The following is a 60,297-nucleotide window of genomic DNA, read 5'->3' as shown; positions in this document are numbered from 1 at the left end:
CCAATCTCTTCCACTTTGAGCTCAGACTGAAAGCATTCTGCCCTCTAGTGGCTAAAACCCCAAACTCCAGATTGGAGACACACAGTTACTACACAAAGGTTGGGTTTAGTCCAAGACCAGAATAATCTAGTGTAACTTAATCCACAGTAATCCAATGTTTATAATTAGTGCTACATTATAAAGTTTCAGATTGATGTAATGAAGGCCAAAACATACTGATGATGTGGATGATGGTAGAGAAGAAAATTCTTTGAAAACCTGAGGGAGAATATCTCTATTTGATCTAAATCAATCAGTGTGTGTACTTGTATATATTACATATAGACAACTTCATTCACAATATTTACCAATAGAGGTCATTTGTGGAAAGTGAGGACTTCTTTTGCAGTTCTACTGTGATTTACTGTTAGAAGTAGGGTATACATGATTTAGGAAAACGCCTTGCTTAGGCATAAATGCAGTTACTAAAATTAATAAAAATCCATATAAGGTCCTGTTTGTATGCGAGTGTCTAAGAAATTGGAGTTTGACCACTGACCTATCAGAGAATGGAGAAAGATAAGAGACTGTATTGTATAACTATTATAATATCAAGAACTGACTTTTAAAGGAAATTATTTCAAAGTTCTTACCTGTGAAGAAAAGTAACTGGATTTTCCACGGCCTCAAGAAAAGGTTTATTGTGTTTATGTCGGCCTTATTTCACAAATGACTCACTTAAAGTGTACATGATATTAAAAATAAAGTTGGAAAGCTTCAACAGCTTTATTTGCTGTCCCCTGGAAGACTTTTTTTGTGCTGTCCTGCTTCAAACAGAGCACAAATAGGAGTTCTGGAAGATACAGGAATAATGAGTTGAGCCATTACATCCTGCAGCAATACCGAATATCTACAGTGGGGAGTAGTGGGGGAGGGACACGCCTTGTACATTCATTTACAAGTTTTTATGAGTCCTGTACAACCCAGCATCTTCCGCAGAATGGCACGTAATAGCAATGTGACCTCCATCCAAAAAGCCAATTACTCCAGGGATGTTCTCATACACCTGAAAGGTGGCCTGATCAACCATATCTGGGAAACTGATGAAATAGTCAGTTCTCTGTTTACTTATTGCACTGCAGACATTGAGCGCTATTTTTCACAGCTGATTCAGTTACATTACATAAATCTGTTATTACCCAATAACCACATAACCACGACCTTAGGGCGGCAACTGCTTTTTAAAAAGAGGCTATCCGAGCTCCCATCACTGAGTCGCACACAAACAAAAGATTTTTTTACATAAGTGGTCACTTCAATCGGTGACATTTATCTGGTGTTGGTGGTATTGGTTCTCTAGCATCAATGACATTGTCAGAATAATCTGTAGTTATAGTAAGTTTAATATAAATCATTATTTGGACCTGAACTTAAAATGGCTTAAAATATGATTTGTACAAATCACCCGGGCTTAAACCCAGAAAGGAATATTGTTCCCAAGATTACTAGATTTCTGTAGGAGGGAAAATTTGAAAGATACAAACAACAAAAATTAAATCCAAGTTTCACTCAGTAATACAGACTCAAACAATTATTAATTTCCAACATGCTATTAATTGCTAAGATGGACAAACACAAAAACTTCAAACCTGTAAGTATTTTCCATCCTTTTAGTCAAGGCTTCCCTCAAAACGTGGGCTGAAAATAATGTTTTCATTAAACTTAGTATTAAGTTTGTGCTCCATATTAATCACTCTAGATCCAATGAATCTCTACATGACTTATTTTCCCAAAAAATCTAGAATGAGTTCTATTAGACTGACAGACAAACCTTGAAAATAAGTTTTGCATCAGATATTAAAGCTACGCAAGTTAAATTTGAACCTTTACTCCTTTGTTTGCTAGGATTATGACTGCTGTGCTTGTTTTCTCTACTACTCTTGGCTCTCTTGGCTCGTCTTCACTTCCTCATCCGGCCCAGACGTTCTTACATCAGCGGTGCTCTCCTGCGGAGTTTCAGGCGGATGGATCTCCATAGGGACTTCAAACCCATGAATGATCCTCCGAGCTGCCTCCAAGTGTCTCAGCTGCTTCAATTGAACTTGAAGAAAAACCAAACAAGGAAAAAATAATGAGTTGCCTTACATTTTTACATCAGAGTTTCTTTTTTATTATTTCTACCATCCAAATGTGTGAACACGAACCTCTTCGCCTGACTCTCATCTTCTCAATCTCGGGAATAAGAAAGCTGTACACCAGCTCTGACACAATCTCCTCTGGCTGATATTTGTCCTTGCTACAGAAAATACATACACGTTTTATTATTTTTTGGTTATAATTTCTGAACAAAAAGTTTGAACAGACACTCTTAAGTCATAGTTTACTTTTCCTCCATGGCGTAAGCAATGTCATTGAGCTGCTGTGCCTTCTTGTGGATCTCCTCTCTGGCTTGCTGTTCGGCCAAATAATCCACATTTCTCAAAATCATGTCCTCTAAATACATATCCACGCTTTCCTGGTGCACCTGCACAATCTGACACATCAAAGTTTTTATGTGTTAGGTGAATATATAGCTGTAGAGATTTTCAACATTGTTTTGTTATATATTTCAGATGGAAACACACAACTAATCAAGACCTCGCAATCTTAAACATTATGAACACCATGAAGATCTGGCATCATGGGGTTAAAATGCTTTGCTTCAGCCTCACTTTTCAGACCACCATCATCCACAAGTTCAACATTATGCACTAGTTCATGTTTGTCCAGCAAATAAAATCTCAATAAAATACAATGAATATTGCAAGGTGACATAATCAGAAATCTTTAAGACGTATAAATACCCCTGCAAGGGGCTGTCTTATTTCCAGCATAGTGTCTTTTCTTATAATGTCACACAAGATGGTACTCACTTCTCTGAAGATCTCGTCTCGTTCTTGTCTCCTGCGCTCCTCCACCTGACGCCTCCCGCTCTCCTCCGCCTCCCTTCGACGGCGCTCTCTCTCAGCCAGGAGCATGAAAGCGTGGACCCTGCGCTCCTCCTGCAAGTGAATCAGCTCCTGGGATAAGATGAAGAACACCTGCGCGAGGTCCACGCCAATCACCGCGGCCTGACGCGCTTCCTTGATCGCAGCCTACGGAGGAGAAAGACCCAAGTGCGACAGGATCATTGCTGAGCTTGTATCGCTTATGACTGGTTACAATGAGTGTCACCTTCTCCATCTGTTGATCTCTCTCTCTCTTCAGCATCAGTATGAAGTCTTTTTCTGCTTTCTGCATATTCTGCTCCCTAGCCTGCAGAGCGTGAACTTTCCTAAGTTCCCTGATGAGCTCCAGCTGGTTTTCTTTGCCCTTGAAGATCTAGATGATGTCACAAATTGAAGAAGATGGATGTATTGCATGCTTTGTACTAAAACACATGCCAATGTCTCTAGAAGAACTTTGAAAATCATGAGCCATAATGCCAGCTCATACCGACCTCAAACTGGATACTTCTTCCCCTGAGTAGCTTCTGCAAAAAGATGATGGCAAGCTCTGTTTTCTCATCCTCCTTAATGAAGAATGACAAGTCAGTTCACAAGTACAATTTCTAATACAGCACTGATGTACAGTTTTACTTGTGTCACATGTAGTTGAGAAAGCTACATTTTTGTCTCATCTAACTGATCATCTTCTTCCAAATGTTTGCTGTTTTCCCTGTATGGTTTATTGAGGCTATTAAATAGGTTGGTCAAGGTTTTTGTTTTTTTTATCAATTGGCTGACTTGGACTTACTAATATAGGAGTACTAGAATAGAGGGGGATGAACCAATTTGTACACTCAAATTAAAATGTCACAAATTGTTTTACTTCCACTCCCAGTTTGGCAGTACTTGCTGTTGGTCTCTCACATAAAACTCCCAATGACAAACATTGAAGTTTGTGGTTGCAACAAAACAAATGTTGAAGACTTTTGGAAGACTTTTGCAATTTCTTAATTGACAAGTTTAAAAAAAGTAATTACAAACAGTGATTAACTAACCTCTGAGGGGATTTCCACTAGTGGAGTGACGGGAGGAGTAGGAAGTGGCTTCTCTTTTCGAAACGGAAAACGGTGGCCCTTCACTTCAATCTCCTTGCCCTCCTCGTCCCTGACGGCCTGTTTAACCACAATTTGTAATGAGTATGGAAGCAGATGCCAGATGATACACTCACTAAGCTTTATTTTTACCCTGTAATCCTCCAGTAGCTCCACTGCTATTTGTGCGGCAGACTTCCTTTTGCCCTTAATGTCTCTCCATTGTGTCTTCACTTGTTTCAGTGATGCCGCTAGTCCTGTCTCTAGCTCTTGTAAGCCTAGGTATAATCAAATGTAAATACTGTAACAATATACCAGCTCTGTGGGTCTGCAGTAGCATTTGCTAAGATTCTTAATCAGACCTTCATATGTGTTTATGTAGTCACTGTTGAACATTTTCATATTGCCGTAAGGGAACTTGTCATTGTGAGTCTGAAAATCAGCAACGATGTCCCGTCGCTGCAGTTTTCCCTCCACATTTTTCCTCTTAGTTTCCAGTTTTCTAATTGCTGTAGACATAAGAGTGAGTGTGAAGAACGAGAAAAAGCCTTCATTAATGTGTTGTTCTCATCAAACCTATGGGATGTCTTACATCTTATGTATCTGTGGTGGGTTTTCTCAAGCTTGAGCTCCCTGTCCTTCAGGTGCTTAGCGTATAATTGGGTCAGTCGGTCATATGCAGTATCCTTCTGAGCTTCATCTCTCTGCCTTAGCAGCTCCCCCAGCACAGCAAGGCGAATCTCCTGCACTCTGCTCAACAAAGAAATAACTTTGGGTTTAGTTTTAAATTTAAAGAGCTTAGGGAGCTTTTTTATTTCTGAAAAGTAGAGAGCATCAAAAACAAGCCCGAAAGAACCCTGAGTTGGGAAAGTCACTTCAAATAACTAAACTTTGGTCTTTTAAATTCAGTCATAGAAAAAGAAAGTACATCCTCTTTCAAACTCAGAACCTAAACAGATCTAGTTCTAAAAAACAGGATCTAAAATGTAGACTCAAGAAACAAAACTCAACAAATTCCACAAAAAAAAAGGCAAAATAGTATAACTATACGTAAATAATAACAATAATAATAAGAAAAAAAAATTAATAATAAAGTACACATTTTCTACTTTCATATTTGAGAGGAAGTAGCAGCAAGGTGGTGCTAATTGACCGCATTTCATGAACTGATCATTCTCTGAGTGGTCACCTCCATGAAGGCAGTTTTGACCCTTTGCTCGTGGTGTGTGCTAACACAGAGCCAAGACAGAAAGACATCAGCAATATGTTCAGAGAAGTAACTCTGTCTGAATTATCTGGAAAGGGGCATAAGGTAACTTCTAAACATTTCTGGAATTCATCATTCCACAATGAGAAAGATTATTTACTATTAGAAACCACTTAAAGCCAATTTGGATTCTAAAAGCTATTAAGTCATGGAGTGTAGTTTTTCTTTTCAGTGCTTTCCCATTTTGGCTTCATGTGTGTACTACAAATAACAACGGATGAGAAGTTTGTTGTGTTTTTGTAGAGTAGATGTCAGGACCACGTAACTTCACTAACTGGTAAGAGGGGGTACACTCTTTCTGACATAACTGTTTAGTAGGAATTGCCTATGAAATATTTCCATCTATCTTTTAGGGACACACCAGTTTGTAGATTTTAATATATTTGTTTGAAATACAGATTTTTTTTAATTAAAAAAAGAGAAACGAAATAACACCTCACATTGGAACTTCTGGTTATCGTTTATATTGTCAGGTGAAAAAGCAAAAACACGTTTGAAGAAAACAGCAACTCACTTCTCGATCTCGCTTTCCCTGAAAGCCCACTCCTTGGCTTCCATTTCCTCCATCATGCGCCTCCTCTTGTCGATCTGGGTCAGGTCGTGGCGAGGAGGAAGAGTGGTCTCCCAAATTCGCTTTTCACGCGCTCGCTCTATCATTTCCACCTCAGCAAGGCCTGCTGGCAAGCCATGACCTACGAGGCAGAGGTAAGCTGCATTGTGCGGCTCTGAGAATGGAAATCTGTGGCGTTAGGATGATGTCAGTTGAGCTAATACCCCAAGTCAATGTTGCCAGTTGCAGGAGTTCTGTGGGTGTCATCCCACGCTGCACCACATACTCAGGACTGTATGGGTCAGTCTGGGTTTCACTTTCTCTGAAGTCTGTCTGAATGCCCAGAGAGCGCTTAGCGGGCAGTTGCTCCTTAGTAGTGGTTATAAAATCTTCCCTGCAGTGATTTTAAAATCAAAAAGAGAGCATGCTTACTGCTAAAACAGAAATAAACCACTGACACAGATAGAACAACAACAAAAAAATCTATCTTGAGCAACTTACTCTGCAAATTCAAAGACAACATCTGCTGGGAACTTTTCTTCAAATGGAATCCAAGGCCTAGATGAGAGAAATATGTATTTTACGTCATCTCAGTGTTTACAGTGTTTTTTTTATTTTTTTACTGTTTTAGTGCAAGTTAAATATATGCAGCATGTTAAAATCAAAACATTTTAAAATGTGTAGTGGAAAACCAAACCGTTTATAGTATTTCCAGTAGTCAGCTCCAGTCACAAGGCATGTTTGAGGATTTGGATGAATCCTGTCAAAGAGATACCTCAGAATCACAACTAGAACACAGAAAAAGCATGGATGAACTGTGGCGATGCAGAGCGAAACTGCTCATTTTACTCACCCAGCCAGTTGCCGTAGCGTCTCCCTGCGCCGTTCAGCATGTGCTTGCCAGCGGTAATCGGAGCGGGACGGCATTGGCTCTGCTGGGTCCGTTTTGAAGGTGAGCAACGGCTCGCCGCTCAACAAATAGTCAGACTCATGTAGTTTTCTCTGAGTGAGATAAAAAGAAAAATATCAGGTTCTGCATTTTTAAACATCCCAGCCAGCAGCTAAATTAGGGTCTCATTTGATTTTCACTTACATTTGTATTTTTATCACTTACAACTATTTACTATTGATATTAAGGTATAGTCTTATCAGTTCGTTCATTTGCGTTGACTTTCTTAGCTATTTCTTGTGGGGTGTTCTCAGTGCAAATTAATCATTATTATTCACTAAGTAAGATTCCAGATTTTCATCGACCACTGCTTGTTTCATTTCCTCATTGCCTCATTGTTTATTTCATAGGAAAACCTATCCGCAATGCTGTAAGATGTTTTATTTTGCACTAATACTAAATGTTGTGTTTCCATTAACTGTAAGATCATCATAATTAACAAAAATAGAGCTTTGAACACTAATCTTTGTGTAACTAAGTTATATAATGTGATTCACTTAGTGAATTGAGTCAATGAAATAAATTACATTTTCAGAATTCTAATTTTAGCTTTTTATTGTCATTTAGTCTACAGCACAACAATATTTAGAAAGTATCACATTGAAAACTTGTTTAAGACACCAATCTAATCGATATTAAAAACTGTCTGCATGATTGTAAATAACCAATCAAGGTTATAAATAAACTAACATATAATAAAAGTCAGTCCTACATCCACTACGTGTGTAATATCGACTCACAAATCGTTCCTTTGTTGTATAGGCCCTAACCCTGGGCCTGTGGTGGTGCGGCTCTGATGGCGCTGTGTAAACTGAATCTGTCACAAAAGGTTCAATGACTGTTAACCAGCTTTACTGCAGCATGCTACCAAACGTTACCGTTCTTCTTTTACTCACCACGTACGCAGTCAGAAGGCCGCCTAGGCAGAGCAGCCTTAAAATAATCTTTGTTCTCATTACTAATTTGGGTGATAGAGCAGCTCATTTTGTTAGTGGGAAATTTGCCTCAACCCAGTTCGTGTGCTTGCAGCGATGTTCAAACTATCCCGTGCGTAGAAAACGTTCAGCGCTGTAACCATGGAGATGACAAACTGAACGTCAGGAAAGGGGAGGAGTACCCAGTGCCTTTCCGGTGTCCTGATGGGAAATGCCTTTATTTTCTGGGATCCGACTCATTTGGCTTAGTTCACCAACATTGTCCCATTCTTTTGGCTCTCAAGCGACTTTTCTATTTGTACTGCTTCTAACCTTTTGAATTGAGCCTATATATATATATATATATATATATATATATATATATATTTTTTTTTTTTTATTGAATCTGTGTTTATGCAGCATTTTCATAGAAAGACAGCAACACTAAGTGCTTTAAATCAAATAAACCAAATAGGCAATAAAAAGATAACTTGGATTAAGCCAGACAGAAAAGGAAAAATAAAAAAAAAAATATTTATTGTTGTGTCACAACATCACTTAGCAAAACATAACATAAATCTTCACAGTAATTAGAAAGAAACACAATACACATAAGCATAGATTTTAACCATGCGTTTTATAAATAAAATAACTTTTTCTAATCAGCATGTTTGTTCAAGGATTTTTTTACTGTCGTACCACCTTGTATGTAGTACAAATTCGGACTCAGGTCCCAGATTAAGAAATTTACTACACAAAATAGTTAAATAAATGAATAAATAATAAAGCAATTGTGGCAACCTGGGGTGGATTTTCTTTATTATGAAACCCAAATGTAGGATGTTAAAGTTTACAATATGGGAAAACAACAACACCACCTGGAATAACTCCAGGAAAATGTAATGGTAATGAGGACACGGGTAAGTTCTGCTGGAAATGAGGAGACAAGATTCAGAAAATTCTGCAAAAGTTTATTAAACTTCAATATGTTTTTTAAATTAACAATAACCTGAAATTGCATAGTTAAAACAGTGAATGCATTTTTAACAAAACTGATTGTAATAAAATGTTTACATTTCAAAAGAAACTGAGGCTTACCAATGGGGGGGGGGGAGAAGAAGTAGTGAGGAAAAGGGCAACATCCAGTAAAAAAAATGGATCACTCTGGACACTACAAAAACAAAGCAAACAAAAAAAAAAATAGGTGCTCCAACAAAACACACAAGTCAAGACACCGCCACCAGCGGTCACCACCGCCACCATAGAAGCCTCAGTCCCTAAACGAAAGACAAAAATGAAACACTATGAGTATAACAGTGATACAATAGCACTTCAATATTGCACTTTATCCCATTACTAGTGCCATCAATGCTCCCGGCAGCAGGGGAAAGTTCAGGTAGGTCTTTTAACGTTCCTGATATGTTGCGGGTCAAATTGACCCGTTTAAAAGTTTAAAAATAAAAAATAAATAGTTGGAAGTATTTTTTTTACATGAAACTTTTTCTATTTGTCTTAACATTTGCACTCTACATATAAATTGAAAAAGTATTCATTTTACACATTTGCACTCCCCCCTGCGTCCACTTTTTACATAGATACTGTTCGGGTCAATTTGACCCGGCAGTCAAGTTGAAGTGCAAAAAAAGATTTAAAAATTTCCAATTCTACATGTTTCCTTGCAGCTTTGAACCATATTTCACCACACACACCCCTACTCTGACACACACAAGCCCACTTTCTCACTATTCTCTTTACTTCACTAGGAAACTGTGAGAAAGCAGGTGTTCACACAACTTTTGATGGGAACCTTTTCTGTTGCTGTGGGCAAACTTCACCCACACTGAGTGACACTCAGCAGATATGGAGGAAAACATAAATACTCTCTGCATGACTCATTTATCTTGATTTTAATCAGAAGGTCAATTTGACCCTGAACAGTATGTGTGTCTGAAGTTCAATTATAAAGATCACCCATTGAAAAAAAAAAGTGTAAATGTACCAAAGATCAATTTCAAGGAAATTATTGTTTTTTTGTGTCTAGGTTTTTTTCAGTGGACAAAAAAGATGCAAATACATTTTTTTTATGTTCAAATGAGTAAATGAGCAAGTTGTCGTAATTTCTGAGAAATAAAAAAACACCATTGCACAAATATTGATTGAAATGGTTAGTATTTTAGTTAATAATCAGATACAAAAATGTTTTGGAGGAATGTTTTGGTTTCTGACTCTAATGCATGATTAAACACTCCCTGGGTCAAATTAACCCATGAACATTATTGCTGTACCGCAGAAAAGAACATAACAGGAGGGTTAAAACATTTCTTTATAGGCAAAACAGCAGCGAGTGTCAATCCAAGTGTAATGCTGATCAGAGACTCATCAGGAGACTGTGACCTGGTAAGTTACCACACTGCCAGATAAACAGAGCCACAATTCCGCCTATGCAGTGCAGCTTTTCGCCAGCAAACAAACAAACGGACAGATCGGTCCAGATGTCGGAGGTGCAGCAAAGAAGGCCAGCACAGTTTAACAAACGAAGGAAGCAGATGGAGTCGACGTCATGAAACAAACAGCCTCGTGGCAGGTGGAGACCTGCTTATATGCAGCAGCAGAAATTGGCAGCGTAGCATTTATGCTGCTACATAAATATAGAGCACTTTAAATCTTTTCCCCACTTGTGGTCTTTGCGATGTCTGCCGTCTGGTAAATTCAGAACAAGTTCACTTGATGAAAAGTTTAAAAAAAAATCACATCTGACACTCGGCTTTGCATAATATAGGAAACCACTGTAAGGAGGTTGGGGTTGCAAACACTAACTCACTTTTTCTTCATCTACATTTATAGATTTTGGCAACCTTTGCTCTCAATGATTAATACACTGGGCCTTACTGACTCAAAACTTTCTTACAATGGTATTCAAATTTTTATGTAAAATATTTATTTTAAAAAATAATTATATTAGTAATTTAAGAAAAAAAACTTTACAACACTGGCTAGACTAATGTGTTCTTGCATATTTCTGGAAAATGTAAGGTCATATGTTCAGATGTGACACGTCATTCTGTGTGGGCGTGTACCTGGTGGCTTCAAAGCTCAGGAAATGCAAGCAGCTTGGTGTTATGTGACCATTTACAGATTATCTTTAAAGTTTTGAGGTTTGGCAAGCCTAAGACAAAGTTACACAAAAAATGCAAACAAAGAGGGTGTGCAGGACATGGATTTATACTGTGGTCATCTCCGTGTTTGAAGCATGGTCTCAAGATGCAGGTTTGGATTATTGACACCTTAAACTTGTGGCTGTAATGGTTCATGTTCTTGAACAGAGGTAGATGTTGAACGGGTACAAATCAGGAAATCAGAATCTGTGCTCCGATGAAGCTTGTTTGTCTAAAAGTACCTGTAGAAATAAGGCAGGTTTACACATTCTTTTTGTAAAAGCCCACGTTACGGTATTAAGAAGATTGTTTTTTAGTGGTCTGATGCAATTTTCTAGTTATTTATGTTGTGCTTTCATTAGTTCAGCATGAGCAGAAACTCGACATGATTAAGAGAAACAAAGGCTTGAAAATATCAGTCTGTTATTAATAGAAATGCCATGTTACAATTAATAACTTGAGTTATTGAAATAAAACATTTTAATATTACTCGGAATCCTTTAGATGCACCTGTATTTAATTTTGACATAGTTATAGAACTTCATTATTTCAAAATTCGGTAAAAAAAAAAAAAAAAGAAAAAAAAAGTCTACTATTATATTTCTTTTAAAAAATCAACAACACAGTCCAGACTTCTTTGTATCTTATTTTCCACATTACATTTCCAGGTTGAGAGAATGCATTGCACTTTTGTTATATCTATATATGTATAGTGAGGTTGTGAGGTGACTGCAAGAAGATGAACTTAGAAAAATCTCTTAACAATGAAAAATGTGTTAGAGAAAAACTGGGAACTATGATTTTTATATGAACACAACGTTCAGACATGTGGCCCAGAAATGCTGGTCATGACCAATCTGTCTTTTATCCAGCAATGATGGGATCCTTTCTGTCTAGCTTGATGGCTCGTTCCAGAGCATGCATGGCTTCTCTTTGTGTTATTTTGTTTTTTCCCACCATGATGGTTTGTGTGTTTGTTTAGGCATGAGTAACATATGTTTAATAAATGAATTTAAATGATAATATTAAGCAATTAACCATTTAATCGCCAACATTTCTTTCCTCAGTTAACAGAGATGTTGCTTTCAATCTTGGGACCAACATTAACCTGACCTGCACTAACAAGACAAGGGCTGACATTGTATTTATAATCTGGGAGATGCACTTGAAAAACAAAAACTGTAAGATCTCCTTTGTAAATTACGACAAAGGTATTGACTCTTGCAAAGATGGAAAATCTCTCCAAAAGACTTCCACTGGTCAGCTGTATCTGCACGTCCCAAACGTTTCAGCTGATGATGTTGGACTCTATAAGTGCGAGTCGGTTTACAATGGAGGAAATGAAAACTATGACATCAAAGTGGCTGTGACAGGTAGGCCATTTAGTGTGAGAAGTGACTTTTAATTACAATTCATCCAACCATCATTCCATTTTCTTCCGCTTATCCGGGGTCAGGTCGCGGGGGTAGCAGCTTCAGAATGACCTTTTTAGTTAAATCAATTTCCAAGATAAGAACCTTGAGGAACGTTAACAGACAAAAACATGTAGATACACAATGTTGACAATGTTTTTACCTTCTGTAATAAAAAGAACATCCACTGTTAACTTTTATGTGACACTACAGTTTGCATGATTTACTGACCTCAGAAAGAACAGTCCAAAAATTTGTCATAATTAGCTTGAAAGTTTTTTTAAATTGATGCATTAGGTTTTACTTAATTATGTTTTTGCCTTCCTTGATTCAGCTCCTCCTGTTTTATCTGCCTGGTTGGAGCAGAAGGGCAACAAAATGGTGGCGCTGTGCAGAGCTGAAAGAGGAACACCAGTTGCCAATTTAAGTTGGAGTTATGGAGGCAGCTCAGAGCCTGCAGTGAAAACTCAACTGGACCCAGATGGATTTGTAACAGTAGAGAGTCATCTGGAGCTTCTGGAAGACATCGGTCCAGGAGAACTGACCTGCATTGTTCAGCACAGTTTCTGGGATCAGGAAAAGATTCTGGTACCGAAACTCAGAGAAGGTCAGAGTTTTTCAGACTGAAGTGAACTGTTTACTTACATTTCTGTATTTCTTAGTTAGAACTTCCACTGTTATTAACATAGTCAGTGTTAATTATTCTTTGTATCTCCTACAGCAAATTCGCCTCTATTGTGGATACGTGTTACTTTGGTGATCATCTTAACTTTAGCAGGAGTCTTTCTTTTAGCACTAAAGAAATGGTGAGCGATTTATTAAAGTATCTTTCCTTACCCAGCATCTAAAATAAAATGTGATCCCATTTATGGTCTCTTTTTTTCTCGACCAGCCGTGGTACCACCAACCTTTTCAGCATGTCAATGTTCTTCTAAGGCCTTCTAACGAGCCATCATTGGATCCAGGTGCGTTAAACCAGGGAGAGAACTAAAACATGCAGGATGCTGGACCTGAGGACCAACTCTGGACACCTGTGGACTACATTAAAGTGGAGGAATGTTGCAAATCAGAGTCCAGGTTCTTAGAATTCACCTGCATCAGCTGAAACAAAGACTCTGTGAGCAATATGACCAATACTCTGCAAAATACATAGTTTTAGAAAATTTTTCAAACACTCATAAACCAACATCACCAAGGTCTGGGGTCAGCTGACACTAATCAATTATCTGATAGAGGCTGGTGAAGAAATAACACATTTCCTGTAGAACTTTTTAACTTTTTTATTACTTCACTTGCCGACTGAAAGCATTCTGAGCTGTTTGATTTTTGTCTATGTCTGTGGAGCTACTGAGCAGAGGGATTTGTTCTTTGAGCGCTCTACTGCGCGTTTTCTTTATTAAAGTCTTTTAAACTTTGATCTTGATGCTTGGGATTTTTGTTTTGTTTGCCAAGTTCCTCTTTATCAAGTAAGGAAACCAAACAGATTTGCTGACTTGGATTACAGAGAAATTCATTTTTCACAACTATTTTGTAGGGTTTTTAACACAATCACGTACGTATTTCTCACTTGTCTTGAAAGCTGCTAAGAACTACTTGTGGTGATGTGCTGTGTTGGGTTTTCCCCGAAAATAGCACTTTGCATTTTGGTCATTCATTCCTTGTTTTGTCAGAAAAAATTAGACATAGCTGTTGAAGAAGTCTTGTGGTTCATATAAATTTGAGAAGTTGCACTTGGTACTAAGCAGAAACAGTGTATTCATCAACACACAATATGTAGAAAACAATTCTGGGTAGTGGACAGGAAAATCTGAGTTAATTTACCCTATTTTCTCTTCTCTGGAGCAATGTACAGATGTCTCATTGCAACATGTACTCACCACAAAGTGCAAAAAAACTCAGAGAATGTAACCACACCGCTCCTTTTATCAGTTAACTCTATAATCGCTAAAGGTTTACTCTTATGGAAACTGCAAATCGCCAATTCAGTTTGACAGCAAACAGTTGTTAAGCAGTGTCTTTCTACACAGGAACTTTTAATGAGGATGCTTTGACTGCTTATGCAGGTAAGAAACTGACATATCATAAATAAGCCTGCTTGGAATGCTTTAATTGAACTTTCACTGCAAGGGACTTTTTGCTTGTCACTGTTAGACACAAATTCGTCGATGTCTTCAAGGCACTCAGGTGGAAGATGAGATTTAAAGTGAGGGAGCTTGTTTGTCTTATTTTATTGTCAGTTGCCACACTACTTTAAAAGAAGATAATAAGGCAAAAAGCTGGAAATGAAACTGCTGTTTTTAGGCACAAGATTCATCCTGTGTAGGTGTACCACCCGTGACGTGACAACAGAGGAAGTGAATGCGGTTGGGCTTCACTTGACGTGTTGGAACCACAATCGCAACAATCCCTCAAAGGAACCTAAAGACAACCGAAGAAGATGCACAAATTGTGGATTTATGTTGTGATATTTCTTTTGTCCGAGGAAGGGTTACTAACTCAAGGTTTGAAATCTCTTTTTTTTTTACTTATGCGATTATTTAGTTTCTTGGGAAAATTCAGAACCTTGCAAATTGTACTTATAATCTACATCCCATATACTTTCTGCAGTCTGTTGAAAACATGTTTAGAGACATGTTACAGTAAAAGGATGTAGCAAAGATAATAACACCAGTGGAGGTAGATGTTGGCAACCACAAAAAATATTTTCATCATATTCTTATGCAATTTTAAAGAAACTGCATGGGCTGAACTTCTTCGGAGTTTCTTTTGATAATGGTTTTCTTCTTGACATTTGTTTTTAATGCCAGATTTATGGAGCCCAGAACAAATAGCTGTCTGGTTGAAAAATTCTCCAACCTGAGTTGTGGATCTTTGCATCTCATCCAGCATTATGACATGATTCTTGGCTGTTTCATTTTCATGTTCTCCTTGCCAGCTCTGTTGGTATCAGCAGACAACCTTCCTACGGTTATTTGCAGTTGTTTGCTGTTTGCATTTTCAGATGATGGACTGAACAATTCTCTGTGAGATTTTTGAAACTTGGGGAAAATGTTTTGTTTTTGTTAAAACCTGATTCCACTTTACTCCTTCATCTTCATGGTGCTATTTGTTTAAAAGTCTTCTATAACAAACCTCTGAGACCATCACAGAACAGCTGCTTTGAACTAAGATTAAACTACATGAAAGTGGGCTCTATTTAATATCAATGTTAATTCTGATATCATTTGCTAGCACTGGATTTTATTTTGAGGTATGAGAGCAAAATGTTCTGAATCCATATTAATACCCTATCTACATTTTAGGTTTATGTTTTAAAATTGTTTTTAATCTTGTCTCACTTTTCTTTCATATCACAGTTATTCACATTGATTTTGTATTGACATTTTTAGCTGCAAAGTCACACAAAGTGAAAGAAATTCAAGGAATATGAATTCTATTTTATTTATTTTTATTTCAATAACATGCATCTCTTTCTCTCTCAGGAACTACTAACTCAAATATCATTGTGAACACAACTACTTCACCTCTGAAAGTTTATGGTAAATTGATATTTTTATGATTTTCTCTGCTCATGTACATTCGGTAAAACATTTTAGGGAAAGAATAACTGACAAATATAAAAGCAACAAGTGTTTTGATGCTTTTTTTTCAATTTATTTTCGACTACAGTATTTATATTCTGCTAAGAATCATTTTTTTCAAAGAAATCTAGCATTTTCACATGAGTAAATCTGTAAAAGTTTTGTTTTCTACAGGAATAGTAAAAAAAAAAAAAAAATCCAAACATTTAGTTTCCCCAATCACTAAAACTAATCTGAGTTATTATTTTTTGCAGTTAACAGAAAGGAAGTCTTCAATCTTGGGAGCGATGCTAGACTCATCTGCAGCAACAGGACTCAGACTAAGGCAATTTTTGTTATCTGGGACATTGAACTGAAACACAAAACCTGTAACATCATCTTTAGCAATGAGGGTCAAAACATTAACACCTGCGATGATGGAAAATCAATACAAAACTCAACCGATCAGTGGTTCCTGCACATCCCAAACTTTTCAGCCAGTGATGTTGGAGCTTACAGGTGTGAATCAGCTTACACAGGAGGAAATGAAAATTATAAGATTGCAGTGGGTGTCATAGGTAAGAACTTAACTTCTTAAAAGTGTGTTTTGAATATAGGAATTCATACTAATATCACTATACTAATGTCATGACTATCTCATCATACACAGTTTTTGCTGGTATCTCAAGGTCTCAAATATGCCAGATAGCATTTTCAAACACAGTATTACTGTCACCTTGGATAACTTAATGATACTTTTTAATGTATTTTTAATTACTAAAATACAGTACTTTTGTATTTTTGTAAAGTTGTTAACCTTTTAATATGTTATGGAGGTACAATATTAATGCCTTCTTGTCGTTCTTGGTTCAGCTCCTCCTGCTGTATCTGGCTGGTTAGAGCGAAGGGACAAGAAGATTGTGGCTGTGTGCAGAGCTGAAAGAGGGAATCCTGCTGCCAACATCAGCTGGAGTGTCAGATTATATCACTCTGTGACACAGCAGAATGACCCAGATGGATTTGTAACTGTAGAGAGTCGGTTGGAGATCCCTCAACACATTGATGCAAAATACTTGACCTGCAATATCCGGCACCAGTTTTGGGAGCGGGAGAAGATTCTGATGCCAAAATTCAGAGGTCAGTTTTGCTTTATTGCACTGAATGATAATATCAAGTTTTCTTTTGATACAAATGTTAAGTGATCAGTGGACAATTATTATTTATTATAGTGATATTTATTCTTTGTAAATATCTATGCAGTGGTGATGGGTTTGAAAATATTGTTAAAAAAACTTTCATTCTTTGTCAACAGAGTTTCCGCAGTGGATACGTATTGTTGTGGTTTTCATCATAATTATTTTAGGATTATTGATTTTTGCTCTAAAAAAACGGTGAGTGGCCTACTTAAATACTGCACTGTACTCACAGGCAATGAAATATTTTTGTTGACATTTTCTTCAATTTTTATAGCTTTTTGGCAGGAGATGTCTGCAGTGATTCATAAATCAATTCATCACCAGGAACCATGACACGACAGCCATTTTTGTGCTAGAAGGTGTCACTTTTTGTGTTAAAAACTGTGTAAATTTGTTGGTCAGAAGGAGCAAACTGTGTTCGCGCCATTGTTTTGATTCATGTTGGATGATATTGGATACGAAGAGAATTTGTGGAACAGAAAATAAAATCAGTGGAGAGCAATGGATGTTCATGGTGACAGAATTGGCCAAACTGGAGTTTTTGGTCTTTATCACAAGTTCTCATTCATAACAGCCTCATCACATCATACATGTCCATCAAGGAAATCTTTGACTTTAAGTATGGGCTCAACCTCTTCACCTGTTTTCTACATTAATTATAAAAAATGATTTATTTGACGAAGGGCAATGCTGTTTTCTCCCCCTGCTGCGCTTTGTGTCAATTACAGTCATCACAGTTCATACGCATGTTATTAAATCTTTGCTGTGTCAATATCTGTGATATTTTCATCTGTTTACATTCCAGTGCAACATATTTTGTTTTGTTTTTTTTAGAATTCTCTTTAGTCAATTGGTATATAAAGCAATGACTAAAATGTGTCACTCTAACTGTGGATAACCCTCATCATCAGTTTGGAAATGTAGTTTATAATTTTTTAGCCTTGAAACAGAGTAGCAAGAAAAAGTAAGTAATGCAAGAAATAATTTCTCTTCCTGTTCCAGCCAGGAAGATCTGTCAGTCACAAATTAATATGTTTTTTTTTTGTTTGTTTTTGTTTTTTTCTTCTACTTGAAGTTAATTTTTAGCTTTTATATCATGTTAAAGCATCTAATTAGAGCATAGAGATTTTCAGTTTGTTTTTTTCAATTACCTTTAAGCTAATTTCTCTTTGGCGATTTCATTATTCAATGATATGGTCAATAATTAAAGCTTATTGTATTAAAACAAATGATTCCAACCTTTTTACAACATTATTGTGCAAAAATGACAAATATCTAGGGAAAAAATGTTTTTTTTTAATCAGTTAACCAAAAGGATGTGTTAAATGAAAATGACCAAAAGGGGGCAGTGTAGCTGCAGGGATTGTTTTTATTTTTACCTTTGAGTTCATCAAGTCTTTAATAGACTATAGCTTTAGGTTTTACACAGTTTTTGCTGGCAGCAAATTATTATCCTATAGCTTGTTGATAAATGTGCTGCATTTTATTTGTTTTATGTGAAACAATTTGTCACATGACTGCGTTATTACTGAAATCAGCTAATTTAGGAACATGCCCTAAAGCTGAATGTATCACTATGTTAGTGTCATAACAATCTCATCATACACGGTTTTTCCTGGCATCTCAAGGTCTCAAATATGTCAGCTAAAAAGATCACAGTATGATCTTTTCTGTTGTTGTAAAATAGGAATAATAAAAATGATGTAAGAAGGCAAAGACGCCTGACACAAAGGAAGAAGCAGCTCGAGACTTGTGATTTTTTCTGTAACATTGAAACGCATTAAAAGTCCGTCCTATTTTATTATCTCCAAAATGTTGTATTATTTGGAGCAGGATTTTCACAGAGGTCTTGGTATTCTTGTAGCTAGGCCTGTACTTTTTTAACCTAATGAAAGAAATAAATTGTATCTAACAATGATTGGACAACAGTTTTAATGTCACCCATCTACTGACTTTCTGACTGAGTTTTTAATTTACGTTTGGAAATCTGTTCTTAAAGAGGACTGCTATCTATATAAGCATATTAAAGCAAAAATAATTCAGATTATTTTCAAGTTAAAAGTGTTGCAGGGTCTTTTCTACTTTTTTTGGGGGTAAAATCTTTCTATTCCCGACAGATGGGTAATTTGAGTAATTTTGAACTAAAACCATCCAGGACAACAACTGACTCATACAACAAAAAATCATGAACAGACAAAATCTGGGAAGGCTTTTTAAAGTCCAATCAAAGTGCAACATTCGATTGAGCAACTTCCAGCAATTTCTTAAAATCGTCAGTTTTTTTTCTCCTATCTTATCCAAAACTTTCTAATATTATAAACGCTGACAGAAAATTATTCATCCCTGGAGACAGAAATTAAATGGATGGAAAAGAGCCAGGAAAAAAAAATCATCCTGAACATTTTCATAATTTTAAAGGAAAAATCCATAAGTTTGACTTAGTCAAAGTAAAAATGTCTTTCTGTGATTTCATCCATCTGGATTGGATGAAATCCATCCATCTTGGTCTTCATTTCAGTGACAAATATATTCAGTAACAGCAATGAGTTTAAAACTTTAGAACACGGGTGTCAAACTCCAGTCCTCGAGGGCCGCTGTCCTGCAGTTCTTAGATGTGCCACAGGTACAAAATGCCTCCTCCTTGTGTAGATCAGTTCTCCAGAGCCTTTCTGATGACCTAATTATTCTATTCAGGTGTGGTGCAGCAGAGGCACATCTAAAACTTGCAGGACATTGGCTCTTGAGGACTGGAGTTTGAGACCCCTGCAAGTAAGACCAAGAAAATCTATGTAACCAGACAGTTGGATGCCAGCAAGTCGTTTACACCTTAATTCACAAACATCATGAATATGTCCATCAATAACAGCATAACACATTAGTGTTTAATGTTACCTGTTTGTACGAATGTTGCAGTCTTGTTTTAGTTATCAGACTTTCTGTGTCTTTTACATTTTTTATGTTTCTACTCCTTTTTGGTGTTGCTGTCCAGCAGAATATTCAGTTTTTCTTTTTGTTTGTAATCAGACTGTCTGTTTCTGTTTGCCTCCCACCTCTTCTTACAAACAAATGTGACAAACATTTCCGTTTCATCCGTGACAGAAAAAGGTAGGGTGGACAGGATATTGTGTGAAAAACAAATTTAGTCCCCCACAACAGCATGCTCCTGTTAACCTCATTGTAAACCTGATAACCTGTACAGTATCTGAATTGCCCACGGTAGTTACCGTAAAGTTATGGGCTGGAAAATTTTTAAAGCCAGAAACCCTCAGATGTCTCATCTGTAGAGCCACAACAGTTTCTGTCTCCTCCTGTCTTCAGTACTGACTCCGATGAAAGTAGAAGTCTATTGTGAAAAGTGAGTGACAGAGGCTTACTTAGGTTGTGTTTTGTCTCATTTAATTGAAAGGCAGCTAGTAAATAAAGTCTGCTGGTGTTTCTATGGAAACTTCTAATGGTGACATTTTGACTAACTGTCAACAGTTTGGTTTGTTGGCTGCTTGCATGCCTTTCACACCCAGGCTTCGTCATCTGTAGACTATAAAATCACCCCGCTGTCACATTTTGTTACTTGAACAAAGTCACAAGTAACAAAGTCGAACAAAGTAATACCCTTGATTGTCTTAAGGGTCTATGAAGAATGCAGTCAGTACCTCTCTGAGCAACTTCAGTTGACTTGCAAGTGTGGAAATTAATCAGGCTTTTGACCTGGCCTGACATGGCCAGGTCAGTCTTGTCATGGCAACAACTCTCGAAGATCAGATTTCTGAAAGGAGGGAGTAATTAGAAAGAAAAAAATTCTCGAGTTATGTATTTAATTCACATTAAATGTCACAAACAAACATTTGTAGGTCTACATCAACAAATTATAATAGCAATCAAAGGTTAATTGTTTTTAGTAGCAGAATTGTTTGGCCTGCCACTCGTGGGAAGTTTTACCATTGATAAACGTTTTCTGCACTTGTGGATAATGGCTCTGATCAATGTTTTCTGCATTATTATATTTACTCAGGTTATCTTTGTTTCGAAATACAGCGACAAATTCAATGACATTGACCCAAAAGCAGAAGAAACCTGTAATGATACCAACAGTATTCACCAGAACCCTCTGTTCTATTGCACTTTTTTTTTCTACTGTCAGGTAACTAAACTTTTATTCAACGCAAGAATCCATCGGATGTGGTCAGTTTTGAACTGTTAAACTCTTTATTTAAAAGAATTATAATGGAGGATGTAACATTTCCTTGTAATTAACCTGTGAATACTACCTGCAACTAAAGCCTAGTTATTTATTCAGCAGAAAACCCCAGAGACAAAGTTTTCATCTTCATAGATTATTTTCAATTCCTAAAAACACAACTTTTTTTTTAAGAAGCAGAAATATAAACTAACAAGATCTAAGCTGTAACACTGTTACAAAGACGTTTAGAGAAAGTAAATAACAACTGAACCCAAATCTCTAGTTGTTCCTTTGGTTATCTGCCAAAGGAAGTTAAAAATGTTTGATTAAAACCGATACTATCGAAAAATTACGAGAAACAGATTGACATGCACGCTCAGAATGAGGGACAGCTGCAAAGTCAAAGACGTGAAGCATGCCGCTTAGTTTCCTGAGATTGAAAATCTTTTAATAAATTTGAATAATAAAGTGAACTTGACTGCACTGTTTAATAATAACTATCAGCTAGGAATAAATGACTTGGAGTCTGTCTGTGTGGTTGGATTGAGTTGCAGTTTTTCTCTTTTGCAAAGTGACTTGAGATGACATGTACTGCAAATCACCATTATTTAGCATTATTTAAACTTAGCTGAATTTTATCATGGTGTGGTTTAGCGAGGCAGAACCATTTTAAGAGATAATCACTGATGGTGAATTTGCTCTGCAGTTTTTCCTAAGTTGCTCAGAAGGCTGTTTAATTGTGCTTCTCTAGAAATGACTCAAATATAACGATGTACCAAAGTAACCTGATATATATTTTATTTTCCTGCAGTTTTTATAAGGTATGCATATTTATGACTAGGAAAATATATGTTAATTTTTCAAGTAACCTGACATTTAATAATAGATAATAAACCTAAAGATCGTCATGTTGATCTGAATTATGATTTATCCTTTACGCTCAATGTTGATATCAATTCCTAAAATGAGTCTTTTGAAAACCTTTTAACGTTTAGCAACATGTTTCCATGGAATGATCTAAAGGTTATATCAGGCACCTAGACAATCAAAAACTACATAAAACCTTTCTCCCTACTTTCTAGCAATAAATATGACTAAACCTGGCATCTTTCAGACTCAGGTATTACCAAATTATGTAACCTTTTAAATATTTTATAGATGAATAATTAATGAAGGAATTATTTAGAGAATTTAAAATTTTCTGTTCAAATGTTTACTTATACTAAGAGTATCATGCCTTTAAACAACTAAAGAAAGCCCAGAATGTGATGTCATGGCTTTGCAAGTTTCTGATTAAAGGTTAATCTATAAGATGTGTGATAGCAAGAACAATTTATTTTAAAGCAGTAGTTCTGAATTGTTTGAAGCAAGGGTTATGTGAAGTTATTCGTAATTTTTTCCTTACCTATAGTAAGAGGAAGTCACATCATAGTGAAGTGGTTGGAAATAAAATAGATCATAGCACATCCGGCTTACATCTAATCAGATTTAATTGCATGTTTTAGCTGATTTTAGAAATTTAATTCAACATGAACTGAAAGTGTTCAAATCTGCAATTGAAGGCTATCCTCAGACATATTAACTATATGTCTGACTATATAACTATAATTTCTCGAGAAGCCTTAATGTTTGGTGCTCTTTTGTCTAGTAGGATAACATCCATCTTTTTATGTGAAGCTAAGTTGGTTCAGTCAGTTGCCTGTATCAGTTCATGAGATCAGCTGAAACTTATTGATCTGGTCCACCTTCATCAAGAATAAATTCACTTCTGGATTTTGTTACAGTTGTGCAGGTGATATGTTAATTAGTTCACAGTGATATGACATCGTCCTACTACACCTACTGTAAATACTACAGATAATACTTTAACAAAACCTTAAAAAACACAAACTAACTCTTTAGCAAAACAACATGGGGAAGTCAAATGATAATAGTCAAGATATTAAAAATAATTGTTTACCTTCACAAGCCTGATTAATCCTTGCATACAATTTTCATGAGGTGGAATTTTTATTTATTCAAACAAGTGCAAATATAAACACTGTGGAAATGTCAAGGCATTAAGGCAATTCATCAAGGGGAAGAGTTTTGTCTCTCTGAGAAATCAGTGTTTAGGTGTAAAATGTGTGACTCAACCCCAAGAACTAAAGCTAAAATCTTGTGGAGATGCAAACTGAAGCTCGTAAGACACTGCATTATTCACAGCGAAACCAGTCTTATTAGCTAATGGCAACTTTAGGGGTGTGACATCACTAAAGTTGGCGTTAACTTGGACGTCTGAGAAAGTCTTTCCAACTGTGGAGTATGATGGTGGCAGCATCATGTTGTGGTGGGTGTTGCTGGAGAACAGAGTGATGCAATTCACAAAACAGTTGTTAGAAAATAGTCCGTTTTACCGAGAAATTGTTTGTACGATATGCTTAGTAAATGCAGAGTTCTACCAGGTGTTTTCTAATAGATGCTACTAGTCTTTAAAATAACTTTAAACCATTTGTATTCTGCTTTTCCTCGCTCTACACACAGACACGCTGCCATAGCAACTTACACAACACCTACGCTAACCCACAGAGTGGAGAGAATAATATGTTGACCAGAATGGCCTGCAATGTAGTTAATTTCCTGCTTTTGGAGCGGTCTCCGATTCACTTGCAGTCACACTGCATTCAAACCGCGTCCGAACAGAGACCGAAGTTTTTAGGCGGATCAGGGTCGGCTTTCTTAGTATTGGAGTTCGATGCGCATTCACATCTACCCAAACGAACTGGACTCTCTAGACAAACTAACTTAAAGTGGACTAACAGGGCTGATGTGAATGCACCCTAGAAGTATGAAGATGTTTTGGAGTGGCAATCAAAAAGCTTGGTCTCTGTCAAATAGAAAATTCGAGGGCAGAGTAGAAAACGGTTGTGAAAGGCAGTCTATACAAACGTGACATACTTTCATCAGTTCTCTCTGAAGGAATGGGCCGAAACTACAGCAGAAGTTCTTGGAAGGATATGACCAAGCATTTCATCCAAGTCATATTTACAAAATATTTACAAACTTTTTCATTTGAAAAGTAAAAAAAAAATTCTCTTATGTCTCTTATTATTTCGGCATTCAGCAAATAACTGCAACTAACGTTGAGTAATTTACTGGCAAACAGAGAGAGTGTAAAAAGTGTACACGCTGTTTCACTTGGTGTAGCTTTTTGATATCCTCGCTCTAAAGAGCAGGCAGTTATTTTGGGTATATAAAAACGCTTGATTTTGCTTCAACAGGAAGTTGCTCTTATCAAAGGGAAATGGTCCACGGAGCACATATTTATACGCATACAATGTGAGCTAAGGGAACATGTTTTTTTCCCATGTTTATAGAGTTAATATACCAGCTTTTCAGATGGTTTTCTTCCAACTTTTAGGTTTGGATGTTTAGATAGCACAGCTGACTAAAGCGATGTGACTCGCTTGGTTTTGCAATTCTGTGGAAGACCCAGTTCCCTTTTTGTGCAGCATGACAACTCACAGTCAGCTGAATTTGAAATGCTCATGTGTAAAATAAACAGCTCTAATATTAGACCTTCTATAAAGAGCGACTTCTCGTGGATCCTGATTGCCAAGATTTTCACAGATGCGACTTCATCACATTGCTGTTGAGATTGCAAAGCGTAAAGCTCTAATAGGTTTGCTTAAGTGATTCACAGCAGTCCATTTTTTAGCACAGCAAGCCACTTTTGCAAAAAAAGTGCATCTAATTTTCATGCTGGTCTTTAGCGTTTGAAAATAAGTGCCTTCAAACAGAGACGAAAAGGGAAAGCCTAATTCATGTTCCATTTCCATCTTAAATAGGACAGCTAATACCATAACATCACATTACCAAATGCAATCATGAACCACAAAGTCCGCATGCTGTTTACAGACCCTAACCGCTCACTCACAAAATGACTACTTCGTCTGTTTTTGACAGTTATTAATCTGCGATCTACGCAGAGACAGTACAACGCCTGCACCCACATTAACATTGCATGCTTGCAGCTCAGCGTGACTCCTAAACAGCAAAATGTTCTGACACCAGCAGATATGAGACCACAGCCAGCTCAGCATTGCACCTACTCAGCAAAAACAATTTCTCCACTGAAATACTTTCTGATTGCTGAGAAAAATTACTTTTTGTTTCTTGAATAGTTCATTATTTTTTATCAGTTTTTGAATTGCGGGATATAACACATTAGTTGCATAAACACTGTGATTTTAAAAAGTGGATAAAAAACTCTGCTGGGGCCTTGTCAATTAAAAAACATAAAGTTACATTAATAAAATTATGTTTGGTAAGATTGGTAAAATATATTGAAAATGTGTCTGTTTTTTTTTTGTCTTTATAGGAGGTATCAAAATTTAACCTACATAAGAAGATATGGGAAGTCAGGATGTTTTAACCAATATAATCAAACTCAACCACAGTTCATAAGCATCTTTCTATAACTTTCAGTTTCATATTGCTTATCAATTGACATATTTTTTTCCTCATCTATCCAATAAGACAATATCCATCTGTAGCAATATAGAAAGGGATTAAATCCATGTTAACCCAAACATAATACATTTCTGATGAATACTTTTGACATTTGGTCATTTGTTTATTGAGGAAAATGGTCTAATCTATAATGTTTGCGGCATGGAAAATAAATGATTTGCTTTCAGTAGTTTGTGTGTCCTATTATGAGTTTATCTGAGCTAAGTTTCTGCTTCCTTCTTTGTCACTGTGGATCGTAGAAAACCTTTCAGCCCTTCCCCCCACATGCAGATCAGACTGAAATTTGGGTTGTTTGTGGTTTCCTCCCTCGGGTCTTTCCACAAGCTTTGTCTTGGAATAAGGTCAGGACTTTCAAGCAATCATTTGCAAAAAGACAATAACTAGAGCAGCACCATTTTGGAATCGGACAATCAGCTCTGGTCCATCAAATACTGAAAAATGTTTGTCTGATTTATTCACAGCATCAAACCTAAAATATCCCCTTCTAATATATTCACATCATGAGGCGATTGTGACTAATTGGTAGAGTCTGTCAATCTACAAGTTGTTGATTTGATTCCAGCTTCTTGCTGTTACATAGCGTTGTACCACTTGGCAAGGCACTTACCCCAAAATGTGTAAGTGCGATTGGTTGACTGTAGCTCCATTATAAAGCACTTTAACTGATTAGCATAACTATAAAAGCACTATATAGATTCCCTCCTTTTACAACCACATGTACTTGAACCCAACTTTTTTATGCTTAATCAGATAAAGGTCATGGACCGATTCTTTGATACACAAATGAAGATGCTATTGTAATCACTTCATTTTCTGTCTCATCCTTGTCAGACCATCTGAATACAGTTTATTTAAATTTCTAGTCATAGTATTTAGGAAACGATTCAAAGGTCGAAAGATCAGACTTCTAAGAAAACTGGAAACTGGAAAAAAATCCTTCGTTTCTGTTGAGCTTAAGTTCACAGGTGGGTGAGGAGACATCATCACACACAATTTGCTAGTGAAATTTAATCATCTGTTCTAACTGAGTAAAGGCCAATCAAGCCCAAAGCGTGACATAACCACCAATATTTTAAAATTGGTGGGACATAGTTAAAATTGTGAAACTGAAGGGTTTAGTTCTTTTTTAAAATTATTATTTCTATCAATAAATTCACATAAAAATCATCAAGATCCAGCTGGTATATTATATTTTGAGTGAATTGACTTTCTTCTATTGAGAAAACGCCAGTTCTTAGCTCTCGTTTACATAAGTTGATGAGGTGAATCCTTTCAGCTGTTCTTGACACTCATTACTTTCTTTTTTGAAGATAACTTTCCCCACCACCACCAGTCTTGGTGTATGACAATCTTTAAGTATCGAAATATTAAACCAGTTGTATTGGTCTCAATTAGTGAAGTTGAACATATTTAGAGACAGTTTTAGGACTGACCTTGATATTTCAAAACTCCTAATCATCTGTCATTAAACCCTTAGACATAAATGTGTTTGACTTTAAAAGTCAAACTTTTATATGATTTACCTTTTTAAATAAAGATAATGTGTTCCAGTTATCAGATTGCTGTCTAACTCAACAAAATCATCCTGCCTAAGGTATGATTCAGATTTATCTTATAATCTTCAACATTCTCATATTTTTGCCACTTGGATGTATTTATTTTTGCAAATAATTATCTATTTCACTGAACTCTGTTAATCTATTTTACATTTAGTTCCTATCAAGACTTTTTTTTACTTTAACAGATAAACAAAAGAAAAAAAAAAAGAAAATTTAAAAAAGCATGTAAATATTTTTGGAACCTTAATACAAAATAAAATAATAACTTTAACTTGCTTTTGCCTGCCTTATGTTTGACAATCTCCTTTGAAAAAACACGATCATGTGACTAACAAGAAAGGAAACTGGTGTCTTAACTTCTCAGACGTCATTCTGTGTGGGAGAAAAAAGGCAGATGTTTGAGTGGAAAGCAGTTTTGGAGAGGGGGGAAGAAAAAGAAGAGGGGAGGGATTAGCTTAGTCACACATTTTATATATAAGCCTCATTTTCCTGAGGCATGTGAAGGATTCTTGGTTTGTGTGGATGAAGCAGTGGAGCGTCTTCAGTCGAACCTCAGAGCAAAGATCGAAGGAAAGTGAAATAGCACGAGAGCTACCACAGGATCTTGGCTTGATGCAATGGTTTGAAGAATTGGTGCTTTTACTGCAACGACATTTGCCAAAAAAAGAAATCAGAGATCAGACATGACGTGGATTTATATTTTGATCTTCTTCTTCACCGCATCAAGGGGCATGACTCCAGGTTTGATTTAAAATTATCTTATTTAGTTGTGATTATCTTTTTAAACCATATTCGGTGTGTTTCAATTAACACAAAAACAGAGTTTAGTCCACAGGACGCTTGTTTGTAACTGACTTTATGACTAATTTCTTTACTCAGTAATGTATGTTGTCACAAGGCTGTTCTACTGCTAACGTACTAAATCTTTTCTTTTTTGGAAGAATAATGCAGAGATTTTTCTGTAAATGAGTCACAGTGTAGACAACCTTTGGAAAGTAAACATGCATGGTCGTGGGACAAAAAGCTGACAAGAGAAAAAAACTAATTGTTCCATAACAGAAGTAGGAAAATGTTTGCCTGTGTTTTCTGAATGAGCAAGCGGCATGCTGCCTGTTGCTTCTGCAGTGGAAACTGAGTCCTCAGATCAGGGTGACACAGTGATGCAGCTTTTCTCCACTGAGGGGGTCTCTACGTTGTGGTTTGACCACCCCACCATGTACTCTACTGTTTTGCTGTCAGAAATAAACAAACATTAGAGCCTTTATGACTACACAGCAGATGTGTTTGTAGTGAGCTCTGACTTTTCCATTACAATTTCTTTGGTTTGTAGTAATGCCACAAACGTTTTCTAAAGTGCAGATTCCAATCATAACCACAACTGATTAAAAATAATACTGATGCCTGTTTTTACAGTGTTGTTGGTTAATTTGATTCCGGTTCTCTAAAGAAGATTAATTTCCTAGACAACTCTTTTTCTCACCACTTCTAATATTTGCTATGTTTTTACAAGCTGAAAATGTGATCAAATGAATTAACCAACATTTTTTTTCTGTTCATTTTCTGCCTGAATATTTCAGAACTAATCGCTAATACTGACCTAAAATCCCTCTGTGTTGCCAAGCGTTCCCCTAACATCTATCTTCATCTCTCTCAGGAACTACTAACTCAAATATCATTGTGAACACAACTACTTCACCTCTGAAAGTTTATGGTAAATTGATATTTTTATGATTTTCTCTGCTCATCTGCATTCGGTAAAACATTTTAGGAAAAGAACAACTGACAAATATAAAATCAACATGTGTTTTGATCCTTTTTTTTCCAATTTATTTTCGAATACAGTATTTATATTCTGCTAAGAATAATTTTTTTCAAAGAAATCTAGCATTTTCACATGAGTAAATCTGTAAATGTTTTGTTTTCTATAGGAATAGTAAAAAAAAGAAAATAAAAAAAAGAAAACATTTAGTTTCCCCAATCACTAAAACTAATCTGAGTTATTATTTTTTGCAGTTAACAGAAAGGAAGTCTTCAATCTTGGGAGCGATGCTAGACTCATCTGCAGCAACAGGACTCAGACTAAGGCAATTTTTGTTATCTGGGACATTGAACTGAAACACAAAACCTGTAAGATCTCCTTCAGCAATGAGGGTCAAAACATTAACACCTGCGATGATGGAAAATCAATACAAAACTCAACCGATCAGTCGTTCCTGCACATCCCAAACTTTTCAGCCAGTGATGTTGGAGCTTACAGGTGTGAATCAGCTTACACAGGAGGAAATGAAAATTATAAGATTGCAGTGGGTGTCACAGGTAAGAACTTAATTAACTCCTTAAAAGTGTGTTTTGATTAAACATATCACTTTATGCTAATATTTTTATCACATAAGCCTCATGGGTAAAGTGTGTGAACACAGTTTCTTTATATTTATGTATTTTACCATATCATTCTGTAGCAAGCACATAACAGGACAGAACACAGTGCAATTTCACACTGTAGCACCTGAATGGCACAAATATGCTACATAGCATTTTCATACACAGTATTACTGTCACTGAGGATAACATAAAGATTTAATTATTTACCTTTTAATATATTCTGAAGTAGTAAAGCGTAATACATTTGTATTTTTTGTAAGGAACTGAAGCAATATGTTGTTGAGGTACAATAACAATCTGTTCTGGTCTTTGCTGGTTCAGCTCCTCCTGCTGTATCTGCCTGGTTAGAGCGAAGGGACAAGAAGATTGTGGCTGTGTGCAGAGCTGAAAGAGGGAATCCTGCTGCCAACATCAGCTGGAGTGTCATAGGAAATCATTCAGTGACACAGCAGAATGACCGAGATGGATTTGTAACAGTAAAGAGTGAGCTGGAGGTCCCTGAATACATTGATCCAGAAAACTTGACCTGCATTGTCCAGCACCAGTTTTGGAAGCGGGAGAAGACTTTCATACCCAAATTCAGAGGTCAGGCTTTTTTTAGGCTGAATAAGACTTTTTTTCAGCTTAAGTTTGTTATTTATTTATTCATTCTTTGCTTAATTCACCTATTTTCTATATTCTTTATACTAGTGGTATTTAATTTCTGCTTAAACCATCATGCAATACAATCTTTTAAAATCACATAATATGAGGGTCTAAATAGAAACGTCTTGTCAGTTTTTATGCGAGTTGCTCATGATGCACTGAACAATCTGGCATAGATTTTGCTTTCAACTTCATTGCTCAAAACAAAATCTGTGAGAGGACAATGGGGTCAAATAGATATTAGTTGAATTAATAGGCAAAAGGGTTGAATTGTCATTCCTCTGGTCCCTCTGATCAGTTAATCTTCATCAGTACAGACAGAGAGGTGCAAGAGATTAAAAGATGTTATTGGAAGATTGCTGCAACATTTGAAAGCAGCATCATATTAGTGTGATACATATGACGACTTTAATTAGTGATGCTCATGACTTGTCCAATCAATCCGTGGCACCTTGTCTTACTCAAAGATGATAGTACATTGTATAGAAAGTTAATGCTGGATTGTTTCTTAACTAAAAATGCTTATCTTTGTACACATTTCAAATACGTTACATATGAAACAAGGAGTTGTGGATACGCGTCACTAGGAAGTATTTCTGACATTAACTCATGTTTGATTTCTCACCTCAGGGCTTCAAATTTTGTGCTTCCTCCCTATTTTTGGGATAATCTTCATTCTCGTGGCAGGTTTTTCTATCTATGCACTAAAGAAAGTAATATTATTGAGGTAAGGAGTTCTTTTTAGCTTAAATTAAATCAACATTTCTGCCTAATGTTTCTGTTTTTTACATCACTAAGCCTGTTGATCTGATTTTTTTCAGACAATGTCAACAGACAGACACATCATCCAAATCACCTCCGGTAGGTGTTTTATCTCCACTAATCAGTGTTACAGTAAATGTGTTTTTTCTGTACTTTGCTCCGCTTTTCATATATGTATATATATAAATATATATATATTGTTTTTGTTTCCTTTTGAAGCAGACGGAGGATGTGGAGGAAGTGGAGCCTTATGCTAGCTACGTTCAACGTGTGAACTCAATATACAACTGATTTGCAGATGTGTGTGCATAAAATTCCTGTTGATGCAACACGGTCGCACACTGAAATGCACATCTTGGGACTTTGTGAAAAAGCGAGGGCTGTGAAACTGAGAAATGGCAAAATAGTAATAAGAAGAAGTGAGCAAAGTGAGATCAAAGGTTTCCGGTAAGAGAGGGAAGCCTCTTAGGTTGAAGCCGCCTCAATAAGCAGCGCAGACTGATGGAACAGGGGATGTACCTGGTGGCAAACACAGACTCCCATTCACCACTTGTGCTGCCCACTGCTCTCTGTGAGTAGGTATCATGGAGAACTTTAATAATTACTACAGATGTCATGAACCGAGGAGCTGGAAAGAATGGCTGTGCGAGCCGGATGGAGGATACTTTGACTACTAACGACTTTGGATGTTGGATGTAATTATGTAAAATAAAAATAATTATTTATCAGCTGATAGAACAAGTAATATTTTGGGAGATTTACTGGGGAAAACCCAGTGAAAGCGGTGAACGTGTGTATTTTTGAGACACATTTGCCTTGGTTTACATGTGTACAATACTATATCAACTATTAATTATATGTATTCATACGCAATTCTGTCTGTATATTAAAATATATTGAGTCAACTAATTTGTGTGCAAAACTAATTATTTGTGGATGCAAATAAAGACAAAAGAGTCAAAGGGTGTAAAACACAAATCCCAAACAAGCAGATGTTAGTTGTACTTTATTCTGTACAGTGAGCTGTGGTTTGGTATTTAATCTGTCAAAATGACTTTTACATCATGTAGAAAGAAGAACCAAAATCAGCTATTTTTTCATTTTGTCAGTCATTTCATGATTAGCATCAAAATAACTTTTAAACAAGGGCAGAGGTGTGACGTTGTTATACAATTGTAGCCTTACCAAGATCAAGACTCTGCTTTTCTGCCACTTCATACAAAATGTTTATCCATTAGAACAATTATACTAATTTGACATAGTAATAATCTATTTCAGACTTTCTAAATTGTTTGTGTGGCCTTTGTTTGTATAAAGCCGCCTGCAGTTACCATTGGACTTTGCTGTAAAAGACTCATTAGAGGGTGATTAGAGATGCACTCCTTTTCTTCCTTTATTTAGAATAATTCATAGTCATTCATCTTCTGATTCAGTACTTTGAATGGCTTTAAGAAGCAAGTGATGTGTTTTATTGGCTATAAAGAACTGCCCTAAGATTATTTAGGGCCCTCAGTGGAATATGATTTGGGGGTTATTTTCACCAGTCACCAACCATAACCTTGATGTCACTGACACATAAACTAACCCACCCAGCTTTTCAGACATTTTCAAATTTGCTATCTATTAATCTTTAAAGTGAGCTCAAAACTAAGATTAATCTTTGATTAAACCAATGACATATTTGAGTTTTTGAAATCAGCAGTTTGAGAAAAAGCAACTCTTGGAGCCTCTTGCTTACGAAGGGAAGTGAGGCAGCAGTTGATGCTTATGCCTATAATAGGACATGACACCCTTATTGTCAGCGTTTCATTAGCTGATTAGCCCTCTCTGACAAAGTGTGAACAGAAGCGTAAGCCCCGATCACATCAGAGAAAAGGAGCCTTATGTCTGTGCAGAGAAAGCCGTGGGCCCACACAGAAGGCAGAAAGCAGCACGCTCCGAATCTAAGACGCTTTGCTCTGAACAGAAGCTCAAATGAATATGAATGTAAGGTAATGTAAGGTCAAACAATGCCCTCCATTTCCTCCTTCCCAAGACTAAAACTAAGGCATCAGTTCTAATCCTCCGAATCGGGTTGTCATAGCTTCTCTTCTCCATAAATATTTTTTTCTTTAATAATAACTGGACACTGTATTTTAATTCACTGGAATATTTTTTCGTTCTAATTTTTGGAAAACTTGGTTTAGATTTCCTGTTTACTTGGTGTATATAAAAATTAAGAAATTTTCTTTTTAAAAGTGCAATTGTTAAAAAAAAAAAAAAAAGTAAGAAAAATTGAGAATTTAAGTTATTTATTAATAAGATGTGAGACTTGTCTGATTTTGATAACCCGGGAAATTGATTCAGTTACTTACAATAAAAGTCATGTGACAAAACTGAGTTTGAATCCTATGACAATTTCTGGTGAAAAATGGGCTGCTCTGCCCTCTACTGGTAGATTGCAGAACAGCACTCTTAATGCAGGGAAGTAGAAAGAGCTGCAGAATCTCGGGGAAGACCATTGATTTCACAGCTATCCCACAGTGACTGACATCAAAGCCACAAACGGTCATTGCTGAAATACTAACTGTTCAGATTTCTGTAAGCAAGATATTAAAAGAAGGTTAAGTGGAAGGAAAGGCATAGTGAGAAAAGCTCAATGAGCAACAGAAATATTTGCAGCCTTGAGAAGATTATAAAGCAATTCGCTCAAAATCTTGGGCATAATCTGATGGACTGTAGCTCATCACTTTGAGTGGTACCACACATAAACCTGTCCAGGATGTATATTATCTAGATTCAGTGTATTATCTAGAAAATTAAAAGGTCAACAAATGTGACAAAACCCAGTTTAATTAGGCATAGTTGTATCACTATGCCTAATTGGCCACCAAACACACCAGGATAAAAGATATAATACATATCCATGTGCGATCTTCAGTTTTTTATTTTCTTTTTTATCTGAATTACCTAAATAAATGTACTTCCTGAAGACAATTCTAAAGGTTAATACTAATTTGCATAAAACAAATTTGACCAAGTTGCTTACTTTGAAAATGTTTAATTAACAGAAAATATAAACCAACCAAAAAAATGTAAAACCACAAGAAAGTTAGCTAAATTCATTTCATACACACCCTGTCAAACATAAATAAAGATGCATGCACTACACAAGATGCACACAGATTAAAAAAAATCTAATACGTATATACAAATACATATTTAGAACATCAAGGAAATGAATAGAAGTTCTCAGGAGCATGCAACTGTAAAAATATGATAAATTAAGATACATTCATGTGTTAATTTTATTCACTTCTATTTATAATTACATTAACCTGACAGTTAACTTGAAGAGTCAAATTGGGCCTCATTAAAATCATCAGTGAGTGACGGTTGGTCGTTGCAGCTCAGTGTGGAGGTTTTAGAGGTGGTGAAACTTTGGTTAAAAGTGGAGCAAAGCACGGGCGCTCTGTTTCTTCAGCATGACCCGAAAAAGAGAGATAAGATCAAGCCTCCATCTGCAGCAGAATATTTATAGATTGACAGCAGATGTACACCCAGAAAAAAAAAAAAAACAAACACGCCCTTGTTATGCTTTAAAAATCTGTATGTTGTTTACAGGTTTTGTTTATGCGTAGTGGAGAAACCATATACCACTTTTTTTTTTTTTTTTTTTTTTTACAGTAGCAAAAGCTAAAAGCGATTCAACCATCTGAGTATTTCTGGCACACTTCAATGAAACATGCAAACAGTAATAGACTTTTGCAGCTCCACATGTAGCGGTAGTGAGATTCTCAGTCAACTCAAAGTCAGCTTTAGTTGCATTTGATTTCCTTAAAGCCACACTTTAAGGAAAGCTTGGATTCATTTCCGAAAGAATCATGCTGATCTATTTTTCCTAGAACAAAACCTAATTTTAAGCTCACAATAACATTCATTGTGTCAAAGCTTTCAAATGTCATTCATTCAGATAGCAATAGCTAAGAGAAGACAGTGAAAGAGCTAGGCATTGGCCTTTTACATGGTTGGAAAACCACTCAAATTTTCCGTTATACTGTTGTTAAATTTTAAAGTCACTTATTGTGAGTCTTAGCCAAGACTGGTTGGGCGGAGCGAGTTGTAAAGCAGTGTGGTCTACCCTCACTCTTGTAAGGGGGTCACAACTTGAAAACTACTGTTGAAAAGCTGCAAGCTGCTCTGGAAATGCTGTTTAGCTAATTTGGCCAATAGCTTTTCCATAATGAGGTTACTGAACTGTAAATGCATGCATGAAATTGTAATATTGTTTAGTCAAGAATATCAAGCCGTAAATATTTTAAACTAGCCAATGCCTAGTAGAGAGCTTGCTGCACTAACTCTACACATTTCCTTGCAGAGAAATCTTTAGAGGCAGCCATATGCAACGGAAATATCTTTAGATGTAATCTCTATAAGAAATTGCATGCTCTTTGTCTTCTTGTTCTGGTCCACCATAGAAGAAAAGTACCATCTAGCAGTTACTGGTACATGCCAACAACTACTAGATGTTTGCAGTTTTTCCACAGTTTGTCTTTGGTAATCAAGATACGATCATGATTCATCTGTAAACTCTCATAGTTTCTGAGCTCCTCCATACCGCAAACAAACTTTTGTCCAAATGAGCTCATCTTCATATTTCTCTTCAGCCCATGAGCACATAATCATCTGTGCATTCCTCTTTGGATGACTCGGAATGAGTATCTACTTGAACTTCTTCTGGTATTTTAACCGTAGCGTAGTCACAGTCATTGTCACCGTCATATTCATTGGTGGCTTTTTCGGTTCTTAATCCCTGGCCAGTGGGGTGGTTGATGGAGGCGTACGTTACATCCTCATTGGGCTGAGAGAAAAAAGCACACAGAGAAATAAAATAATATGACCTTGTTTGATACAGCACAATGGTCCAAGTGTTTTGAATGAATGTGGTTTGTGTTGAAGACTTCCTAAAATGCTCCGGGGTTGCTTACACAACAGAGGCCTCACTAATGCTCAGGCAATATGCAAATATATTCCGTTGACTGATGTATCATAAAACCGCCGAGACACATCTATCTACCCTGAGGCAGGGCTGAAAACTTTGCATATTAATGGTCAAATGAAAATAGAGATGAGCATGTGTACCTTATTCTCGTTGCTTTCATCAGCGTTTCCATCAGTAGAATTCCCTGAAAGAAAAAAATGTCAGCATGTTGAATGTAGCATATTGTTCGGTACTAGAAGGAAGTTTTCTTCACGTTTACCTTTTTTCTTCTTCTTTAGCCTGAGAATAAAAGCAAAATGACATGATCAGACTCTGTTGACTGAAATTACAGTACCTTGAAAAACGTTTGCCTTTTTTTTTACAGATTTATTCTTGCTTTAATGTAACAAAAACTTTAGAGTTTTTGTCACTGTGTTGAGCTGGCTGGTAGGGAAACCATAAAATACTTTTTGGTGGCAAAAACCAAAATACCACCAAAATCTTTTCGACAAAAACTTTAGAGTTTGTGTCATAAATGTTTCAGATGAAGGGATTTCTTTATGAGACAAATATAAATAAATACTGGAAATCAGTGTTATAGGTGATAATTTCATTTATAAAGTTTTAAAACGCTTTCCAAACTAACCTGGTGCTATGTAACAATGTAATGGTCTCCTAAATCAAATATCTTTTTGTGCCATCACTGGCGGCAACAACTGCATTGAAGTGTTTTTGCCATAACTAACAGTGACAGGAGGAGTTTTTTAATTTGATTATTTATAAAATCTGTTTTAACTTTATGCCAGTTGCAGCGGTTTTCTACAACAAAAATCCCACTTCTATTGATCAATCTAAAATAATATTTTTGACTAATCTTCAGGTGATCTTTGGAGTCATCATTGTGTTCTTTGAGTGATTTTGGCAGAGCTACAACACCTGGGAAGGTTCACTACTGATCCATTATTTTCTCCTCAGTGGCTCAGGTTGGTTGGCTGGAGATCAAAAGCCTTTCCTCATGTCAATGACTATTTCTCGTCTGTTCTTGAATTTCTTTTCATGTTGTGAAACAGGGTCAAGTATTTTCTTGACTTTACAAGTTTCTGTGCGGCCAGTGGTCAGTCATAGTTACCTTAACGAGGGAGGAATTTAGCTGGGTAGCTTTATTTCCTCAAATACTGCATTTTGTATTCACTTGGGTTATTATTAACCAGTGTTAAAATACATTAACGTGAGAAATCTGTGTTTTAACGGCACAGTTAAATAATCACACCCTAAGTGTGAATAGTGAATTGAAGGGGCTATATTTTTGTCCGATAGAAAACTGAGGATCATAAAAGGCTGTCATTTACATGCTTTATAAAAATGGAATAGAATAATATCTGCACTATACTGCCGGCTTGGTGACACTTTGCCGCCGGCTTCCTTGACAGCTCAACACAGACAACGTGTGCTGCAACAGGAAGCCTTTTTTCACCAGAAAACAACTTGTTTCTGTTTAAAAGCAACTCTACGTGCCGCTAACAGTTCAAACTTAAAATTTTAAACCTGCTGTGATTCTGGGTAAAACATCCCAGATAATGCTGCAACAAGAAGCACAAATACATTTAGCAAGTTTCTTATTGACATGCTGACTGAAACCAGATCTATTTTTATACATGACCGCTATTTCCTTGATAAAGTTTTGTCACAACTGTCAGAGAGCGGAAAACTCTACATTTCAGTGAAAAGATGTGTTCATAGCCTTAATATGTAACTTTTTAAAACAAAAGAGCTCTTTCTTTTTTTATTTATTGATTTGCCAAAAGTCGATGTTGTTCAGTAACAAATATTTTGAGCAACACAAATGTAAATGCACCCAAATTACAACTGAGGCTGATTTCCCTTGTTTGTCTCTCTGTCATATTGTACAGTGGCTGAATGACCTACAGTGAAAATCATTTAACATATGCCCAAATACCCATGTTTAAATATATTTTCCAGAGATACAGCAGTACGGGTGAAAATACTGAAGTTTTAGAGTGCAATTATCACTTTCTGGCTTATTATCTTTCAGAATATGAATGTATATCAAGGAGAGGACCTACCCTGAGGTGCAGTTTCCCATGATGGTTAATCAGAGAGTCCCTGGTTGTTGGAAAACACCCTGATACCGCAGTAGCCTCTGCTCCAACTAAACGTTCGGTGGCTGCATCAGAGAGTGCTCAGGCCACAGCAGTGAGGGGGAGTAGAGAGAGAGAGAGAGAGAGAGAGAGAAAGAGAGAGAGAGATGACAGAGAGGAAGGGATAGATGGCAACTCAAAACTCTATTTGTGGGAATTATTCTTTGCTATTTTGTCATTTTTGAATACCCACTTCATGCATGCATCCGTTGCTAAAGATTGTCAAATAAATAAAAACTGGACCCTTTTACATAAAGTGTCCTGTGCACATGCTCATATTACTTTTATCGATGTGTCTTCACACAGACCCAGTGTCCCGAACCTTAGTCTTCTCTATTTCCGTAAGCTTCAAAGCTCAACCCATGTGAAGCTGCACAAAGTCTTACAAACTGTAGAACCAAGTCTTAACCTCTTAAGCCTCCACTTACAGTGGTCTCCACCATTACATCTGAAACCATCTGCAAAGATATTGCAAACAGCCAAAAAAAAAGGCATGCTTGTGCATTGAACTGACCTTTGCTGCAAACTTTGAGCTTGCAACTGAATAATCTTATTTGCATGACTGTGCAAAAATAAATAAAATGAAGAACATGAGGAAGTTAGCAGCGTTTTACATGTGCAGTGGAAAGTCTAAGTATACATCATAAGTTGTATCTTTGTCCAAATGAAAACTAGACCTTTATGGGGAACAATGTACTTAATATGCACTACACAGTAAAATGTGTCATGGAAAATATCGTACTGATAGGAAAATTAGGTTTCATCTTTGTCGGTAAATGTCAAATTCTTTTGAATGTGTATGCATCTGAAAGAAACAGCAGTATTTGTATTTTTTAATGCTACCTGATCTACTTGTCAGCCAATTTAATTTTGTTTTGAGTAAACTGGACAAGTTCATAGACACCAGGAATCATATCCAATCTTATTAAAACTTTGCCATGCAAAGTTTGGGGGTTAACATTTTGACAAATTGAGAAAATATGAAATGTAATCGTACTGCCTGGACTGGCTTTATGTTTCAAACAATAGTCTTTCAGGGAATTAGAGCGAATCATGAACCACTTTAAGCTACGGCACACCAAAGCTAACAGTCCGGATGGAACAGTGCAAAATAATGTCCTCCAAATATTTGTAATTAGCAACAGAGGTGAGCTTTATCGATTCAGAAGAACATTTGCTTTCTCTATAAGCTGAGTTTACAGACACTTTTGCGTAAGGTTGTAACTCCACTCTCTCTGTTTTATGTCTTAGTTGCTGATTAAACACGTTTGAAAGATAGCCTTTGCAATTACACTGCTCAAAATTTCAAAATTGTTCCATAAAACATTCCTGCATTTGTAAACAACATCTTCATAATACAAATCCACCATTTATTATTTAATAGAAGAGTTTGCAATTAAGATGTGGTAAAGGCTAGTTGAGAAAAAGGATGTTCTTACTTTGTCCAAGGAACTACTCTGATGTGACACAAGCTGTCTGACAGGGGAAGCCATCTACCAACTGAGACCTATGACATAGTCAGCTTCTTATGCTGGTTTCTATTTTAAATCCTAAGATATTGTTCTTGAATACGCCGTGTCATGTCACTTTACAAATTAACTTATGATGTTGTTTGTGTACTGAGAAAAAAAGAATGGCCAATTTATTAAAATCTTCAACAGTTTTATGTTGCTCTGGTCTAAATATTTGAGATAACAGAGAGAGACCCATCAGTTTTGTCTGTTAAAACTTGAAAGGTCAGTATTAGTGTCCTGTCAGTTTGGCGTGCGTGATTTTATATCTGCTGTATCCCCAGTGAGTAAAACAACTTTTTTCATTGATATTTTTCTTTTAAATGAAAATATATTTTATTTGCATTGTCTATCAGGGTCTTCCTTTTTTTCTCCATTTGTAACTATGCTCAGTGATAGAGAGGCTGTTTTCATTTCAGCACTCTGTGTCATGTGACCTGCACTACAAGCAGTGTGAATAAACCCAGGCAGCTGTCAGTGTGTGAGGGTGGTGCTAATTATTGTTATTTTTAACATTCAAAGTGAAGTGACTAGTTTATGGAGGGGCAGAACAATTTATTTTGCTTGTTTATATGACCAGAAATTTCAGAAAAAAATTGTATTGATATTAAAAAATCAACATGTCCAGAAGGAAAAAAAAAAACAACTCAAGAGTTTTTGTGTGGGTATTTTTTCACATTATTGTACAATTGCTTCCCTGCAGAAACTCGTGACTGGCATAAAACAAGAAAAAACTCAAATTGCAGCATGCAGCACATCATTGCTGGGTTTAACTGATTTGTATCTTGAGAGAAGAACAGTCGTCCAAATGCAGAACCTTAAGAAACTTTTACAGATATTGTACATCTGTCTACATAATATACAGACCATTCAATGTAGTAGAATATTGTTGAAAAGTTATTTTATTTCAGGAATTTTATCACTAACTGAAACACAAATATGTGTAATGCAGATTAATTACACACAGATGTAATTAGTCTATGTTATTTCTCTTAATTATGAAGATTTTCCACTTATACCTACTAAAAAGTTTTATTTACCTAAGGTACTTTTAATCTGAAAAACGAGACTCATCCGAGCGCATGACTATGGCTGTGCAGTATCAATTTTCAACACTAGATGGTGCTGTTCAAAAACTTCAGTCGAGTGCCTCATACACAATTGAATTTAAACTTTCACTTTTTACAGGTTTGAATTGAAGGACAGGAAGAAAATAGCAGCACTAACATTTAGCAACAAACAAGAAGGAACAAGCTCTTTGACTAAAATGTAAGTGGTCTGGTTTTCTTCATTTATTACATGGCTCATTTGCTTGGCATTTATTTTTCAGGGGGTATTGTGGCATGAAGTGTGCACCTTCACATTAGGGACAAAGTTTGAATAAGTTCTTCCAATTATCTTGTTTTAATTTTTTAAATAGACACATTAAAAAGGGGCCATTCTGTTGCTTTGATGTGCTGAACACACTTGTACAGGATGCTGTGGGAGTCAGGATGTGGTACGGAAGTGGTGAAATGAAGCCCCTGCACTTACCTCTGTAGATTCTTATCAGTTCTGGGTAAGAGCGTGTTGAACCTAATGGAAAAACGGAACTACCTATTAAAAGTCTGACTTGACTTTACTAGTAAATTTGCACTTCTGCAGTTTCACTGAAAAAAGGGTCGATCTCACATTTCAGACTAAAAATAGTGAGGATTATAGCCAGTCCAGATGCAATTCATGAAGACACAGTTTTCAGCTTGACAGTCAAGCCAATCATCAATCATCAGTTACAATTTATTTTTCTGTTGCTGAATCATAAAGTGACGCTGGTGGCTAAGATTCCCTTCTGGCTGTGATGCATCTCCATTTGTGTGAGTGTTGCTTTTGTTTGACATATTTACAATTTTACATTCACTTTTCTCACAACTCTTTAAAGGTTAATACATGTTTATATGTTTGTTTTGTAGCTGCACAGAAAGAAGTCAGAGACAGTAAACAATCTTCTGTTTCTGTCATCATCTTTCTGCATTTCAAGAGGAAATCAAACATTTTCTGTCATTAGTATTGAAATAGACACCTGAATTAATCCTCAAAGTTTTTGTTTTCCATTTTCTCCTTACACTTTTCCCAAAATGTTTTCGATTTTAACAAACCTATGAAATTATAGGTAAATGGAAGTTTTCAATTGTGATCTGATGTCTTCCCTTTTTCAGCAGGGATTGGGTCACTGACAGCCTTTGTTTGACTTGATTAGTGCTCTGATCATCGAATCTTAACTCATCAACCCTTTTAAAAAAAACATGTATAAGCCTTCACTAATATCAGCTTCACTGACCAATAGCTGACAAGTGGCAGGCATTATACATTCCAGTAGAAAAAGTCTGGAATCTGGAAATCCAATTGATCAATCATGAACCTTTAAATATTTTATTGTCTGTAATCTGTCTTCTGTCTTTTGGACTTGCAATTATTGTTGACGTTTTGGTCAGGTCACCCACAGGGACATGCACAGACAGACACTAGGTAGTGCTGGAGCATCCTTTCCTCTGGAAAAAATATGAAAAAGAGAAGTGATTTACATTAAAAACTAGAGTTTAATATGAAGTTTTAGGAATAAGTAAAAATAATTAGATGTTAGTTCTACCCTATACCCACGATTTCAACAACAAAGAACAATAGCAAAAAGGTCTTTTACTTGAATAATTGTCTTATCAAAATAGAAATAGGCATCAGCACACAATCCGCATCACCTGATCTTATACACAAGATGGCACTGTTGAGAAAAAATACAGTTTGTCTATCATAACACTGAGATAGAGTACATGGAGTCTGAAGAAGAGTAGGGAATCTGTTTACACCAGGTGTTGTTTTTATGAGAGGGAAATAGTAGAAAGAAGAAAAACCCCTTCTGATTTGAATCTTGGATCTGAACTCCCACTTGCATTATCTTCTGAAAAAAGTGAGGGAGCTGGACAAGAATGACAAACAGAGAAGAAAGAGAAGTTTCTCATGGATTAGCTGCTTAAACTTGTGTTTTATTCTCATGGGCACTACTAATGCTCACTGGGCTGCCTGCTTTTAAATAATAGTGACCATCTGCAGTTCATATTTCAGTTCTTCAGCTGCTTAATGTCTCTGAAGGTGATGAGTTTGAACATATTGGTGAGCTTGGGTTGTTCGTGTGAATTGATAACTAAAGTGCACAGAGGAACAAAATGAGTGTTCCCTGGACAAAGCACCCATCCACCCTCCAAGTGTAATGGCCAAATGTTGAAAGTCATTCAATATCTCCTGATATAAATTCTGTGGCCCAATAAACTGAAGATGTTTCTAAAACAGAGAACAAAGAAATCAGACAGTAGAATGACAGGAAGGAGCTGATGTCAAATCTGAGTTTTAAGCAGATCTCCATTAGTGAGTGCCGATCTAAATCCCTTTGGACGAAACAAATAGCCTCGGACAAGAGGCTGGTTTTTACCAGGTAACTGAACACTATCTCCTCAGAGTGGAACAGTAGCCATCCAAAGAAGCTATTTAGCTAACAGAGTTTTTCAGGGGTCTTCAGATCAATGTATAACCTTGAAGTATCTGTGCGCCAACTTGCACTGCTGGATTTCTGGTAAAAGCATGAGAGCGTTACTTGTTGTAGTGATGACTTTGTGCATGTTTCTGAAAAAGAGATGCCTGAAGTTCATCATAATGAAAAGTAACCACCAAACGTGGGTATGTATCTGTGATGATTATGGGGATGCTGAAATAACTTTTGCATGTTTAAAAATATGTCTACTCTTTCTATCTTTGCACAAGGGAAATTTTGTCACCTGATGCTACACTGAAAAACACGCACTGGATGGTCGAAGAAAAAAACGTGGTTCAGGAAGTGGTTACACAGCTAAAATGAACCTGCAGCTGCTTATTTGAAAGTTTTTGTATTGAGCATATGATGGACGATGGACAGCATGCAGCTCCTGATAATTTGGTGTACTGCCTTTATTTGCATTTGTGGAGAAAATGAAGGTAAAGTTTTTGTTTTTCTTCAACTTCTTTAGTTTAAATTTTAAGAGAAGTCTGTTAAGAAAGCAACAGAAGAAATTTTGTTTGAGCGTAATTGAGACTGCGCACTTACGTGATAGAAATGGCAGGTTTGTTTTCTTCAACTAATTTATTATTTATTTGTTTTACTGATGAGGTTAAGTCAAGAGTCGATTAAAACGATAAAATGACAAATTGTAAGAAAAATATTTAAATAGCTACTGGATGTTTATGTTTTCATAAGCTTTAAAGTTTTTAAAACTATATTGTCTGGTGTAATCTAATAAACAAACAATAGTTATATAAAAAAAGACCCTGTGATAATTCTGTTGTGTTTTGTTGAATTTTATCGAAAATGTCTGGAAATGTTTGGCAATTAACACTTTACTAAAATCAAAATAAGCATGATTTGGTACTTGACAGTTCTTTGGAAATTGTGTCATTAAAATCAAATTCATCTTTTGAAATTACAGTTTCTTCATGTGATGTGATGGCCGAAGTACGAAGAGGAGAAACAAAACGTGTTTCCACTGGACAAAATCTGACAGTCGAGTGTCCCGTCAAACACTGTGGGGAGTCATTCAATGTCAGATGGTTTAAATTCTCTAAGACGTTAAAGAACTGGGAGGCCATTCCAGTTATGGAGAACATAAAAATCACACAGAAATACAATAAAGAGAATCTGATCTCATATTTAAGTTTTGATCAGGTTTCCATTAATGATGACGGCCTGTACCGATGTGCTTTAGGACACAGTAACGAAATAGTCGGCCATTCCATCAACATCTCAGTTTCAGGTATTTTTTTCCAAGATTTATCTTTGACATGCATCCATTTGGTTCATTGTGTGAATCGTATCTGTTTTCTTTTATTGCTCAAGAACTAAACAAAGGAGTAGAAAACGCTGATAATGATGCAGGTAAGAAGCTTAATGTAATTTTACACATTTAATATTAAAGCTATTTTAACATTGTTCTTTCATGCATTTGGCTCAGACAGCATTGATGACGATCGCTCCTCGCTATCCATCTTCTTGATCTGTGTTACCATTATATTTGTGATCACCGCAGCGATAGTGTTGATCCTCGTGTGCTTTCATGGCTGGAAACGTAAGACTATTAATTTAGCAGTGGTTCTTCTGTAACTGTTACAATATTTGCATCTTCAGTCCCCTTTAACCTTTTTTTTTTTTTTTACAGAAACGTGGACTTGCAACAATAAAAATCAAGCGGTAATGTAAATCTATTTTACATAGTGGAGGAGTTTTGTTTGGATTTTGAAACAACTCTTTAGGGTTATGAAAATAATAAGAACTCCGAGATGGTAAAGTTAATTTTAGAAAATGAGGATTGCAAACTTTGTAGTGCTGGGGTGCCATTAAATAAGATGCAATCATAGCCCCCCTTCACACCTGGAAAAGACTAAAATTTTAAGTCAGCCAGAATGTGAACGGTCTTTAGAGATGCTGAACAATGTACGTCTTGAATAAAACTTTCATAAAACTGTGGGTGTTGATTGTCCTGCAGCATATAGTACAGTCCAGAATTATTCATACCTCTGCCAGATTTAGATTTAAAATGATTTTTAAATTTGTTTTGTTTGTTGGTTTTTGTAATTTCTATCCTTCTCGATAATCCACAAAGAATATGGTATTACAGCACCTAAACCCTTCATGTAATTGATCTAATTCCAGTTTTTTGCATGTTTTTTTCATTCTAATCTATTAATTTAAGCAATTACCTGCTAGCGGTATAAATAATTTGTGGATTAACTGTGTTTATATCTTGAGTTTGGCATGAAGCAGCTTGCTGGAAGTTATGAAAGTTTATCTATATTGTGAGTTGCTCACCCTTCTTGCTGTGGACTTTGAGCTAAGATATGCTATAACAAGGTCATCATGGTTTTGCTGGACTTGCTCCACATTATTTATTATAACAATCCTTTCAGCACAGTTGTGTGCAGTGCATCCTGGTACCTTTCTGACTGCAACTCAATGGATACGTCCCTGAATCTAAAAAATCTTTCCTCACCCATAAGGAAAGTGCCATGCTCAGGCCCCTGGCACATATAAATACTTATCCATTAGATCTGACTTATTGAAAACTTGTTTTGTTTTCAAGAACTCAGTTTACTACGTTAAACACATTTAATAAAATAATTACACACAGTCATGTTTTTAAATATTTATTTTTGATTAATTACAGTGATGTTTTATTTACAACTAATGAGAAAGTCATTTAAGATTACAGTATTATATCAGACCAATATAAAAATACATATTTTAGTACAGAACTGTAGACTTAATGAATAGTGTGTTTAATATTGGCTTAAAGGTTGTTATTTTCAAAAGGTTTCTGAGAAACGAGCCTCATCACATGTTCAAATTTACAAAATTTACTGAATCTGAATTGATAAATTCAGAATTTGACTGAATTTGTCAACCTGCAGTTGAAATGGCAAATGATTTTGTTAAAGATGAAACACAGGCATCCTATTTAGAGATAAGGAATCAAGAAGAATAGGAAAACTTTTGAGTTGGAACTCAAAGGTTTTAATATAAGTTTGTAACACTTGCAACATGACTCATAAAAAAGCAACTTCACGCTTAAAAGTCTCAGTGTAATAATGAGTGGTGTATTCAAAAGCAGAAGTGTTTCCTTCTTTACATGAAGGCTTCAACTAATGGTAAAGACACATCAACCCTCTATCTCTACAGAATGTTTTTGTAGATTTTAGGTGAAACATCCAAATGCAGGTCTTATTGTTGGTGGCATTGTGATATGAGGGACAAGAAAGAAGAAGAGAAAAACCTTTCCACTGAGAGTTTAAGATCATCTTGACTTTCTTCACCTTTAAGTAATTGTGCAGTTTATCATATTCATATACAGTAATGTTTTTTTTCTTTTTGTAAAATGTATTTGCTTCTTGCAGGAAATATCTACACATATGACACCGGAACTCCCCAAGACGAGCTCCTCTTCTTCTCCCAGCCTGCGAACTCCATTCTCAGTTCTGAACGACATCTATTCTTCAAGTAAACCAGAAAAAACATCAACATCAACATCACCTGCTCTTGCTCTCACTGGGAATGTTGCAGATATAGCAGCTAATAGTCAAGCTTCTAACTGTGCAGTGTATACCATGATCAACTACCAACAATGTGTTTCACCAGCCAGAAACGACACAAGTAAGCAGGATGAAAAAGCAAATTGCTGTTATCAACGCCTTAAAAGTTGAGTATTTTTCACTCACTGAGAATAAGTAGGAAACATCCAGACTTGAGCAGAAGTATAGATGGTAGATGTGCAGAACATCAACTTATGCATTGGATGCTGGTTAAGGACAGTTACATTTAAAGTAGACATGAGAGGCATCAAAAGATAGTTTTTTCTGTGCATTTATCATTTCATGTTATAATCTCAACAATTCAGGGACTTGAAACACTGAAAGTATTATTATTTTAAACAAGTATAAGTTTTGCATTACCTTTACTTGCGATTATTAAATGTCTGAAATGTTATATAAATTCAAAGAGCAATATCGAGAAAAAACCCACAAGACCATTCTGTCACATATTTCCTGTACAACATATTCATCAATGGCGAATGTTGTTTCTGATGTTTTTGCCAGGTCATCCATGTAATAGAGCTCTTGAAGACACATAGACTTGTGAAATGAAGGTTAAGAAGAACTGAAAAACTAATTTGTTTAAGACAAAAATAACATCTGACATGGGTTTACAAATAGACTGAGCCTTTGTCCTCAGAGTGAGATGAAAGAAAAAGTGAAAAAGTGATACATTTTGAATTAAGTATGAAGGAGAAATTTTTCAAGTTGAAACTGAAAACTAGTTTAATATGAAGTGTGGAAAAATATGTAAAATAATACGATTTTAGTCCTGTTTTTTTACCACAGATGTCAGCAATAAAGAACTGAAAAAAATGCCTTCTACTTGAATATTTTTCTCATCAAAACATAAATAAGCATGAGCACACAAACAGCATCTCCTAATCGTCTACACAAGATGGCGCTGTTGAGAATAAAAACAAAAAAAACACAGTTTGTCTTGTTTCACAGAGGACAGCGTCGATGAAGTCTAAAAAAGAGATGGGAGTCTATTCGCACCAGGTGATGCTTTTATGGTGTGGAAAATAGTAGGAAAAAGAAAACATGCTTCTTCTGTTACTTGTCTGGTCAAAAACAATAACATGTCATAACGTACGTCAGTCAATCCCACATGAAGTCCATGTTTCTTCTTAAATAAACATTAATCCTAACAGGCTTTCAAAAAGTTTCGGTTTCATCTTGAACCACTTCTATAACATCAAACATTTATAAGGGATCTGTGCCCCCAGTTTTGGGATATAAAATGGGTTGTATGGTTTAATGGTCCTCATTTGAAACATGAATGCTCTGGGACAAAAACAAGTCTCTGTTTCTGTGTGGACGATTTCTCTTAAAATTATGAGTTTATGCGTGTTGGTGTTCCTGGTTTTTTTTTTTTTTATCTGTCATGAGAGAAAAATACTGATTCTGTTTGGTTAATGTGTAAAAAAGGAAAAGCTTTGCTGTGGTTACAAGCATTGATCCAGTGTCCAGAAATTTCTTTGTGTGAGATGTTTTTCATCTGTGCAAATCATGAATTTCTTACCTAATGTTACTGAAATACAACTTGGCCAGATGGCTGACGAAAGCACCTGGGAGGCCAGGAGGTGCTGAGCTTGACACAGATTTAATGAAGTTGCAGAAGTTTATTTGTGAGATTGGTGATGAAAAAAAAATCAATGCCACCTGATGCAAACTCTGTTGCACAAACTATGGAAAATATTCCTGAAGAAGAGAACATAGATGTTATACAGAAGCATGAAAGAGAAAGGAGCTGATCTCAGATTTGAGTTTTAAGCGGGTGAGTGATGACAGTATACCAAGGTTCTGTAACCTGAACCTCAGTCGCCATAACTGGCTTTTTAGACTTTCCACATTGATTTAAATAAAATTAGCAGAAAATTACAACCATTAAGTCATTGTTTTTAAATATAGATATAGAAACAAATACAGAGTTTAGCAGTTTTGTTTCCACAACAAAATAAAGCTAAAAAGCATCAGTTCTTAGACCTGTTTTTTCCTTGTCATTTTGAAAACATCATTGTTATGTGCTTCGGGCACATTATAATTATTTTTGCTTATTTTCTTTTTTCTTTCTAGATTGTTTAGTCCTGACTTTAGTTGGATGACTTATGCTCTGGAGTTTGGATAATTCCTTTTTGTAATGTAATTGGTCTCGTTAATTTGTGGCGCTGTTGGACCGCCTATAAATTGGCTGGGTTTAGACATGTTGGTAGTCGGCCCTTCCGCTCGCTCCACCACCACCACCATCGAGGACGCGTCCTGACGCGGTGCGCGCACATCCCCAGTAGCTGTCAGCCACTGTCTGCCATGTGGTTTTTTTTTAGCCTTTGTTTGTTTTCCGTTTTTTGTTGTGATTTTGGCCTGGTGGGACCAGTTGTCCTGTTTTCGATTCTTTCTTTTGCAGTAGATTCCTTTTTGCCACAGTCCGGTACTAGTAGGGGCTTCGACGGCCCTGTATAGGGTTGGCCCCCTGCTGTACCGTTTTGTTCTTTTTGATCGGCTCACCAGGTCCACCTTTCTGTTAATACTTTTGGGATTTTTGTTTTCTTTTTTTTCTTTTTTTGGGACACGGGAAACTGGGGTTATCTCACTCTCTTTTTTTTCTCCACAAAAAATTAAAGCAGCTAAACCAAAAGAAAAGTTCAAGAGAGTTTTGAAATAAAATAATTTTTTGAACCCTCAGTTTTGCCTATGTGTCCTTAAGTATGTTGTGCCCTTGTTGGACGTAACATATTTATGGGGGCTCGTTTAAACAAAGTTTACCTAGCAACTAGTTGTGTCCAGAAGTTGTTATGTTGGTGGGGGTTAACCTGGTTTTTCTGTGCATTTTGGAACAGTTGGCGTGTGTTGCGATGGTTAATTAGGACATTTGGGCGTAGTGTCCTGGTAGTTTTTTTTTGTACATGGGTTTTCGGTAAAAAGTGTGGCTTGATTCTATGGCCTAGACATGGAGTTTGACCTAGATGAGTTTGTTAAAAAGCCCATATTGAAGTCCTTAGGTGAGTGCACAAAGGATCAGTTGCTGTTAGTAGCCGATCAGTTCAAGGTTACAGTAAATAAACGTGCTAAAAGAGCAACAATGGAAGCTGAGTTGTTAGCAGCACTGGTTCAGATTGGGATTTTTCCTGCTACAAGTTTACCAAAAAGTCTTGTTGGGTCTCAATTGGAAGCTTCGTTGCCTGACGATCCAGTTCGTTTGAAGAAATTTGAAGTTGAATTAGGACGGCTTGCTTTGAGAGAGAAGGAACTGTATCTTGAACAAAGGAGACTGGAGATACAAGCCGAACTGCGTTTGAAAGAACTTGAGCTTGGTGCTGGGTCTTCCCAGTTTAAATGATTTTGATGTTTGTAAAAATGTTCGCTTGGTTCCTCCATTTAATGAGCGGGATGTTGATAAATATTTCATGCTGTTTTAAAGGGTGGCACTCACACTTAAATGGCCTAAAAATGTGTGGACTTTGTTGTTGCAGTGTGCAGTAAGTGGCAAAGCGCAAGAGGCATATGTGTCTCTGTCTATGGCAGATAGCCTTGATTTTGACAAAGTTAAAAGTGCTATTTTGCGGGCGTATGAATGAAATACGCGATACGCTTCAAAAAGCGTTACGTATCGCCAAAAATTTCTCAAATTGAAAAAACATTATTGTTTGAAAAATTATCTAAGTTCATTTACTTGTGAGTTTATTTGAAAGGTTATGTTTTCATATTATTATTTTGTGTGTTGTTTACTTGACTTCTTTTCTTCCGTGATACACTATTAACTATTTTTAGGATGTTTGCCTGGAGGCTAAAAACGTTTACACATTCCTGTGTTAACAGCTTTCTGTGAAACTGATTGGTTGCGGTCAGCCTTGTGCCCTTGTAAGGGCATGTCCACAGAAGGTTCCAGAACATCCTGTAGTAAAGGTCATTGGTCAATTCTTTGTGTGAAAAAGCCCAACTTCCTTCCTTGTAATCATAATAAAAGGCAGTGGGGACAAAGAGCCGACGGAGTTGATCACAGACAGTGTGTGACGGTGGTTCTCCGCATCTGGCTCTGCTCCCCTCTTCTGCAGAAAAGTAATTTGTGTCTCTGGTTGATTCCTTGTAGGTTAGGAACTAAAATAGACCTAACAATTATAATAAAACATATGTAGATTTTGTCAGAGATAAAGAAATTCTCTTTGATAGTTGGTGCTCTGCTAAAAATGTTGGGGACTTTGCGCAACTTAAGCAGCTCATTTTAATGGAAGACTTTAAAAACAGCTTGCCAGAGAAATTTGCCACCTACTTGAATAAAAATAAAGTGTCAGATGTGTCAAAAGCGGCAGTACTCCTTGAGGAGTACATGTTAATGCACAAAGGTAATTTTGAGCGATCACATGTCTTTAATAAATTTGAGAAGTCTGAACATAACGGGAAGGAGTGTGCAAAACCTGTTTCGCTCGTATCCAATCCACCTGCAGCACTCAATGGCGTTGAAAGTAACTCAGACCATGTGTTGGATTTAAAAGCTAATGTAATGTATTTTTATTGTAAAAAGAGAGGACACATTGTGGCTAACTGCCCGGTATTAAAGAAAAAGAACACTAAGCCGGTTGCTCTAATTAAAACTGTAAATCACGCTACCCAGTCACTTTCAACGAACAAGTCTTGTGAGTATGCTGATTTTAAGCCTTTCCTCATGGACGGATTTGTTTCTGTGTCTCTTACTGGTGAGAAAATCCCTGTAAAAATATTGAGGATACTGCTGCTTCTCAATCCTTTATTTTGGAGGGGATTTTGCCGTTAAACGGTGACACTGCAATTGGTTCTGATGTGCCAGTTTGTGGTTTTGGCATGCAAGACATTGGTGTTCCTCTGCACAAAGTCGTGATCCAGTCTGAGCTGGGGTCTGGTGAAGCTGTGGTTGGGGTCCGCCCTAGTTTTCCAATAGCGGGCATCTCCATGATCATGGGCTACGACTTGGCTGGAGGGTGAGTGTTAGTTACTCCAGAAGTTACACCCGTCCCGGTGTTGAGCACCTGTCCAGATGAGCTCGTTCGTACATTCCCTGACGTGTTTACATCATGCGCAGTTACGCGCGCAGCACTTAAGCATCAACAAGAGGACAATAAAGATGACTTGGACTTGAGTGAAAGTTTTCTGTGCAACGTTGAATCCGAACATGTCCCATTAAAGAAAAGTGTTGAGGAGGACATGTTGGATGCGAATGCTCTGTCATTTTCCAGACAACAGTTGATGGAGCTCCAAAAACCACAGGGCATACTGACACATTCATATGACAGAAATGAGGGATTTTGAGCTTGGTGACAAAGTGTTAGTGTTACTTCCGGTTCCTGGTTCCAGCTTACAAGCACGCTACAGTGGCCCTTATGTGATCAAGAGGAAGGTCGGAGATGGAGATTATCTGGTCTCTACTCCTGATCGGAGGGTCAGACTGGGTCCCCCACACCTCCACTACTCTGAGCCTGAACACCGGATCGCCACAGGGTTGCGTGCTCAGCCCACTTCTCTACACCCTCTACACTCATGACTGTGTCTCCAACCACCTCAGCAACAAGATCATAAAGTTTGCAGATGACACGACTGTTGTCGGTCTCATCTCAGGCGGGAAGGGGGAGCTGGAGTACAGGGATGAGGTGAAGCGGCTGTCAGAGTGGTGCAAAGTCAATAACCTGCTCCTCAACACCTCCAAAACAAAGGAGCTGGTGATCGACTTCAGGAAGAACAAAACGGACATCCAGCCTCTCACCATCAGTGGGACCTGTGTGGAGAGGGTCCCAGTGTTCAGGTTTCTGGGCATGGAGTTGGAGGACAAGCTAACCTGGAGCACCAACACCAAGGAGCTGTTGAAGAAGGCACAGCAGAGACTGTACTTTCTGAGAATACTCAAGAAGAACTGTCTCCCCTCAGACCTGCTGCAGGCCTTCTATCACTGCTCCATAGAGAGTGTGCTCACGTACGGTCTGTGTGTCTGGTATGGCAGCAGCACATCTGTGGACAAGAAGGCGCTCCAGAGGGTTGTTAGGGCAGCAGAGAGAACCATAGGCTGCCCCCTCCCCACTATGGAACAGATTTACACTTCCAGGCTCCATAAGAAAGTTTTGGACATTTTAAATGACTCTTCACACCCTGGCCATGGTCTCTTCCAGCTGCTGCCATCAGGCAAGAGATACAGAGCAATAAAAACCAGGACAAATTGCCTAAAAAACAGATTTTACCCGATGGCAATCATGGCACTAAATTCAAAGGCATAAGAACTTCTGCTCTTGACACCAATTTGTTATAAATGTAAATTCTGTTGCGACACCTCCAGGCGCTGCAACCATCTTCTGATGTCTAAGTTTATTTCTCATTTTGTACTATTCATTTTGGTATATTACGTATATACACATAACCTGCATCTTGTTTAGTCCTGACTTTAGTTGGATGACTTTTGTTTAATATACTTTGGAGTTTGGATAATTCCTTTTTGTAATGTAATTGGTCTCGTTAATTTGTGGCGCTGTTGGACCGCCTATAAATTGGCTGGGTTTAGACATGTTGGTAGTCGGCCCTTCCGCTCGCTCCACCACCACCACCATCGAGGACGCGTCCTGACGCGGTGCGCGCACGTCCCCAGTAGCTGTCGGCCGCAGCTGACGTCTCCAGCCTGCCATGTGGTATTTTTGTTAGCCTTTGTTTGTTTGCCGTTTTTCGTTGTGATTTTGGCCTGGTGGGACCGGTTGTCCTGTTTTCGGTTCTTTCTTTTGCAGTAGATTCCTTTTTGCCATAGTCCGGTACTAGTAGGGGCTTCGACGTTTTCCCCCTGCTGTATCGTTTTGTTCTTTTTGATCGGCTCACCAGGTCCACCTTTCTGTTAATACTTTTGGGATTTTTGTTTTCTTTTTTTGGGACATGGGAAACTGAGGATATTTACCTCTCTTTTTTTTTCTCCACAGAAAATTAAAGCAGCTGAACCAAAAGAAAAGTTCAAGAGAGTTTTGAAATAAAATAATTTTTTGAACCCTCAGTTTTGCCTATGTGTCCTCAAATATGTTGTGCCCTTGTTGGACGTAACAATCATACATCATTTTCCATTTATATCAACATCCCATCGAAGAGAATGTATTGGTTCTCTGTTAGTATAAGTTGCATTTTTATCAATAGAAATAGATATGAAATGGTGGTTGTTTAAAAATGACATTACATGTCCAAAAATAGATATTTATAGATATTTATCAAAAGTAAGATGTCTTTTTTGAAACCGTAATATAACTGTTGTCGCTCTACATGAGTTTTGTTTTACTGGACTCCAGGGAAAAATGGCTCCGGATTGTAAATGGTTTAGACTCACATCTATACATGTGATTTAGGCATCTTTTCAGTTTGGAACAGTAACCATCAGATGAAGGTATTGTGTTTTTTTTTTGTGGTCTTCAGATCAAAGTATAACCTTGCTTTTGCATTGCTGAGCTTTTGGTAAAAGCGTTGCTTGCTGCAGTGATGATTTTTTGCATGTTTCTGAGGAAAGGTGATCTGAAGTTCATCATAGGAATGATCAAGTGCAGGTATGTATCTGTGGCGATCTTGGGAATGTTGAAATAACTTTTGCGTGTGTATTTTTTTTCTCATCTTTGCACACGGGTAATTTTGTTACCTCATGCTATACTGAAAATCATGTGCTGGGTGGTCGAAGACAGGAAGTGGTTAACTTGTCACAAGTAAAATGAACCTGCAGCACCTTATTTGAAAGTTTTTGTGATGAGCATGTGATGCACAATGCAGCTCCTGATAATTTGGTGTGCTATGTTCATTTGCCTTTTCAGAGAAAATAAAGGTAAGGCTTTTTTTTTCTTTTACAACTTCTTTAGTTTTAATTTAGTAAGTTTGTCAGGAAAGCAGCGGAAGAGATTTTAATTGAGACTCAGTATTTATGTGACAGCAATAAATAAAACCAGATGGCAGGTGTTCTTCTGTTAAAATGAATTAAAATAGAAACAAACCAAAAAAATTATATTGATTTATCATTTATTTGTTTGACAAGGTTTAAATCAGAAGTCAATTAAAAAGAGAAAACTATCTAAAAAATACTCAAATAATTACTGGATGATTACTGTTTTCATACACAAACATCTCTACATGTTTTTTAAAACTATATTATCTGTTGTAATCTAATAAACAAAAAATAGCGAAATTAATAAAAGACAACATCATAATTCTATAGTGGACCAAATGTTTTCCTGGTATTAGAAAAACATATCTCCAGAACCTTAACATTACTCTGTTTTATTTCATATTATTTATTAGTAAAAAGGTATCGTATTGGTTGTGTTTTGGTAAACATGTTATGATGTAGATGTAGTATGTTGTATACAGCGAGAGCTTCACCCAATTTCCCCATTGGCTTTGGCTTTTTGTGAGTTTAAATGAATTATCAGTACTTATTACACTTTCAGAGTCTTTAATTCTTTGATTTTTTTTCTTGCATGTCTTGGTTCTACCCATATTGTCCTGATAGAGGACAATATAAAATAAAATAATATATATCATGTTAGTGAATAGTTTTGTGTTTAATAATCCCTAAATCATTGTAGACAATTAGATGTTTTTTTAAAAAGTGATTCACTTAAGGTTTGTTTGTGTGAAATCAAAATATTTTTATTAATAGAAACTGCCTTTGTTGCTTACATTTCCAAACAAATAAACAAACAAAACAATTTTGTCAAGAAATGTTTGGTCCTTGTTTATGTTAACAGAATTGGGAATTAATGTCATATCTTGAAGTAATAAACATCTTTATCTTAATTAAAAATAAGTATGATAACATATACTGTATTTGACAATAAATTTGAAATTGTGTCATTAAAATCAAATTCATCTTTTGAAATTACAGTTTCTTCATGTGATGTGATGGCCGAAGTACGAAGAGGAGAAACAAAACGTGTTTCCCCTGGACAAAATCTGACAGTCGAGTGTCCCGTCAAACACTGTGGGGAGTCATTCAATGTCAGATGGTTTAAATTCTCTAAGACGTTAAAGAACTGGGAGGCCATTCCAGTTATGGAGAACATAAAAATCACACAGAAATACAATAAAGAGAATCTGATCTCATATTTAAGTTTTGATCAGGTTTCCATTAATGACGACGGCCTGTATCGATGTGCTTTAGGACACAGTAACGAAATAGTCGGCCATTCCATCAACATCTCAGTTTCAGGTATTTTTTTCCAAGATTTACCTGTGAAATTCATGCATTTGGTTCATTGTGTGAATCGTATCTGTTTTCTCTTATTGTTCAAGAACTAAACAAAGGAGTAGAAAACACTGATAATGATGCAGGTAAGAAGCTTAATGTAATTTTACACATTTAATATTAAAGCTATTTTAACATTGTTCTTTCATGCATTTGGCTCAGACAGTATTGATGACGATCGCTCCTCGCTATCCATCTTCCTGATCTGTGTTACCATTATATTTGTGATCACCGCAGCGATAGTGTTGATCCTCGTGTGCTTTCATGGCTGGAAACGTAAGACTATTAATTTAGCAGTGGTTCTTCTGTAACTGTTACAATATTTGCATCTTTAATCCCCTTAAATTTGTTTTTACAGGAACGTTGACCCTGAACAACCAAATTCAAGAGGTAATCAGTTTTACATAGTGGATTTTTGTTTAGTGTTTTGAAACTTCACATCTTCTTTAGAACAATAACAGGAACTGTGAGGTAGTGTAGTCAGTTTCCAAAAATGTATCATGCATAGTTTGTAATGCTGGGTCATAATCAAACAAGACGCAGTCTGTTAAATGCCTTTCACACCAGATGAAGGCGACGCCACATCAGTGAAACGCAGTAGGCTCTGCAGCGTCTTGGAGATGTTTTATAGTACACGTCTACTGAATTCAATTCAGTTTATTTATTTAATCTAAAAAGCACCAATTTAAAAAAAGTCAACTCGATCCAATTATACATAGACACATTACCTCGGTATCAAACAATCCAGTTATATTCAGCTTATTACTAAAGCTGGTTAAAAAGTAGCAGATTGGATGAGGCTTAAATGAAAGACACTGCATCTTGTACAAACAACTACTCTACACGGTTGGGCTTGTATCAACAGCAGAAAATCGTTTGCATTGTGCCGTTGACTTACCAGAAATCCCTCATACTGGAAATGCAGCTAGTGACAGCGGAGTGGAAACTCTCCCCACCGCCTTTTGACAGAAAGAAACCTCCAGCAGAACCTGGCTTAGTCTGAACCGCCATCCGTCACGACCGACTGGTTGTTTAAGAAGCCAAAGCAGATATACAAAAAAGAAACAGAAGCCCTAAGCTAGGAATATTTTCTGCATTAAAGAAAAGTAAAAAGTTAATGGCAGGAGTAGAAGAACATTAATTTGTTTTGGTGCAGTCTCTCAACCGATATGGCCCTCCAGGAAGGCATCAAAGCTTAGCAGAACAGCAAACCGGACTTAGCTTCAATAAACATTTAGAAACTGAGAGAAAACTTAAAATATCAGTAAATAATGCAGTAGATGTAGATGAGAGGACAGAGAAATGATCAGTTTTTCCTCCAGCAACCTAAGCTTAAGGCGGCATGACTTTGAAGATTGCTGAGGACAAACCACTCTGACTATAAGGTTTATTAAAAAGTTTATCACATAGAGCATGAGACTTCTGTAATATACATGAAACTTCAGTGGGAAGATAGTGATTACCTGGTCGAATACAGCTGAGTCCACATTTATTCATTCATAGATTCAAAATAGTTTGTGACAATATTTGTTTCTGATAGGAAATGAGAAAGGCATTCGTCAAAAAGAATACTAAATAATTCAATAAGATCAGTTGCAGCATGACTTATAAAAAACAACTTGAGGCTTCAGTGTCTCAGTGTAGTCAGTGGTCAGTTGAAATATAGCAGTCAGTTGAAATGCAGCTGATAAAAATACTGACGGTGTTTCCGTCCCTACATCAAGGCTTCAAATATTGGTAGACAGAAACACCACTCTATATATATAAAAAAAGTTTTGGTAGATTTTAGCTGAAACATCCAAATGCAGGTGTTCCTGTAGAAAGAAGCAGAGACAAACCTTTCTAGTGAGAGTTTAAGATCATCTTGACTTTCTTCACATTGAAGCAGTTGTACAGTTTATTATATTCATATAAAGTAAAGTATTTTTTTATTTTATTTTCCTCTAGCAGGAAATATCTACACATATGATACCAGGCCTCCCCAAGATGAGCGCCCCTGCTTCTCCCCGCCTACGGACTCAATTCTCAGTTCTGAACGACATCTATTCTTCAAGTAAACCAGAAAGAACAACATCACCATCGCCGGCTCTCGCTCTCACTGAGAACCAGCTGAATGTTACATACACAACAGTGAAAACAGAAGCACCTAACGTTGAAATGTACGCTGTCATCAACCCCCTACAACGTGGGGCAACAGTCAGAAACTACACATGTAAACACGACGCAAAGACAAATTATGCCGTTATCAATGTGACTTAAAAGTTGAGTATTTTTCACTGACTAAGAATAACTTAGAAACATCCATACTTGTGTGGAAGCGTCATGGAACGGTGTTGGTTAAGTGTCAGTGCAGAAAGAGGGTTGTGGTCATAAAGCTGTTACATTGAAGGTAGACACGAGAGGCATCAAAGGATAGTTTTTTCCTGTGTATTCATCATTTTATGTAATTATAGTTTCAACAATTCAGGGATTTGAAATGTTTAAAGCATTATTATTTTTCTTTTTTTTTTACTAATATATGTTGTGCATTGCTATTTTAAGATTATTAAATGCCAGAAATGTCACATGACTTCAAACAGCAACTTAAAAAAACCCCCACATAAAGCCATTCTATCACACATTTCCTGTATAACATTCCGTGTGTCATCATGTCTGCACTGACACAAATTTCCTAACTTGTAAACCACAGTTGAGTGCTTTGGCTCAAGACTACAGGAAATTGAAGGTCGAAAGAATAATTTTTTCTTTTTGCGTGGTGAAACGACCATTCATTTGTTCTTAGCTAGGTGACAGGTACCTGATTTCTGAGATAAGGACCTGATTGTTTGGGTGCTAAAAATAAAATCACAAAAGAGTTGGTCAAATTCATATTTAACGATAAAAAATATTTAAGATCAATCAAAAATTTTATTACAGAAACAATCAGCATACACAAGTATCCTATAATTGAAATGTACACAAAAGGCCAACAATAAAATGGATTTTAGAGTATTAAAGAAAGGTTTCCATCCATCCATCCATTTTCTGTTCACCCTTGTCCCTAATGGGGTCGGGAGGGTTGCTGGTGCCCATCTCCAGCTACGTTCCGGGCGAGAGGCGGGGTACACCCTGGACAGGTCGCCAGTCTGTCGCAGGGCAACACAGAGACATACAGGACAAACAACCATGCACACACACACTCACACCTAGGGAGAATTTAGAGAAACCAATTGACCTTACAGTCATGTTTTTGGACTGTGGGAGGAAGCCGGAGTACCCGGAGAGAACCCACGCAGGCACAGGGAGAACATGCAAACTCCATGCAGAAAGACCCCGGCCGGGAATCGAACCCAGGACCTTCTTGCTGCAAGGCAACAGTGCTACCAACTGCGCCACTGTGCAGCCCTAAAGAAAGGTTTGGTAGATTTTAATTCTTTAATATGAAACTATTATTTCAGATAAAGTCAAAATTATTCATACCCCCATTTGACCAACATATCACGTTTGACTGGAAGTATCATTAACTTCTTGAAGTGGTTGGTCAGGCTACCAGTCCACATTCGGGTTGATAGTCTGTGGAGGGAGCAGATGACTAGAATGATGGGAAGGACGCCCTCCAACATGAAAGAGTTGGAGGTCACCACTAATAATGGCAATAATAATTTTTCAAAAATTGTTGAGTTTTAGAGAGCTGAATCTGAAATAAAATGCAATGAGAGTCGCAGCAACATGATAATTTATTGGATAATCAAATAAATATATATTTTTTCCTGACATTTTTTATGAAGCTTTAAATAAGAAGAGTTGCTGATACTCATCTGAGTTCTGTCTCTTGATAGATGTCTGTGTACTTTTAAATTTTTTTTAAAATCAAAAACAAACTTCTAGCTTGAGTAAAAATAATTCTAAGCCTAAGTTTGCCTGGAAAATTTTTCATTTTTCTGGATTCATGATGCCAACGGACTGGGATGTAAATAGCTGGGGGGTCTGAGCGCAGAGTTTGCTTAACCAACTTTATTTGCACTTTGATAAACTGGGACATACGAAACTCTGTCAAGGTTATCTTGTAAGATATAAAAAACATTTCTATTGGATGAATTTATTTGTTTTACTTCATAAGACGTAAATAATCAACTTTGAGGATAAGTTTCTATGAAGAACAACAGCAACAGAAACACTGGTAGAATCTTGATAATGTTTTGTATTTTATCAAATACTTGTGGTTTCTATTGAAAAAAAAAACAAAAAACAACAA

General features: G+C 36.6%; 4 protein-coding genes and 1 long non-coding RNA gene across 10 annotated transcripts; 4 read left to right on the top strand and 1 right to left on the bottom strand.

The window, feature by feature from the left end:
• Positions 1 to 653: 653 nt before the first annotated feature.
• On the bottom strand, positions 654 to 7,878 carry cfap91 (cilia and flagella associated protein 91). The gene is made up of 17 exons (XM_028022057.1): positions 7,699 to 7,878; positions 7,543 to 7,619; positions 6,707 to 6,855; positions 6,551 to 6,613; positions 6,355 to 6,411; positions 6,078 to 6,247; positions 5,818 to 5,995; positions 4,629 to 4,786; positions 4,399 to 4,545; positions 4,190 to 4,314; positions 4,001 to 4,117; positions 3,458 to 3,529; positions 3,193 to 3,339; positions 2,892 to 3,113; positions 2,364 to 2,512; positions 2,184 to 2,275; positions 654 to 2,080 (listed from the first exon to the last, which is right to left on the bottom strand). Exons 1-17 carry the CDS (start codon positions 7,784 to 7,786, stop codon positions 1,914 to 1,916), a joined length of 2,178 nt encoding a protein of 725 aa, XP_027877858.1. The 5' UTR covers positions 7,787 to 7,878; the 3' UTR covers positions 654 to 1,913.
• Positions 7,879 to 10,807: 2,929 nt separating this feature from the next.
• LOC114148596 (uncharacterized) lies at positions 10,808 to 13,700 on the top strand. 2 transcript variants are annotated; one of them, XM_028023982.1, is made up of 5 exons: positions 10,808 to 10,983; positions 11,939 to 12,244; positions 12,618 to 12,890; positions 13,005 to 13,089; positions 13,220 to 13,700. In XM_028023982.1, the coding sequence occupies exons 1-5, from the start codon at positions 10,905 to 10,907 to the stop codon at positions 13,272 to 13,274; spliced, it is 798 nt and encodes a 265-aa protein (XP_027879783.1). In that variant the 5' UTR covers positions 10,808 to 10,904; the 3' UTR covers positions 13,275 to 13,700. The 2 variants fall into 2 exon arrangements, with proteins under 2 accessions (XP_027879783.1, XP_027879784.1); XM_028023983.1 differs by having other exon boundaries at positions 13,176 to 13,700.
• A 917-nt stretch (positions 13,701 to 14,617) lies between these two features.
• si:ch211-214p13.9 (cell surface glycoprotein CD200 receptor 1) lies at positions 14,618 to 31,985 on the top strand. Of its 4 annotated transcripts, none has more exons than XM_028023978.1 (7): positions 14,618 to 14,784; positions 28,942 to 28,998; positions 29,301 to 29,603; positions 29,991 to 30,254; positions 30,945 to 31,041; positions 31,136 to 31,175; positions 31,299 to 31,985. In XM_028023978.1, the coding sequence occupies exons 1-7, from the start codon at positions 14,721 to 14,723 to the stop codon at positions 31,365 to 31,367; spliced, it is 894 nt and encodes a 297-aa protein (XP_027879779.1). In that variant the 5' UTR covers positions 14,618 to 14,720; the 3' UTR covers positions 31,368 to 31,985. The 4 variants fall into 4 exon arrangements, with proteins under 4 accessions (XP_027879779.1, XP_027879778.1, XP_027879780.1 ...); XM_028023977.1 differs by having other exon boundaries at positions 14,623 to 14,784; positions 31,296 to 31,985; XM_028023979.1 differs by lacking the exon at positions 14,618 to 14,784 and adding an exon at positions 27,691 to 28,028 and having other exon boundaries at positions 31,296 to 31,985.
• An 11,460-nt stretch (positions 31,986 to 43,445) lies between these two features.
• LOC114147556 (B- and T-lymphocyte attenuator-like) lies at positions 43,446 to 59,902 on the top strand. 2 transcript variants are annotated; one of them, XM_028022037.1, is made up of 7 exons: positions 43,446 to 43,705; positions 44,194 to 44,517; positions 44,601 to 44,639; positions 56,226 to 56,339; positions 56,422 to 56,453; positions 58,011 to 59,064; positions 59,458 to 59,902. In XM_028022037.1, the coding sequence occupies exons 1-6, from the start codon at positions 43,639 to 43,641 to the stop codon at positions 58,320 to 58,322; spliced, it is 888 nt and encodes a 295-aa protein (XP_027877838.1). In that variant the 5' UTR covers positions 43,446 to 43,638; the 3' UTR covers positions 58,323 to 59,064; positions 59,458 to 59,902. The 2 variants fall into 2 exon arrangements, with proteins under 2 accessions (XP_027877838.1, XP_027877839.1); XM_028022038.1 differs by lacking the exons at positions 56,226 to 56,339; positions 56,422 to 56,453; positions 58,011 to 59,064; positions 59,458 to 59,902 and adding exons at positions 44,716 to 44,829; positions 44,920 to 44,951; positions 46,652 to 48,412 and having other exon boundaries at positions 43,448 to 43,705.
• On the top strand, positions 54,310 to 55,906 carry LOC114147557 (uncharacterized). Its single transcript, XR_003596074.1, has 2 exons — positions 54,310 to 54,647; positions 55,704 to 55,906. It is a non-coding gene; the product is annotated as an uncharacterized LOC114147557 (long non-coding RNA).
• Positions 59,903 to 60,297: the final 395 nt, after the last annotated feature.

Source organism: Xiphophorus couchianus, chromosome 7 (assembly GCF_001444195.1).
Source record: "Xiphophorus couchianus chromosome 7, X_couchianus-1.0, whole genome shotgun sequence".
In the NCBI taxonomy this organism is placed as follows: domain Eukaryota; kingdom Metazoa; phylum Chordata; class Actinopteri; order Cyprinodontiformes; family Poeciliidae; genus Xiphophorus; species Xiphophorus couchianus.
Note: the sequence above shows the minus strand (reverse complement) of the source record. Positions and strands in the feature narration are given on the sequence as shown.

Bases quoted from the DNA above. Each gene is read 5' to 3' on its own strand.
- LOC114148596 (XM_028023982.1), top strand. From the start codon at position 10,905: ATGCAAACAAAGAGGGTGTGCAGGACATGGATTTATACTGTGGTCATC. The intron at 10,984-11,938 runs GTTTGGATTATT...TTCTTTCCTCAG, and splicing joins AGCATGGTCTCAAGATGCAG to TTAACAGAGATGTTGCTTTC. The intron at 13,090-13,219 runs GTGAGCGATTTA...TGTTCTTCTAAG, and splicing joins CTTTTAGCACTAAAGAAATG to GCCTTCTAACGAGCCATCAT.
- cfap91 (XM_028022057.1), bottom strand. From the start codon at position 7,786: ATGAGCTGCTCTATCACCCAAATTAGTAATGAGAACAAAGATTATTTT. The intron at 4,787-5,817 runs GTGAGTTGCTGT...TTTGTTGAGCAG, and splicing joins AGGGAAAGCGAGATCGAGAA to AGTGCAGGAGATTCGCCTTG. The intron at 4,315-4,398 runs GTCTGATTAAGA...GATTATACCTAG, and splicing joins CTACATAAACACATATGAAG to GCTTACAAGAGCTAGAGACA.
- si:ch211-214p13.9 (XM_028023977.1), top strand. From the start codon at position 14,721: ATGCACAAATTGTGGATTTATGTTGTGATATTTCTTTTGTCCGAGGAA. The intron at 30,255-30,944 runs GTCAGGCTTTTT...TTCTCACCTCAG, and splicing joins TTTCATACCCAAATTCAGAG to GGCTTCAAATTTTGTGCTTC. The intron at 31,176-31,295 runs GTAGGTGTTTTA...TTCCTTTTGAAG, and splicing joins CATCATCCAAATCACCTCCG to CAGACGGAGGATGTGGAGGA.
- LOC114147556 (XM_028022037.1), top strand. From the start codon at position 43,639: ATGGACAGCATGCAGCTCCTGATAATTTGGTGTACTGCCTTTATTTGC. The intron at 43,706-44,193 runs GTAAAGTTTTTG...TTGAAATTACAG, and splicing joins CATTTGTGGAGAAAATGAAG to TTTCTTCATGTGATGTGATG. The intron at 56,340-56,421 runs GTAAGACTATTA...TTGTTTTTACAG, and splicing joins GTGCTTTCATGGCTGGAAAC to GAACGTTGACCCTGAACAAC.